Genomic DNA, 56787 nt, shown 5'->3' with positions numbered 1-56787 from the left:
GATGCAGAAAGGCACCTAGTGGAGTTTTGGGAAGTGCTCCAGCAGGGTAGCCACCCAACTCGCATTGATTTCCAATCCCTCTTTGCACCTTTAGGTACCTAAATAGCTATGGAAATATAGCCCTCAGTCACTTATGAAAATATAACTTTGGTGCCTAAGTCCCTTAGGCTTTGCTGTGACCTGAGTTAAAGAGCCTCCATTGTCTACGTGCTCTCTCTGAGGAGTCTCCATGGTATCCAGTTCCTGGGAAAGTCCTTGGGCGTGTGGATTCCCTTTAGTAGACCATCAGTGCATCTGGCTCCTCCTTTGCAGCATCTGAGAGGCTGGTTGTGGGTGTTCCCAATAAGGCAGCCCTCCCCAGAAACCTTCTGGAAAGAATTGCAGAGAACCTCCATGAAAGTTTCCATGGAGGATTCCTGGGCCATCCCTGTGCACATAAACATCCTTTTTTGGGGGAGAACCCTCTGCATAGCTGGGGCAGCCACAGGGAATCAGCTACCCACTGCACCTCACTTTTCCTTCATATTAAACATAAAATATAAGAGCATGTAACCCCTACAGTTTCATTGGAATTGCATCCCCACCAGAGGTGCCTTCCCCGGCATCACGCCTGACCACGATGCTGTTCTGGGAATGGCTGGACTGCTCTGGGGTTAAAAGTAGCTCCTGGCTCTCAGGAAGAATGGATCCCCTGCTCGCCTGCCTTCCATTCTCCTCCTCCTGCTCTTTGTCCACAGTGTCCTCCTCGTTGTTGCCGGAGGTGGCCCGGGGCTCCTGGGAGGTAGCCATGCTGCATTTTGGGGGTAGCGCTGGGGTCGCCGCTGAGAATCGCACGCAGCTCGTTGTCGAACCAGAATGATTGTTTGCCTCCCTTGTCTTCTGATACCCCTGCCTGCTGAAGTGCTTTGGTTTTCACACGGCACTGTTGCATGTCCCGGGTGTAGCCTGTGTCCCCCGTGCCCCACGCGATCTTTGCGTAGGTGTCGACATTTCTTTGGCTGGATGGGAGCTCTGCCTCCACAGACTCTTCTTCCCACATGGCAATAAGATCCACCGCCTCCCGTGTACTCCACGCTGGGGCACATTTGGGGCATTGAGTCACCATGCTCAGCTAAGCTGTCGACCCATCAACATCAAATTAATTAAGTAATTAAGTCAATGCTACAGGCGGGTTAGGTTGGCGGAAGGGACCTCCTACTGTAGACGCAAAGGCGGCTTCCTTTGACCTAACTTTGTCGTGTAGACCAGGCCTTAATTAATTAATACAACTGGAGCTTCATCGCCGCTCATCAGCAGGTCTGCACTGCCCTAGCGAGATGGCCCAGAGGGCAGCTCACAGTCTGGCCTGGGATCCAGGCCACTGGTGGGTGGGTGTGTTACTGGCCGACGATGGGGCCCAGCTCTTGTCGGGACGGAAAAGGGAATGGAGCCAGAGATCAGGGCGACAACATAGAGTCCAGAGAGAGACAGTCAGTATGTGAGGGTGAAGAAACGAGGGGCTTAGGGGCAGCAGGGATGGGCTGGAGGGGTCTGGGACAGTAAAAGGGGCAGTGACATGGGGGGATGATTTGGAGCAGGTGGGGGGGATGGATTGTTTTTACATGTGGCAATTTGCACCCCTCCCTGGGAGCAGGTCAGGGTTAGGAGTCAGGGAAGGAATGCTGGTGGGTTGGAAGCCAGGCCCCCACGCTCTGTCAAATGACAGGACCCCTTGTTCAAGGAGACTCTGAAGAGCCAGAGGGGAAGCTGTGGCCGGGGCTTCACAGAGCAGGGAGCTCCTGCCTGGGATGCTTCACTCTGAGGAGGGGTGTTTGAATGGAGAAACTCCTGTGTGTGGTGTTCGGTGAGGAGCCCTGAAGAAGGGAAACTGAGACAGGGTGCTGTGGAGCTGCTATGCCCACAAGGGGGCGCTCAGTGGGCAGCTGGACTGGTTACCTGGAGGCTCTGGGGTGCAAGGAGAGAGCACAGAAGTTGCAGAGGGGAGTTTTGGTGGTGCTTTGGTCGCAAGGCGAGGTGAATGTGTGAGCAGCCACATCCCCTGTTCTCTTACTGCGTTCACCACCAGCTGCAGGTAACTTCCAGACGGTGCTTGTGCAAAGCTGAAGCACTGGCCTGGCTTGGTCAGTGTTGCTGACTACTTGCCAGGCGGGGTGTGACCCCGATAACAAAACACCTGCACTTTGCTCCTGCCTCGTCACAGAAGAAAGCTGGGAGCTGCTGTGGCTGCAAGGCGGAGGAAGCTTTGAGGTAGCTGGGGCGGGGAGGGCGTTGAGGGGCGGGGAAGGGGGGCACAAGGGGAATGATGGGGAGCCCTGGAGGGCCCCTGAGGGGCCAGGTGGGGCAAGGCAGAGTTGTGGAGCTCTGAGGTACCGAGCGGGGCAATTATAGGGCGGGGGGAAGATACCAAGGAACTAGGGAGATTCTCAGTTACACTAAATCCCCTTCATGCCGCCCGAGTGGTGAGATGAAGCTTAACTGAGATTTCGGACCCCGCATTCCTCTCCACAAAACCCAAAGGCTGTTTCTGTCATTTACAAGGCCCGAAAACGAGGCATTAAAGAATGTGAGAAATCTCTCACCCGCCACAGAATACACATAAAAATACAACCACCAGTTTGGGCTGTTTAATCTCCCAGAGATTTAAACCCTGGAGCTGGACTGGAACCAGCGCTGTGGAGGAGAAAGGCCCATAGCGAGGCCTGGCAGAATTTGTATTTTTATTTGATATCAATGTTTGGTTTTAAGCATTTGTTTTATTTGTATTGATTTCAGTTTTCTCAGTTGTGCACAATTATGGGCTTTAAGGATGTTTATTGATTTAAATGTTCACAGTTGCGGGAAGCCAGGGAAGGTCAGACAATCATAGAATCATAGAATCATAGAATATAAGGGTTGGAAGGGACCCCAGAAGGCCACCCAGTCCAACCCCCCGCTCGAAGCAGGACCAATTCCCAGTTAAATCGTCCCAGCCAGGGCTTTGTCAAGCCTGACCTTAAAAACCTCTAAGGAAGGAGATTCTACCACCTCCCTAGGTAATGCATTCCAGTGTTTCACCACCCTCTTAGTGAAAAAGTTTTTCCTAATATCCAATCTAAACCTTCAATCGGGGGGGTCAGACAAGAATGACAGTAGACATTGAGACTCAGAAGAAGTTGAAACTTTGCAGCTTTTAAAACACAAACTGTCAACGTCGCATGTCAAAACTTTGACCTTAAATCAAATTCTAATCAGCTCTGAAGCAGCATTTCCTGTACTTGGCTGATCTGTCAGTTTCAGTTATCGATGGGAATATTTTCCATTCCCAGCTCCCGTGAGCCAGCCAACGCCCTGGAGAACACAACGCAAACAGGAGCACGTTCTCTTGGCCCTTCCTCCTATGACAGTGGGCCAGCACCCGCAGCTCTGCTCAGTTAAGATTTAGACCACCTTTCGGTATCTTCTAAGTGCTCTAAAGTCTGCATAGTTAATTAGATCGCCTTGATCCAGGGTGTGCCTCATGGCTAGGGTTACTGATCCAAATGTGGGGTCATTTAAGCCAGGGATTCCCAAAATCCAGTGCTTTCCCTCTTCTCCCCCCTCCCCCCCCAAAAAAAATCCTTTTCTTAAGGATCACGGGTTCTACCAATGATTATTTGGTGCCAGACCTGATGAACTCTGTGAAGTTTGCAAGCTTGTGTCTCTTCCACCCAGAAGCTGGTCCCATAAGGATATTCCCGCACCCACAAGGGCGGCGAGATGTATGGAGCATGGGGGGGCCAACTCCACCAAAGTTGGGGGCCAGGTCTCTCCCGCAGCTCCGCCTGCCGCCCCCGCGCACCTCTCCTGGCCTGTCCACCCTGTCCCCATGCCTGCCCCCCATGTGGGAATCGGGAATTAGGAGCGCTTCGATCTCGTGGAGTGGTCTGAGCCCCTCTCCCTCCACCCCTGTGCCTGTCCTGGGTGGTCCTTGGCTTTCACTCCCATCCCCAACTCATCCCCAAAAGCAACACGTACTCCAGACATCACCAGACACCCCTGCTGGCGACCTCCTGCTCTCCTGGCTCCGCAGAGCAGCACATCTGACGGCCCCATCGACTACTCCTGGGAGAATTCTGCTCCAAAGTATTAAAAATATGCACAGCTCGTTAATTATACACGTGCACAGTAGCGCAGAATTCCCCCAGGAGTAACAGTCCGTGCACCAGGGAGGTTCCCCAGTATTTACAGTGCTTCAGGTGTCTGCACCGTGGGGACGGGGATGCAAGTTCCAGCACACGTGCTGGTGGGCGTGAAACCAGCCCCACGGCTGCAAGTCTGTACGTCGCTACCTGAACCGGTTTATTTTTTTAAGGCTGCATTTACACTGACTGAAACGTGCCGTTTCCTTTTCTTGTCTTGGGAAGAGGGAATCTCTTGTAGGTGCCACGGATATGGAGCTGGTCTCAGCGCTCACGAAGGGTATGGAGTCCGTCTCAGTGCTCCTGAAGGGTATGGAGTCCATCTCAGTGCTCATGGAAGCTCTGGATCTAAGCTCGGACCCAAAGGAATTCTTCGATGGCTCCATAAAGGTGTTTGAGGAGTTCATGGATCTTTTCAAAGACAAAGGACAGGCTGAAGTGGCTTCCACAGTGCAGGCGGAGCTGGAGTCGTTCAAATCCACCAAGCTCGACATCGCAGTCACGGGGGAGACGGGTGCCGGGAAATCGTCCTTCATCAACGCCCTCCGGGGACTGACCGCTGAGGATGACGGGGCTGCCCCAACTGGGGTGACAGAAATGACGACGGAGCCGACTGTTTATCCCTATCCAAACCACCCCAACGTGAGCCTGTGGGACCTGCCCGGCATTGGCGCCCCAGATTTCCAGCCAAACACATACCTGCGGCAGGTGAAGTTCAAACGCTATGACTTCTTCGTGATCATCGCTTCGGAGCGCTTCAAGTGCAACCACGTGGCCCTGGCCCAGGAGATCGAGAGGATGGGGAAGAGGTTCTATTTTGTGCGCTCCAAGGTGGATGAAGACTTGCGCAACGAAGAAAGGGATCACCCTAGAACATTCAGTCAGGAGAGCATCCTGGAGCGACTCAGGATGGACTGCAGGAAACACCTGCAAAAGATAGGGATGAGCAACCCAGAGATTTTCCTTCTCTCCAGTTGTGAATTCACTAAGTATGATGCTCCTGCCCTGGTCAAGACTTTGCAGGATGATCTCCAAGGTCTGCAGAGACTTGCCTTTCTGCTCAGTCTGCCAAACCTGTCTGCAGAAATCATAGAGGAGAAGAAAGCTGCCCTGCAGAAGCTGATATGGCTAACCTCTGTCGCATCGGCTTTAGTCAATGTCATTCCAATCCCGCAGCTCTCTGTTGCTTGTGATATTAGCATCCTGCTGGGATCCATGATTGCCTTCTACAAGCACTTCTGCCTAGATGAGGGCTCCTTGGCTAATCTGGCCAGGCAGACTGGGAAACCGATAGCAGAGTTGAAGGCCGTTATCAGATCTCCTGGGGCAAAAGAAATAAACAGAGATGTTGTAATCAAAATGCTTCTAAAGGGGGAGAAGGGTTTACCTAGATTAACTGCAAATCTGCCAGTGCTTGGTCCCATGTTAACTGCGGGAATCTCTTTTTTAACCACCTACTTCATGCTGTTGAGCTTTCTCGATAAAGTGGCTGAAGATGCCGAAAGGGTTCGGAAGACTGCTTTGAAGGAAGACGGGAAAAAGCGTAAATGATCAGCAGACCTGTTCATGAATAAGAGACCCAATCCCAGCTGGAGATTGGGCCACCTCACCCCCAAATGTTAAAAATCAAGCTGAAAAGAAGCGGCTCTTTCATTCTTTAATTTCCCCCGGTGAGTCGGGTTTCTAGTCTTTCTGTTGGACTTGTTAGGATAGCCAAACCGTTTGTCTAAAACGGGAAAACCAACAAAATAAACCAAGATCCTCAACTAATGTAAATCAGTGTCGCAAACAACTTTGCCATCAGCTGCTGTCTCTTTCGTACCTGGCCTGCACGACCATCCAGCCACTGCCTACAGCAGACTCTGTGCACCTTCTAAACAATGCCTTTGATCTGAAGAAGTGCAGACCATGGCTAGTTTGTGTGCTAGCAGCCGGGTTACAGATGAATGAGGGTGCTGGAACAAGCATTTCCCAGCAATGTCACTGCAAGCATTCAGAAATCACCACTCAGGCCCCTCAAAATCATGAGATTTTTAAAAATGTTGTTTTTTTTTTCATTTGCCTCCTGTTTTGAGGGTTTGCTGGTCACTGCGTGCTGCTGTTCTGCACAGCCCCTGAAAACCAGGGCCAGAAATTTCTTTTTTTAAATAACACCTGAGAGTCTCCCATGACCACATGACGCCAGGAAGCTTTACAGGGAAGTACCAATAACTGCACGAATCACAAGAGTTTGCAATGCTCATATAGCGACTGTAACCAAGCTGTGTTTTGCATCAGGTGATCCGAGGAGCAATTTAATCATAGCATGATCCCAACAGCCCGGGTGAGCCCTTGGACAATCCAGCGTATTGCTACGAGTTGGATATAGAAGCTAAATCCTATGTCGGTGGTTTTCAACCTTTTTTTCTGGTGACCCCGTTGAAGAGCACTGTTGATGCCCGCGACCCAGCAGAGCTGGGGATGAGGGGTTTGGGGTGTGGGAGGGGCTCAGGGCTGGGGCAGAGGGATGGGATGCACGGGTGAGGGCTGTGGGGTGGGGCTGGGAATGAGGGTTCAAGGTGTGGGAGGGGGCTCTGGGCTGGGGCAGGGGGTTGGGGTGGAGGAGGGGGTCAGGGCTCTGGGCTGGAGGTACAGGCTCTGGGGTGGGGCCACGGATGGGGGGATTGGGTGCAGGAAGGGGCTCCAGGTTTTGGGGGGGCTCAGGGCTGGGGCAAAGGATTGGGGGGCACGGGTGGGGCACGGGCTTAGCTCCGGGGGCTCCCGGTCAGCGGCGCAGCAGATGTGCTAGGGCAGGCTTCTCGACTGTCCTGGCACCGGGGACCGCGCTGCACCCGGAAGCGGCCAGCAGCAGGTCTGGCTCCTCGGCGGATCTGCACAAGCGTGGAGCCCCGTGGTTCCCCCACCTAGGAGCCGGACCTGCCGCTGGCCGCTTCCGGAGCTCAGCGTGGTGTCAGAACAGGAAGGGACTAGCCTGCCTTAGCCGGGCAGCACCGCCCATGGGACTTTTAACGGCCCGGTCGGCAGTGCTAACCAGAACCGCCGCGACCCAGCGCCTTCCGTTCCGCGACCCAGTGCTGGGTCGTGACCCACGGTTTGAAAACCACTGTCCGATGTAATCTATGGCCAGTGCAACTGCATTCATGCTGTATCAATAATTAGTGTGCTTGTTTCTTTATGATTACTGCTCATGCATATATAGTCGTCTCATGTAATAAATTCAGTTATAACCTGAATTAAGCCTCTGTGTAGATCATGATGACAATGGTCAGAGAGAAAAACCCAGTGGCAGGGAGTCCCATGGGTTAACCCCAGTAATTCCCATTGCCAGAGAATCCCACTGGTTAACACTGTTAATGCCCAGTGGCAGGGAGTCCCGTGGGTTAACCACTCTAATTCCCAGTGGGAGGAGTCCCACTGTTTAACACTGCTAATTCCCAGTGACAGAGAATACCACTGGTTAACCCCATTAATTCCCAGTGGTGGGGAGTCTGGTGGGTGAACCCCACTAATTCCAAGTGGCAGGAAGTCCCACTGGTTAACACCACTAATTCCCAGTGGCAGGGAGTCCAATGGGTTAAAACTGTTAATGCCCAGTTGCAGGGAGTCCTGACTGCAACAAAATGCTTAGGCAACCCAGGGATGAGGGGCTTGGGGTGCAGGAGGGGGCTCTGGGTTGCAGGGGGCTCAGGGCTGGGGCAGGGGGTTGGGGCTTGGTGGGTGTGTGTGTGCGTGAGTGCTGCCCCCTGCTGGAGGGGCTGAGCCCTGCATTGTGTGTGTGTGTGTGATAACTGCACACTGTCACCCCCTGACTGCATGGCAACATTTAGAGCTGTGTCCACCAGGAAATGGGCTGGGGGGCTGGGGGCCTACACTCCAGGCATGGCAAGCCAGCCTGGGCGATGTTGCTCAGCCCCCTCCAGCTGGAGTGAAAAGTTACTGTGACTCCTGGTGACGAAGGCGTGCCCCTGACAGCAGGTCTCCTCGTTCCACCCGTGCAAACTGCGGGCTCCCCCACTTTGCAAGCAGCTCGGCCCTGTCCCTGCCTGGCTCCCGCACTTGGGCCCTGAGTGACGGGCTCCCGCCCACAGACCAGGGGTGCAGCCGCCCTGCTCCTGCGGCAGGTCTCGGCAGCGTTTGCCACCGTGCTACCGCCTCCGAAGGATGGCTCCGGCCTTTCATCTCTGACCGAAGCCCAGGGCCATTCTGGGCAACCACTCCGCAGCCGCGAGGGCTCCCGTCTCCTGGGGCTCATCCTCTCCCCTCCCCATTCAGCAGCTGCAGGAAACTGGCAGGTGAGCTGCCCAGATGCCCAGGCGGAGGGGCCAGCAGGGCACAGACCACACCTAGCTTTGCTCTGGCTTCGTGGCCAACGTTACCTGCCCTGTCTCCCAGGCCTCTCGCTGCCTGGCCAACGTCAGCAGTGGGGTGAGAGGAGCAGCAGCAGCCCCCCACACGAGGCGGAGCTGATTCTGGCAGTGAGAGCGGACTACTTTGGAGAACTCTGCCAGAGAAACCCCTTCCCTTGGCCCTAGACAGCTCGAAGGGCCCCTGGCCTCGGGCACCTCCTGGGCTGGTTTACCTGGAGCGGGTGTTCCTGTGCCAGGCTGTGTGGACACTCCTGCCTGGGAAGCAACGTGGCTAGAACGGAGTTAGCTAAATTGGGTTTGTTACCAGCCATCCCTGACTCCACCCTGAGCCAGGTTTGTTCCAGAGTCAGACCATCCACACAGACCTGCAGCAAAATACCCGCATCACCACTCGGCATCCCGTTTAGGGAACCGTCTGCCTCTGCGCAGGCCAGGCTGATTCTGCCCCGCTCCTGCGCAGTCCCCCAGCGGAACACCCTCCCATCTGTCTGCATCCGGCCAGCCGGTCACCGCTGCTGAGCGGGCCGCGAGTTACGGGAAAGGCCCTGATAAGGCAGCTGCAGTTTCCTGTCTTCAAGAAACAAGGCCGAGCTCTGAGAATGCGCCGCGTGGTTCACAGTGCGGCAGCGTCTGCCCAGCCCCACGGGCTCCCAGGGACACGTTGCCCGGGTCTTCGCTCTTCTGGCTCCCCACTGAACACCGCGTTCGGGCTCCTTGCCCTCGGTTTCAAAGCCCCGCATGACACTGGCCCCATCTGCCTGAGATACCGGCTTTCTTCCCCCTCCGCCATGACTTCCCACAACAGCTGCTAACTGACGGGGGAGACCGACAACTGGGTTTGACAGAGTCCTCACAGGAACCGGACCCAGGCGACGCAGCTCGCTGGCACGGGAAACCCCAGCCTGGCTGCCTTCAAAGCCGATGCAAACCCCGTCACTGTGGCCAGCACCACACTCCTCTGCTGCCTGGCACAGCGGGCTCCGATCTCAGTCAGGATTCATATGCACTATTATACACCAAATAATAAATAATGATTAAAACCAAACAACTCCTGTTTTTCCCATACTTCCCCTGCCTCCTTCAGTGCCCGGGCCAGATACGCAAGGGGAAGAGTTATGGTTGCATAGGCTACCATAAATATGCCTTTTCCTAACTTTTGAGTGCTTGACGTTGCCACCATTAGTAATCCGCTGTCGGAGTAGGATTTTCCAGAGGTAGCAATAACTAGGAGCTGAAATGTTTCTTCTTCTCTGCAGTAGATTGAGCACCATGGCTCTCGATGGGTTCAAAGCCGCTGTCTATCAAGGGAGCCTGACAGAAGCTATTTCTAATGTGCAGGATTTTTACAGCCACACCCTCAGCATTGCCGTTACAGGGGAGTCAGGGTCCTGGAAGTCCTCCCCCATCAACGCCATGCGGGGGCTACATGCTGGTGATGAAGGTGCTGCTGAAACCGGGATGCTGGATGTCATGAGCGAGCTGATGGCTTATCCAGATCCCGTCCTTCCAGGAGTCACCCTCTGGGACCTACCAGGGGTGGGGGTGTCCTATTTCCCTCTAGACATCTACTGTGAGCGGTTCAATTTGAGCCAATTTGAGTTCTTCATCATCGTCGGCTCCCAGCGCTTCCGCTCCGACCACGCCAGGCTGGTCCGTGAGATCCAGAGACTGGGCAAGCGGTTCTACTTTGTGCGCTCCAAAGCCAACGTGGACCTGGACACTTCCAGGAGGCAGCGTTCCTCCAGCGACAATGGGGAGAGGATCCTGCAGCAGATCAGGGAGGACTGCAGGAGAGGCCTGGGAGCAGAAGGAGTGGGCCACCCACAGGTTTTTGTCGTGTCCAGCTGGGAACCCAACCACTACGATTTTCCCCTCCTGCGGCAAACTTTGCAGATGGAGGTGCAGAGCCTGAAGAGATACGCCTTCCTGCGCAGCCTGCCTGCTATCGCCTTGCCCATCGTCAAGCAGAAAAAAGCCGCCCTGAAGGGGCAGATTTGGGAAACAGCCCTTTTCTCATGTCTTCTCACTGCCGTTCCTGTCCCAGGCCTCTCTTTCTTGTGCACCTTCTTCATCTTCAGGAAACACCCGTTCCGATACTATAGCAGCTTCGTCGTGGACGACAGGTCCCTCTCTGCTCTCGCCCAGCAGGTTGGGAAGCCCATAGGGGAATTGACGGCCGTGATGACGTCCTTGGGAACGACCCTCATGATGGCTCTGAAGCTGCTGTCGGACTCGGTGGGGGCCACCGTGATGGTAGCAGAATATTCATGGAAGCGCCTCCCCGTATTTGGTGCCATGCTGCCCGGAGGGGTGGCGCTGCTTACCACGTTCTTCGTGCTGCAGCAGTGTTTGGCCTCAGTAGCTGACGATACCCAGCGGGTTCTGAGCAAAGCGCTGGAGGCAGAAGCGGAAACACCATCTAGGATTGGATGTCGTGTCGGATGTGCCTGCTGCTGTCTAGCAGACATGGTCTTGGACTTCAAGCAGGAAAGCTTCATGCTTCTCCATCCAGGAGTCCCATGTCCAGTCCCCATAAACCATTTAGGGGTGTTGTTGCACGTGGGTCAAAGTGCCCATAACGAAGGAGACAGACTCAGTGACAGCTCAACGCTCCTGAGGTTTCGCCCCACAAGGAAGGAGGCAGCTTCCTTCTTGATATTCATACAACAAAAATGAAATTATACTGAATCCAGTTCTACCTACCTGCGTCCCTCTGTGCTCCTCCATCACTTCGGTATATGAGCACCTTACACACGTTAACGGACCGGATCCCCACACTGGGGCAAATCGGCTGTAGCTCCTTTGGAGTCAATGGGGCCGGATCCCAGCTGGGGTCAATCGGCCGTAGCAGAATGGGAGTCAATGGGGCCAGATCCTCAGCTGCAGGCCATTGCTCCATTGAAGCTTAGAAGCTGAAGGTCTTGTCCTCATGGGAAACTTTTTCGGTAGAACGTAAGCTGTGAATTTAAACGGACAGAATGACCCTGGTGTAACCTCCTGTGTGGATGCTCTCACTCCAGCAGAAGAGTGGCTTTTTTCAGTTTTGTTTATGTCACTTGGGAGAGGGTTTAAGCTGAGCCGGAGAATGTCACTGGTCTACCGGCACAAGAAGACAAGGCAAGGTCTTGAAGACAAGGCCTTGAAGACAAGGCCTAAAAGCCTCATTAAAAGTCAATCGACCCGAAGCTCACCAATCATGTGGGACGATCCTGCCCTGTGAATCTTGTCAGTTGCCTTTAGCTGCAATGCTGGGGCAGTGGGTTTGCTGTGTTTGCTTTTTCATGCTGATCAGTATCGTCTTGTTGTTTCCTTGCGCTTTTTCTCGGCCTGTTTGTTGAATCTACGTATTGCCAATAGTCTTCCGCTTCGATTGAAAGCCCTTCAGGGCAGGGCCTGTCTCTTTGTTATATCTTCGTACAGTGCCTGGAACAATGGGGCCTTGGTTTCTAGATGCTACCGTAATACAAACATCTCACAATAATTTGTCGGGTATCATGTGCCATCGCTGTATCAACAGGCTGACAGTCAGTATCGATTCTAATCACGTCGTCTTGCGATCATGTGATGCTTTATTGACTCATTCACTCCCTGACGCAGATCATGTTTAACGTAATAACGCCATTAGATTCCACACCCGCCAGCCAGTGCCTATCCACATTTACCTTCATTCACTAATCTTGGTATTTGTTGTGTTTGTGTGTGTGTGTGAGAGAGAGAGAGAAAGAGAGAGATTGTGTGTGTTTGTCTGTAATCATGAATCTCAGATGCTGTGTGTTTTTCCATGTGTAAAAGTGAGTGTTGGACTCTGGCTGTGTGTAATCATGAGTTTCATATTGTGTGTGTGTGTCTGTGTGTGATCAGGAGTCTTGGACTGTCTGTGCGCATCTGTGTGTGTGATAGCAAGTCTTGGATCACGTGTGTTTAATCATGTCTTGGATTGTGTGTCTGTGTAAGTCAAGGGTGGGAAAACTACGGCCTGGGGGCCATAACCGGCCCTTCAGATGTTTTAATCTGGCCCTTGAGCTCTCGCTGGGGAGTGGGGTCCGGGGCTTCTCCCACCCTGCATGTGCCATGGCTCCGCACGTCTCCTGGAAGTAGAGACATGTCCCCGCTCCGGCCCTACACCTAGGAGCAGCCAGGGGGCTCCGTATGCTGCCCCCACCGCAAGCGCCACCTGCGCAGCTCCCATTGGCCAGGGTTCTTGGCCAATGGGAACTGCAGGGGCAGCACCTGCAGACAGGGCAGAGTGTGGAGCCGCCTGGCCGTGCCTCCACATAGGAGCCGGAGTGGGGACGTGTCGCTGCTTCCGGGAGCTGCTTGAGGTAAGTGCCACCTGGAGCCTACACCTCTGACCAACTCCCGTGCCCCTTCCCTAGCCCTGATCCCCCTTCTGCCCTCTGAGCCCCTCAGTCCCCAGAGCACCATCCTTCACCCCCAACCCCTCATCACCAGCCCCACACCAGAGCCTGCACCCCCAGCTGGAGCCTTCTCCCACCCCAACCCCCTGCCCATCCAGAGTCCCCTCCTACACCCTGAACTCCTCATTTCTGGCCCACCCCAGAGCCTTCACCCCCTCCCACACCCCAATCCCCAATTTTGTGAGCATTCATGACCTGCCATATAATTTCCATACTCAGATGTGACCCTCGGGTCAAAACGTTTGCCCACTCCTGGTGTAAGTCTTGGACACTGTGTGTGTGTGTAATCCTGAGTCCTGGATTGTGTGTGTAACTGTGAGTCTTGGATCATGTGTCTGTGTGTGAGATAGTGAGTCTGTGCGTGTGTGGATGTGCATCTGGGATTATGTGTGTGTGTTTGTGATGACTGGGCTGATTTCCCCTGTGTTTAATTCTAGCAAGGGTCGTGGGGCTATCAGAAGCCGCACCCACCCTCCTACGGGCCCTAGAGTCGTTTGGAAAATGGGGTTTGGTTGGGGGGGGTATTTCTTAGAATATTCCATTTTTTTTGTCATCCAACTGAAAAATGTTCAGCTGAAAAACCCGGTTTTTTTAAAGCGTAAATATTTTTTTTGTGGCAGGACCCACCAACCAGGGCTGGAGACCCTAAAGGGTTAAAGCAGCTTCCCCTCCCCGCTACGCCTGGGGATGCCAGGGCAGCTCTGCTTCCTGAACAGAGCAGTTGTTGGAAAGATACCGGGCACCAGGACTGAAACTTGGACTTGCGGGGAGGACGAGGGGGGAATAAACGCAGGAGTAAATGCATTTAACCCTGGAATTAAAGGAGATGCATCTTTCGCTGTGCGGCATAGCAGCTCCCTAAACCACTTTCCAGGATCCAGCCACTAGAGGGGGGAAAGACACACACTGGTAGGTTTCAGAGTAACAGCCGTGTTAGTCTGTATCCGCAAAAAGAAAAGGAGTACTTGTGGCACCTTAGAGACTAACCAATTTATTTGAGCATGAGCTTTCGTGAGCTACAGCTCACTTCATCGGATGCATACTGTGGAAACTGTAGAAGATCTTTTTATACACACAAAGCATGAAAAAATACCTTCCCCCACCCCACTCTCCTGCTGGTAATAGCTTATCTAAAGTGATCACTCTCCTTACAATGTGTATGATAATCAAGTTGGGCCATTTCCAGCACAAATCAAGGGTTTAACAAGAACGTCTGCGGGGGGGGGAGGAAAAAACAAGGGGAAGTGATCCGGGTTACATTGGTGCTACAGTAAACCACCCCACCGAGACGGTGGGGGGAAAGCGAGATTAGGATCATGTAGACGACCCCCTAACCCTGTGGAGCTGCCCCTTTGAAACCTTAGATTTAAAGAGGATAAATTATACCTTTTTTTCTGTTGTGTTGGTGTTAATGTGCGGAACTCCCTGCCACTGAAAAGTGGATTGAGACATGGCTGGCCATTTCGATGGACAGTGAGATGATTCACAGCCCCATTAGAGACATGGGTGTAAATGGGACACATGCCTGCCTGTTTTTGAGCCCATCAATCTCTGACTGAGGAGGCAGGAAAGAGCCCTCCCCCATGGCTCAGATTGTTCCACCAGTGAACATTAAGGGGCGTCATGCACCATCCCATGGAGCAAGTAGGCCAGGCCCCCATCAGAGCTGGGACTATCATAGAATCATAGCAGATTAGGGTTGGAAGAGACCCCAGGAGGTCATCTAGTCCAACCCCCTGCTCAAAGCAGGACCAACAGCAACTAAATCATCCCAGCCAGGGCTTTGTCAAGCCTGACCTTAAAAACCTCTAAGGATAGTGATTCCACCACCTCCCTAGGTAACGCATCCCAGTGCTTCACCACCCTCCTAGTGAAAGAGTGTTTCCTAATATCCAACCTAAACCTCCCCACTGCAACCTGAGACCATTGCTCCTTGTTCTGTCATCTGCCACCACTGAGAACAGCTGAGCTCCATCCTAATTGGACTAGCTAGTGTCTTCCATTCACTTGCTCTGTTCTGTGATTACCCAGAAGCGGGCCAGGTATGTAAAAAATAGTCAGATCCCCAGCTGGTGTCACTTGGCCCCGGATGGAGGGAGAGAGAGAGAGAGGCATATCTCAGGATAGATAGATAGAGGGGGTGTACGGGGATAGATAGATAGATAGATAGATAGATAGATAGATAGATAGATAGATAGATAGATAGATAGATAGATAGATAAGCTGGGGGTCTATTACAGACCCTGTCCATCCATGACACCCATTCTCTCTGATTGTCTCCAATCCCTGCAAACCCGTGTTAGAAGGATGGCTTGAACGGACTGCCTGACCCGCAGACCGTGTGGCCTGGTGGATCTGGGGTCCCCACCCTCAAGGGCACTCGGTCTGAGACCTATGGCTGTGCTGGAAGCAAATAGTAATTATTATTGATCCACTGACTGATTATTGGGGTGCAGAAGAGCGCACCTCGTCTTCTGGTGGAGATTCAGATGGGCTGGGGCCAGGGGAGCAGAGGGGCAGGGGGAGGCTGTGGGGGCCACACAGGTGGGGTGTGGGGAGCAGAGGGGCAGGGGGAGGCTGTGGGAGTCACACAGGTGGGCGCAGGGGGGGGCCACACAGGGAAAAGAGGGGGAGGCCGTGGGCCAGCAGGTGGATGTGACATTTCTCATCTGAGCCTCCCCGTTTCTTGCTGCATGATATAATGCCCCCTCTCCCCAGGCTGATCTTTTGCGGGGGGTGGCTGTATCTCGGGAACTGCTGGCTTAAACAACCCCACGTTTGGAGCGCTAACCCTCTCCACGGCCCCACCCAGGGGACAGCGATTTTCTAGCGGGTCCCATTCAGCACGTGGATATTAGACAAACTTAGAGGCTCTGGCCCGTCAACAGGAAGCAGGGCCTCAGACACATAACCAGAGCTCGAGCAGGGCTTTCGCTCAGCTAATGTAGGTGACATAACCTCTCTGCAGCAGCTCTCCCGTCCCGGGGGGCCTCTCCCCACTCTGTCCCCCACCACAGGCAGGATCTTCCTCTTTCATTTGTTTTGCTCAATAAAACAAGCCGGTGAGAGAGAGAGAGAGAGAGAGAGAGAGAGAGTCCAATTTAGATCAGAACTCCTGGCTCTAGCTTTGGGAGGAGGGTGGGGTCTAGTTGTGCTGGATGCTGCCCGGACACACAGTGAGCGTCAGCCCCTGTACTGAAGAGCTTACTGTCCGCACAGACAATGTGGGGTGAGGGGAAACTGAGGCACGGGGTGGGTGGAAGGATGCCACTTGCACGAGGTCAGCAGGAGAACCAGGACTAGCACCCAGGAATCCTATTTATGTCTCTCTACAAAGAAAGAAAATTCCTAGGAACTGACTTGGGAAGTTGTCAGGGTCTGAAAGCAGGGGGTGAAGAACAGAAGACGTTTGGGAAGGTCAGCTCCAGCGGGCACGTCCGGGTGGCCCAAGAAGAGGGAGGCTTCGGCTGCATCGGTCAGGTTGCTGGACCCAGACTGATCTGGTGGTTCTGTCCATCTCGAGCGCCGAGCCCGCACGGCGTCACCTCCCCACGAGGAGATGGCAGCCACAGAATGTGACTTGCTCAGTCTCTGGTGATGCCCCAGGAGAAACGAATCAGAGGGTACGGATTTTATTTTTGTTATTAATATTAGGGGGTCTCACACTTCGGTGCACCCATTGGCAGAGAGCATTGCCCACCCCAGGGGCTTGCCTCCATGCCCTTCCTCATGCCAGGGGCTCTCTGTGCCCCACATCCCCCTTCCTCTACATGCCAGGGGCTCTGTGTGTGACCCTCCCCTTCTGCCCCCCATGCCAGATGTCAGTGTACCGTTGTGATAACTGAGCCTACAAATTTACCCTCATTGTGAGCCCAGCCGTAAAAAGTGAGTGAAAGATTATATATGTCCCTAGAACAACCAATGTGGCTGGGACAAGTGGGAGGTGAGGGGGGACAGGACAACGGAACAAGCCCAAAGAAAACAGCAGCCTGATACAAGTCAAGGGCAGCATTAAGATCATGCCTGGTAACCACAAACAGCGCAAGCCTCCAAATCAATGCACCACAACTGGATGTCGGAAATGAGGGCTAATCGGTGGATGAAATATCGAGGGGATGGGCTGTTCCACCCACCACTCCCTTTTGGGGTCCTGAATGAAGGAGATTTGGGGGGAGACTTGGCTTGTTTGACGGCAGCTGCTGGCTGGGAGCTGGGTGGACCGGAAGGAGTGATTTTCATCATCGTAGTTTCCATCCCCACAGTCTCCTGGGGCTCTGGGCTCCACCACGACGCCGCTGGGGGAGGTCGAGGGGTGGGGGGGGGAGGTCGAGGGGTGGGGGCAGCAGCTCTTGGTTCTGCACCTACCTTGTGTGTCCTTGAGTGAGTCAGCGATATCGGCGAATGAAGCCTCAACTTCACTTCCTCCCATGCTGACCCCCCAACCCCCAGCTGCATGGGGCTGACCGCCCTAGCCCCAGCCACCCAGGGCTGACAGCCCGAGCCCCAGCCACCCAGGGCTGACCCCCCAAGCCCCAGCCACCCAGGGCTGACCTCCCAAGCCCCAGCCACCCAGGGCTGACCTCCCAAGCCCCAGCCACCCAGGGCTGACAGCCCGAGCCCCAGCCACCCAGGGCTGACCCCCCAAACCCCAGCTGCATGGGGCTGACCGCCGAAGCCCCAGCCACCCAGGGCTGACAGCCTGAGCCCCAGCCACCCAGGGCTGACCCCCCAAACCCCAGCTGCATGGGGCTGACCGCCGAAGCCCCAGCCACCCAGGGCTGACAGCCCGAGCCCCAGCCACCCAGGGCTGACCCCCCAAACCCCAGCTGCATGGGGCTGACCGCCGAAGCCCCAGCCACCCAGGGCTGACAACCCGAGCCCCAGCCACCCAGGGCTGACCTCCCAAGCCCCAGCCACCCAGGCCTGACAGCCCAAGCCCCAGCCACCCAGGGCTGACCTCCCAAGCCCCAGCCTCCCAGGGCTGACAGCCCGAGCCCCCTCCCATCTTAAAATAAGGGATAGAAAGCGCTTTGCCAGTTCTCCAGATTATCTGATTTTTTAGTATCTGGTCTGGCCCTGTCCCAGTGAGATCAGACAAATGGGGTTCCGCTGTAATGATCAGAGTATTGTCATGCCCCCATATAACCATACTGTGCGGCATAGGCGTGGACTCCATGGGTGCTCCGGGACTTGTGCACCCACCGGCAGCCCCACAGATCAGCGCCTCCCCCTTCCCTCCCAGCACCTCCCACCCACCAGCGCCCCACTGAGGAGCTCCTTCCCCTCCCTCCCCGCACCTCCCGCCCACCATGATCAGCTGTTCAGCAGCATGCAGCAGGTGCTGGGGAGGGGAGCGGGGTCAGGAAGAGGCAGGGGGAGGGGTGGGGTGGAAAGGGGTGGAGGCTTGGGGGAAGGGGTGGAGTGGGGGCAGGGCCTGGGGCAGAGCTGGGGTTGAGCACCCCCTCCCCTGGAAACTGAGGAAGGCAGCGCCGGTGCCATGGGGACACTCTATTTTGGTGGAAGAGTGGCTTTCGCTGCATCCCAAGCAACATGAGCGAAACTGAAAAATGCCCACTGTTATATCAGCAGAAAAGCCTTTCTACAGATCACATACTAGAGGTTGTCACAGTAGAACTAAATTGGTATAAAAATCACACCCCTAACCAATGTCATTATATTGGTACAACTTTCTACCGCAGGCAGTCTTCTTTTTTCCTGTGGCTTAAACCCAGCATGGTTACATGTGGAAGTCTAGGGTGTGGATCCAATTGATCGCTTCCAGTGATGTGGCGCGGGTGGCCCAAGGTACCGGGATATGACATTTGAGCTGTTGGCCGATGAGGGGTGCCATAGTTTGAAGTCTTTCCGCTGCAAGCAGGGCTGCGTTTTGTTCCCATTTCCTGAGAAGGTAGGTACGTCTGCCATGGGACGTGTGGATGCAGTTCCAAGTAGATCATATACTTCATGGGAGTGAAAAGCCACCCGTGCAGGAGATGACAATCTTCTCGTGGTCTGCCCTGTTACGTGCCAAGGCACAGCCAATGTGATCAACGCAGCATCTGATGTCGTTCAGTGCAGTCCCAGATCAAACACCAATGGAAAGAAAAGGAGGACTTGTGGCACCTTAGAGACTAACCAATTTATTTGAGCATAAGCTTTCGTGAGCTGCAGCTCACTTCATCGGATGCATCCTGTGGAAAGTGTAGAAGATCTTTTTATATACACACAAAGCATGAAAAAATACCTCCCCCCACCCCACTCTCCTGCTGGTAATAGCTTATCTAAAGTGACCACTCTCCTTACAATGTGTATGATAATCAAGGTGGGCCATTTCCAGCACAAATCCAGGGTTTAACATGAACGTCTGAGGGGGGGTGGAGGGGGTAGGAAAAAACAAGGGGAAATAGGTTACCTTGCATAATGACTTAGCCACTCCCAGTCTCTATTCAAGCCTAAATTAATTGTATCCAATTTGCAAATGAATTCCAATTCAACAGTCTCTCGCTGGAGTCTGAGTTACTTTAGTGTAGTCCAGAGAGTTCATGTGTGGGTGGGTGGGGGGTGCTGGTTTATAGCGGAATAATTATATCCGTTAAATTCACACCTTAGGGTCTATTGAAAAAAAACTTTCCCATGTAGGCAAGGGCCTCAGTTTAAACACTGACTGAAGCTGGACTGGTGCAACTTCTCCTGTATAACTTCATTCTAAAACGGGACAAAATCCAGGCTGTATTGAAGCCAGTGGGAGCTTTGCCATTTACTTCAGTTGGGTCAGGATATCATCCACTTTGTTCTTTTTTAAAAAAGAGTGAGAGATGATTCCAGGCAGGAGATGAAATTTTGGTCTAAAACAAAGGACATAGCACCATTAGGATTGACCCAATGTCCATCTAGCCCAGTATCCAATCTCTGACAGCGGCCAGCACCAGGTGATCCAGAGGAAGGTGTAATAACCTCGCAGTAGCAGATGTTGGCTAATCTGCCCTTTACATTACATCTAATTGATTTAAGCCCCTCAGCATGTGGTTTAGTAGCCCTTCCCTAATTGTTGTTTTTAATTATAATAACTGTGGTTATTCTGGACACTTGCTAGCCCGTGCCATCAGTGAAATGATATGAAAGCCAAGGAGACACATCGTAGTAAATTCCACTTTCAAAAATGTATTTAATAGAGGTTGAATGACATTGTTGCTATTGTCAGCAGAGTCAGGATGAGCTTTACCCTGACATCTGGCGGCGAGTCATGGTGGGTTGTGGAAAAGAACTTTAGGGGCTGATCTCATTTGCATAGGGTGAGGGGTGCAGGCTCTGGGAGGTAGTTTGGGGGCAGGAGAGGGTGTGTGTGGGGGGGTGCAGGCTCTGGGAGGTAGTTTGGGGGCAGGAGAGGGTGTGTGTGTGCGGGGGGGTGCAGGCTCTGGGAGGGAGTTTGGGTGTAGGCTCTGGGCTGGGGGTGAGGGTGTAGGAGGGGGTGAGGGGTGCAGGCTCTGGGAGGTAGTTTGTGGGTGGGAGGGGGTGCAGGCTCTGGGAGGGAGTTGGGGGTGGGAGGGGGTGCGGAGGGAGGGGGTGCAGGGGTGAGGGGTTTGGGGTGTGGCTGGGGATGAGAGGTTTGGGGTGTGGGAGGGGGCTCAGGGCTAGGGCAGAGGGTTGGGGTGTGGGGTGAGGGCTGTGGGGTGGGGCTGGGGATGGGGGGTTCATGATGCAGGAGGGGGCTCAGGGCTGGGGCAGAGGGTGGGGGCGCAGGGGGGTGAGGGCTCCAGCTGGGGCTGGGGATGAGGAGTTTGGGGTGTTGGAGAGGCTCAGAGTTGGGGCAGAGGGTTGGGGGTGCAGGCTCTGGGGTGGGGCGGGGCTGAGGATGAGTTTGGGGTGCAGGCAGGCTGCCCCAGGGCTGGGGCCAGAGAGGAGGACTCCCCCCAGCCCTCTCCCCAATGGCAGCAGTCAGCTCTGGGGGAGGGGCCCCCTCTCCCCCCCCCACCCTGCAGCACCCTCACCCCACACCACTGCCACTGCATGTGCTCCTAGGGGCCCTCTCTGGTCCAGGAAGCCCCCTCGCCTCCCCTGTGGGGGCTGCCGGTTGGGGGGGGGGCTGCCATCACACGTGGCCTCCTCCCCTGCTGCTGCCCCTCACTGTAGCCTCACCGGGGGTGAGGGATGGGGCAGTGACTGCGGCTGGCGGGGTGCGGCCCTGTGCTGGGGGAGGGTCCCACCGGACAAGGGAAGGGTCCGAGGCGGAGGGGTGGGGTTCGGCTCAGCCTGCCCTGACATTGGAGGACGGGGGGCACGGGAACCCTGTGGCCGCAGTTGATGCCGGGAGCCGGCAGAGCCGAGAGGCAGGGACGCCCAGGGCCCCGGGGAAGGTGCGCAGGGGCAGCAATTGGGGGCCGGGGGACACTCGGGGGAGGCGCGTGGGGGCGGCAGGCGGGGCCGGGGGAGAGACCCGGCCCCGAACATTGGTGGAGCCGGGCCCCCGGGCCCTGAATATTGCTGGAGCCCAGGCACCATGAGCCCATACAGCTCGCCGCCCCTGCATATAGGTTAGACATACGCGCACTGTGTTAATAGTCTGCTATACCCAGCGCCAGAGCAGTTATGTGAATGGGATTATATTATGTCTTTCCACAGTGCTGTTCACTGGGGTGTCCCACAACGCCTGGGACCGGGACAACTCCGCATTCGGCATAAGTGGGTCAGGAAAGAGTCCAAGCAAGAGACATTTGTCTGATGTCCCAGCACAGCCAACTTTAAGCGCAACTGGCTTAAAATGCAGTGTCCGTAGCGGAGATAAGGAAAGGCTCTTAGGAGGCGAGTCTGGGCTTTCTCGCTTGTTAGAAACCCTGCTACACCTGGAAGTGGTTTGGGGAGTGTATTTTTGAGCCACCCCTTCTGTGTCAGGCAAATGGAAAACGGTGGGAGAAACAAGCGTCCCAGAAAGATCAGGGTGGTATAAACTCTTTCCTTTCTGTATTGGCCTATTTTGTCTTCGACAATAAAATTGACTGAGTTTGGTTATTGGGTCTCGTGAACATTTTTCGTAACACACCAGCCATATCACTCCACTGGATTTTCCTTCTGGAAGGGAGTTTCTTTGACTCACACCCTATCAAGGGAAAGCGTTGGAAGGTCATTTGGGACGAATGCTGGCAGAATTCCACCGCCTAGAGAGGAATCCAAACCACCGTCTCTTCAGTGTCTAGAGGGTGAGGTAAAGCATGTCTTCTTTCTGTATTCTTTGTAGCGCGATATTCATTTGATTAATAATTTTTGATTTAATAATTACACTTTTACATAATAGGTTTTAATCTGCAATCATTAGCAAATTCAAACATGCAACAAACTGGAGACCCTGACATGATTGTCAGTAACAGGATCATTTGGATCTGGATTCCCTGGCCTAGTGACGGATGTTTTCCATTTGGACCTGGATTACCTGGGCTAAGGACATATGTTTTCCAGTAGAGGCTAGGAACAGCATAAACATGTTTTATTCAACTGTTACAAAGCCTGGGTGAAGAGCTCACTGCCGTGTCTGTCAGGTGCGGTGGGGTGGGGTGGGGAAGAATAAATAAAACAATCAGAAAGCCTCAAAACAGGTTAAATAAAATAAGAAAAAAAGTTGGCCGGCAATGGGAAAACACTAAAGAACTGTATAATAAACAGTATTATTGATGAAGGGGCTGCTCTGTCTGCATGAAGAGCGATGAATAAAGCAGCCCTTGGAAATCTGTTTGTCAATGCGTTAAAAAGGATGCAGTGGGGAAAAGATAAAGCGCACACAACGAATCAGAAGACTCTTTCGTTTGCGCAGGTGGCAAAATGTAACAGTAACTTTGTGCTGACTCTCGGTGTACAGCACAACGGGAGAACAAAGATACAAAGGCAAACTGCCAAAACCAGGCTCTTGCTGGCCGGCAGGAAATCACAGGAAATCATGCAACAGCCAGAGGGGGATTAAAGGAGCAAAATAGAGAATTAAAGCAACAAAGAGAGGGGGTGAGTAAATGAAATACCTCCTTGTCTTGTCAGGCACAGGAGTGGGAGAATTTCATGCACTGAGCTGTTGGCAAGCTAAAGAGAAGGGACAGGTCAGATTGTTCAGAACAGTCTCCAATCCCATTTCCCCCACCTCTGATGGTTTTTTCTCTCTCTTAAACTTATTTGTAGCTACGGTTTATGCAGCTGCTTCCTCTCTGCTCCCCTTGCTGGCTTTTCTCCTTCTGTGGGTTGTGAAATGCCCAGACAAATTTCTGCCTTTCTAAACTTCTTTAATGGGTACCTATTTGGCTTCTCTATTCCTACTGTGTCTTATATGATTTCTCTCACCTTAAAGTGTTTTTATGTAAGGACGGGGAAGAGGGAATACTTCACATTCTTTCCTCTGTAGCATGTTTCTGACTACAGAACTGTTACTGGTTTATTTTGTTATTTCAAATAAAGAAAAAAACCCACCTGTGTGATTTGGTTCACTTCTAGATTTTGGGAATGTGTGTTTGATTTGCAAAACCTTCTCTTGTCTCACTTCCTCTGTTTTTAAAGAAAAGCTCACAAGTCTGATTTTGCAAACAGTTAAAGAGGGGAGGAAGGAGAGAATAAATCGTTTGATGTGAATGGTAAAACCTACCGGTGTGACACTCAGCCCTGTAAAACCACAATGCTTCCTTTGTAAAAATACAGTGTCATCCAAACTAAGAAATCAGGTGCAAATAAAAATAAAGTAAAATAATAATTCACAAAGGACCAAAATGCTAAAAACAAAAGGGCTTCAGTAAGTCCAGTAAAACTAATGATTTTAACTCTTGTTAAGTCCTAAGGTCAAGCATGTGATATGCTTTTCAAGGAACAAAACATACTATGACTTTCAAGCAACAAAATGGTCACGATTGTTTTGTTTTTTTTAAATCCTCGCATAACTATTCATCTCTCGTCCCTTTTTCGATATAGCTGTACTCACAAGGTAAGCGCAGTGTAAATTGCTTTAAGTCAATTGAATTAGTACAATTAAAGGGACAAGGAATTAATATAAAATGAATGAACTTTGATTGAAAGATTAAATAAAGGGTCACCTGCCTCATCAATTGTTTGGTTTTTGGTTTGTTTTCTAACATGCATTGTTTTCATTCATTGTCCTGTAAGTGGAGCAGCATTCGTCTTGTCCTATACATGTGTTATGTGTTTGTGTGGGTCACATCATTATTTTGCTGCTTCTTCTTGCAACAATATCATCCGTAGCCCTGTTTCACAATTACCCTTCCTCTTCCGCGGGCGGCGGGCTCTGTTATTGTCTAGCTACCCCCTGTCTGGTAATAACTCGTACCTGGCCATGGGTACCTCAGAGGAGTGCTTGGAGCTGTCAATAAGCTGGTGAAGCTACCATAAGAGGCTGATCTGAAATGTCACCCAGCCAAGACACGTCTGCTCACTCAGTTTCCTTTGAGAAATTACATTGTCTAGAGACAAACAGACACCAGCTCAACAGCAGGGAGACCGACATTTGCATTCACCTTTGCCTGTCCGTGTATCTGCCTTAAAATCTATTCTAGGCCTTACGGGCCACAGCAGAAATGTTAGACCCTCCTCAGCCAAAGTGGTGCTGGACATCGGACCTCTCAAAGGCAGTTGCTCTTATGGAGAAAACCTGTAACTTCTGCCGCGGTTCTGGTCCCGCCAAACCTTTCCATCAGGAGGTTACTACAAACAAAACCGAGCTATGGTACGCTCGACTCAGCCCAGGACGCGACTCTCTGCTGTGGTGTGCGCACGGAAACGCTTCGCCTCGCCTCGTCTGCACTTGCTTTTCCTGTCTAACTCGATGGGGTTCTGTCCCGCCCTGGCAGAATTCCTCCCCTTCTGGAGGAAAACGAAGGAGAAAGAAGGAAATGTCCCTCCAAGAATTGAGATTTTCATTACAAAAATAAAGTGGGAAAATGGAAAGGGAGAAGATAAAAGTAAAATTTTCATCCCATTTTGATGGAAAAATTTGAGCCAGTTCCAGCTGTGGCTTCGTTTCGACGGGAGCTGGTTGCAGATGGCCTGGGACTATTTCCCAGGGTAGGAATTCAAACCGGCACCTCCCAAACTCAGGGCTCTGTTCCCAGCTCTGTTACAAAACCTCCATCGCAGACCTTGGCCGACAGTTTCCAAAGCGGCCTGTGATTTAGGTCCACCTGCTCCTGGGGCTCTGCAAGCGGCAGAAGATGCAGGTGTTAGTTGTGATGGACATAAGTAGTTTGGAAGGATACGTTTTTCCTCAGGTTTCGGAATAGCAGCCGTGTTAGTCTGATAGGAGAGAGGTCCTAGAGGCCAAATTTAGGCTGTTAGGTACGAGATTCCAGAGTAGCAGCCATGTTAGTCTGTATTCACAAAAAGAACAGGAGTCCTTGTGGCACCTTGGAGACTAACCAATTTGTTAGTCTCTAAGTTTTTCCTCAGTAAATGTTGTTAAACGCTGATTACACCAGACACACCCAACCCAAGGAACAGATCTTTGCAACAAAATCACAAAATTTTCCGATAGGCACAGTAAGAAAAATGCTTGTGAGAATTTATTGGAGTTTGATTTGAGGCTCTTTGCTTTGCATATTCTGACAGGTGGTGTTGACACTTTGTGCTTTAACAGTTAGAAAACTTTAATTTTTTGAATCTCAGCATCAACTGTCATTACATCATTATGGCCCCCGTCATTTCCCACAACTGTGAACGTTTAAATGGATAAAAATAGAAAAAATGCTCAAAAATAAAGATTTCTATTATCTATGGAAATAAAAAAGCTAAAAATAAAACTCAGCCCGCCGGAGATATAAGAAGATGCTTTATCAAGAATTGTCGCTCTCAGCTGTGGTGCCTGATTTCACCACTAGGGGTCACTCTAAGACTAAGCAGCCCCACCCACTAGAATTAAAATTTTCTCCATCAAAATAAAAAATCTCCAGAGGATTTGGTCTCTGGTTTGTTTTATTCAGTGCAACAAAATAAAGGGGAAGCGAATCCATCTGGGAGCGCGGAGCCCCTGGGAGGGGACAGTGGCTGCGGAGAGGAGCAGACGCAGGCAGAAAGTTGTGTTATTCCGTGCGGTGTGGCCACTGCATGGGCGGGGGCTCAGGAGAGGAGCTGCGTGAGGAGGAGCCCAGCGAGGGCTGGGATGAGGAGCCCAGCTGGGCCCCGTGCTGTGCCAGGTGCTTTGCATTTGAGAGTTAGATCCACACGGACGCCTGCAAAGGACCCCGAAACCTCTGTTTCATTTGCACAGACAGCCTCAGTAGCACAGCCCTTCATGGTCACCGGTATGACTGTTCCACCTGTGTGGGAAGGAAAAGCAGGTGACGGGTGTCAGGGAGCAAATCCCCTCCTTGAAAGGTTTGGGACACAATGGCCACTCCTGCCTCTCCTCTGCTCCTCAGAGCTCATTCCAGGTCCCTCACAGCCTCCATCTCCCCATCTCCTCCGCTCTCCACAGCCTGTCTGGCCCTGGATGGTCTCTCCCACTTCTCCTCCGCTTGGACCCAGACTCACTCTGTCTCCTTGAGCGAGTCACGGGCAGCTCTGATCTAGATCCCACCCAGATTGGAGCAGGCCTGTATTAGCCACAACATTCAATTAGTAAAGCAGCAGCTCACTGTTGGTGTGAGCAGTGGGATCTCTAAGAGGTTTTGTGGCACCGTGATGGGACTCTGCAATCTAGGTTCAGTTCCCAGCTCTGCCACAGTCTTCCTGTGTGACCTTAGGCATGTTTCCTTGTTTTTCTGTGCCTCAGTTTCCCCATCTGTGAAATGGGTAAAATGCTTCTTCTGCCCATTTGGATTGCAAGCTCTTTGATGCAAGAACTGTCACTATGAACTTGTTCAGTGCCTGGCACAACGAGGGTCTCCCATTTCTGACTGGGTCTGTGTAGCACCTGGCACCCCAGGGGATCCCAACACTCAGACATGCCCCACCACAACGAGCTTACAGATTAAACTTTATGTGGGCAAAAGGTGGGCGTAGAAACAGAGACAAAGAAAGGGGAAGCCACTGGCTCAAGGTCACACAGGAGGCAGCACTGGGAATAGGACCCAAGTGTCCTGATGTCCAGATGATATCTTTACCCAGCAGACCCCCACAGCATCCTGTCCTAACGGCAAGAGGGAAACCAGCCAGTGGAGGGTGCCCCAGAGCTGGACCTGAGCTAATTCCCAGGTGTAACCAGCAGGAGGCACCGCGGCAGGGAGTCTCGCCTTGCTACACCCCTGGTCAGCAGGGTTAAAGACACAGGTGCCCCCCAAGGGAAGTGAGGGCTGAGGAGCCAGGAGCCCAGTGTGGGAGCCCTGAGGAACCCTGGCAGGGGAAGACAAGTGCAGTTTCCTTGAACTGTGAACAACAAAGGAAAAATAACCAAAAAATAAATGAACAGAAGTTACCCTTTGTTTCAGTCCAAGCAACCTCGACACATCGGGTCTCAGCTCCAGTACAATCTGTGATCTCTTCATGGCACTTAGCAGAAAGCATACCAACGCAGGCTGGGCAGCTCCGGCCATTGGGTTTGGGGTCGGCCGGGGGCACTGGGAAGAAGCGGAGCAAACGCAGTCAGCTCGGGGGACGAGCCCCAGGACGGGTCGGGGCCGGGAGAGCAGCTGGGGGCTGCACAGCTCAGCCCCGGGGGCCCCCCCAGGGGGCGCTGTAGCTACGGGGACGCCGGCGGGGGAGGGGTTTGCAGCAGGGAGCCCTGGATCCCGCCCCGGGTGGGGCCAGCTGGGTTCACACCTGGTGGGAGCCTAGAGCCCCGCCCACTCAACTCCACCCAGCCAGGGGCTCAGTCGTAGTCCATGGGGCGCCCCCTGCAGGGCGGGAGGACCAGGCCCGGGACGTTATCGTGGGGCAGGTTCCAGGCAGCCGGAGGTGCAGGGGATGGGGCAGGAGAGGCGGAGATGGGGAGAGGTACCTGTCACAGTGGTTGTTTTGCAGGCGTCTCCCATGCAGCAGGCGATGCCCAGGTTCATGGTCAGTCCTTTCCCAAAATTCGTAGTGAGGGGGCCAACTTTACAACTTCCGGATGTCACACAGCCCTTGGCAATGATCTGTTGCTTCATTCCCACTGCATAGGAGAAAATGTAGATTTATTCCCCTTCCACTCCCACCCCATCAATGCCCTCTGCACAGTGATGGCCCTGTGACATTATCCTACCTCTACCCATGGGGAAACTGAGGCATGGAAAAGGAGAAGGAAATTCTGAAGGCACTCAACCATAAAATTGCAGAGCTACTCGCTGTGGTAGGTAACCTATCGTTTAAACCAGCCTCTGGACCAAATGGCCGAGGGCAGCTAATGTGATGGTGATTTTTAAAGAGGCCCTAGAACAGTAATGCCGGAACTAGAGGGGGTCAGAGCCCTCCCAGTTTTGAAAGAGGATGGACGTGGAACATCCACTTTTCACTGCGGTGGATCTTGCCTCCTTCCCCTCCTCTTCCCCGCGAGGGCCCACCCTCCGACCAGGCCAGCACCCTGCTGGAGCCCGGCCAGGGAGCCCAGGCTGTTTGGGGAGCGGTGCGGACCCTCCACCTGCCCGTAGGGCAGGGGCCCCAACAGGAGTTCCTGGCCTGTCTCCCTCCCTCCCAAGCTCCCCACCCGGCCCAGGGCAGGTGGAGATGGAGGGTCCACGACTCTGCGCTGGCTCCCCACATCTGGTCACGTGGGTCTCCCCAACCTGACTCTGGCCAGGGGGAGGTCTCAAAGCCACAGCCTGGCATGGTAAGAGTCACAGGGGCAGCTGTGGGGAGCCTCCCTCTGCCTTGGTGTGGGGCCCAGGGGATGCGTACATGCGCTGGGAGCTGCTCTCAGCCTCACCCCACCCTGGATGGGGGTGGAGGGCTTCCCAGCTCCACTCCAGGTTCTGGCTTGTCTGGAAGCAGGGCCTCTAGGGGAAAAGGGGAGTGGGCCCTAGCGGGGGAGGGGTTGGGGTGGGACCTCAGGGGGCAGGGCCTCCCACTTTTGGGAGGGCTCTGGTGCCCTTGCTCCAGAGGCAATCCTGGCAATACAAGCCGGCAAGTCTGATTTCAGTACCAGGAAAACTGGATGAAACTATAGTAAAGAACAGAATTAGCTGAAAATAGATGAGTACAGTACGTTGGGGAAGAGTCAACATGGCTTTTGTAAAGGAAAATCACGCCTCACCAATCTATTAGAATTCTTTGATGGGGTTGTGACACGACACCCCCTATTCATCATGGGGGCATGATTATGACAGAATTATGATGCAATTTGTACAAGATGAGTCACATTAAGAGTCATTGGGAAAGTTATGATTTGCTGAATGTGATTATCCTATTTTGGGGCATGTGTCGTTTTTGTGTCTGAAGTTATGAATATTGACTATGTATCTGCATTTCATATGTGCTTACTCTGTGTAACACCCACAGCTGGCCTTTCAGGTACAACAATGGAGAAACTCGACAGTGCTGATGGCCCATCAGCAAAGACAATGAACTATGGAAGAGCTTAGCCTTCCTGTAAATGTTTCAGCAAGCCTGTAAAGAATGGCTGCCATGACTCAGCAAGGCCATGTGACCAGATCACATGACACTGAACTCCATTTTGGGTACCTGTATTTTTCAGCAAACTGGACTGGGAATGGAATTTGGAACAAAGGGTTCCTCACATATATTAAAGCTATATAAGGTGGGGTGTGAAATCTCCTGGACTGGTAACTGGTTAAAACACAGGACACAAAGGGTAGGAATAAATGGTCCATTTTTACAGTGGAGAGACGTCCCACAAAGCAATTTAGTCACCTAACTGCCACCTTAGACACCAAAATCCAACATTTCAATCCTCAAGCTCCCAGCTCCGCTGCTGCCTGACCCTGTAAGCACCTAAACTCCCTAGGTCCCTAAGTTTCTGCTGATGGGTAACCACACAGCTGCCTAAATCCTGACACCTGGCACCTAGCTCATGGTTAGGCCTCAGCAGGACCACACAGTAGGCATTCCCCTGCCTATCTCAGGTATGGTGTCTAATCCAGGAGGCAGCCTCTGAGAAGAGAGACGTGGTTGGGCCCCCCACAAAACACAGCTGGAGGAGCTGGTATTTCTGATGTCCCCCAACCCCGTCTTATCCCCAATAGTCCAATAGCCAGAGAGCTCCCCCAGTGTATGTCAAAGTCCCACGTAAACTAGACCCTGACTTTGACCAAATAGTTCCATCGATGATGACTGAAATTTATAGATTGGCAAAGTAGCAAAAATGCTGCTTGAGAACATATCAGAGTTTGATTTAAGGCTATTTCCTTTGTATAACTTGACACACGATGTTGAGAGTTTTTGCTTTAACGGTTATAAAGATTTACCTTATTGCATCTCGACACCTATTGTCATTAAATAATTATTGTCTGAAACCCCTGTGCCATCATTTTCCTCAATTGAGAAAACTAGAATGGATAAAAAAGCTCAATAATAAACATGTTCAAAATGAGAAGAAAGGTAAAAATCAAATTCTCCCAAGAAGCTGAAATATTTAATATGAAATGGAATAGCAGCAAGAAGAAGGCTCGAGAGAGACCCGCTCCATAATCCAGTGGAAGGGGGAATTTGAAACTGGGTCTCCCACCTCCAGGCTGTATGTCCCAGCTGCTGGTGTCTCAAGGAAGGGCTGACCAGCTTCAGATGCCTGACTCCCAGCAAGGGGTTCCCAGGTGTGGATCCCAGCCAGAGTTGGGCACATCTGTGCAGCCGGGACTTAGATACTGAACTCTGGGAGGAAGGGGTTTAGGCCACGCCCCTCACCTCAGCATTTCCTATTGGCTGGATTAGGCAACTGCCCGCTCAGCATGCTGGCTTTTCTGGATCCCGTGCGCTGGACAGGGAGCCTGGGCCCCTCACCGATGGTCCGTGGAGACCACTGAGGGTTCGGCATCGCAATACTGAGCCTAAGTCCCCTTGCGGGAGTTAGCCCACAGGGTCTGGCCTAGAACCTAGGTGTTCTGGTTCCCAGTCAATCCCTGCTCAGACCCATGCACCCCACTTCCTTTCCAGTGCTGGGATTAGGAGAGGACCCAGGCGTCCTAGCTCCCCAGCCTGTTCACTGAGCCAGGTTGCTTAGGGTCCGTATCACCTACTCAATGTGGATTCTGCCAGAACGATGCCACAAGAGTCAAACCCAGCGGTGCAGGTCTCTAGGTCGCCCTTGCAGCTGGTTCCTGGCGCTTCGCAAACCTCACACTGCAGACAGGCCCCTAGAGATGGAGAGAGAACATGAGCCACCTGGATTTGTCCCTCCCTCGCCTTCCCCTGGGTTTGATCGACACCAGGTGGGGATCTAGCCCCACTGACTCCAGTGCGGCTACGGCAACAGACCCCAGCGGGGATGAGACAGAAATCTAGTTCCCAGCGTCTTGCGCTCTCCTTATTCAGATTCAAATCTGGTTCCTTCCAGGCAAACTTGCAGCGGAAGATCCTCTTTCCAAAATCTCCGTGTTTATTGGCCAGCTGGGAAATGTAACCAGTCAGGGCACGTTTTCAGGGATTCCAACTCCAACCATTGCCTCCCAGCTCCAGAATTGTTTCACACATTGCCCCAGGGACTTGGGACTTCCAGGCATCTCCTCAGGAGCTGTTTCCATTCAGACCTGGCCCCTGTTATTCTGCTCCTTCTCTTTGGTTCTTTAATAAACCATTTCGTAAAACTGGCTGCTCTGGGGTTTTGTGGCATTGGAGAAGTCAGAGCAGATCCTGTAGAAACAGACCCCACTCACCCGTTGCCAGGAGAGCAGCGAGGATGAAGACAGCAAGAGAAGCCTTCATGGTGATGGGGAAGCAGGAGATCGGCGCTGGGGTCTCTGGTGCAGCCAGGTCACCAACTGGGAGAATTATCACAGACGGGCTGAAATGAGATCAGAAGAGAGACTGAACAAGATAACAGAGCAAATAAAAAAGCAATCAGTTCGCAAACACCTACAAAATAATAAGGTGATAAGTACGAGTCAGCATGGATTTGTCAAGAACAAATCGTTTCAAACCAACCTGATAGCTTTCTTAGGGTAACAAGCCTTGTGGATGGGGGGAAGCGGTAGATGTGACTTTAATAAGGCTTTTGATACAGACTCACATGGCCTTCTCATAAACAAACGAGGGAAATACAAGCTAGGTGGAGCTATTATAAGGTGGGTGCATAACTGGCGTGAAAACCATTCCCAGAGTGTAGTTATCAGTGGTTCTCAGTCATGCTGGAAGGGCCTAACGAGTGGGGTCCCGCAGGGATCAGTTCTGGGTCCGGCTCTGTCCAATGTCTTCAGTGATTTAGATCCCTGGTGTTCACACAGCGGGCAGCAAACCGCACGCGGCTCCTCAGGGTAAGCCGCTGGTGAGCCGTGGGAGCCTGTTGACGTTGAGCGTCAGCAGGCAGGGCCGCCTGCAGCTCCCACTGCCCGTGGTTCGCCAGTCTCGTCCAAGGGGAGCTGCAGCTCCCCCGACCCACCCACTCTTAAAGTCACAGCTGGGGACCCAAACAGACCTTGATATGCAACCCCCTGCTCCCGACAAGGTGACTCTCAGCTGCACACTTTTAACAGCGGTGGCATCCCATGCCCAGGTCACGGACGAGCCTTCGACCTGCCACTGAAACCACGTTTTCCCCTGTGCCTTCTCCGTGGTGGTCAGGGCCTGGGGCCCGGCACCAACACCCCAGGGCCCCCAGCGGGGAGGAGAATTGTGCTGCCCCCTCCACTCTACTGAGCTTGGGTTTTGCTCCCCACACCACACAACGGTAGAACGTCCCCCACTCCCTTGGGATCATTCACAATTCCACAGAACATCAGGCAGCCCAAAACTGGAGGGCAGGGATGCGGGGGGAAGAAATTCCCATTCCCTCCTAGAGGCAGTAGCTATCTCTGTGATCTCCCCTCACTGCCATGTACTATGCATGGGCGATTCCCCCCCTTAGGGGGGTGTCACAACATTGCCAGTGCTCTCCAGCTGCCTCAGTTTCCCCACTTTCAGCAGAGGGCTCAGGCCACCTCCTCCTGCTCTGTTATGTCCCATGTTTTCTGGCAAGGTGGAGGGGACAGAGCTGATTTCCCTGCTCCTGGCTGAAGGAGTCCAGGAGTTTACACGGGAGTCAGCGAGACTCCAATCTTCCATATGTCTCCCGTACATCTCTTTGCACAGGCTGGGAAGAGAACTGAAGCATAACAGTGTTTCCTTTCGCATACAGCCCACCCCCACTGTTGTTTCTCTCCTTTAGCTACCCCCCTTGCATGCTGGCTCTCGTCTTCATTTGCATCCTTATGGGGCCAGGAGCCAGGACTCCTGGGTTCTATCCCCAACTCTGGGAGGGGAGTGGGGTCTAGCGGGTTAGAGCAGGAGGGGCTGGAAGCCAGGACTCCTGGGTTTTATCCCCAGCTCTGGGAGGGGAGTGGGGTCTAGTGGGTTAGAGCAGGAGGGGCTGGAAGCCAGGACTCCTGGGTCTATTCTTACTTCTGGGAGGATAGTGGAGTCTACTGGTTAAAGCATCCCTACACCAGAGGGGTTTCACTTACCAAATGCTCCTTCGGGGCACCAGGCTGGGTATAATGTTTGCCTGGCCTGGAGTATAAGGTGAGATTGTGAACTGGAAAAGATGTACAATCTGTCCGTCATGTCTCTGTGTGTGTCTCTCTCTCCTCCTTTAATAGCCAGGCTCAGGTGTACGCTCTGACGTGAGACAGAAACTCCCCACATTCGTCTTTGGCAGGGTCAATACATTTCTGTTCCTGTTGCCAGTGCTGCCCCCTACCCACAGCCCTGTGAGATCCGCAGGGTACGTCCAGACGAATGTACCACAGCTAATGGTACAATCCACCCCTGCCCTGCATCCTTGGGTGCCTTCCAGCAGCCTGCTTGGGCCGCTCACAAACAGCTCCCAGTGTGTAGGCCGCACCCTGAGTGTGTGTGTGAAACTGCAGCCTGCCGGCCACACCTGCATTACTGGCTCTCCCCAGCCTGGGTTATATTGCACGGTGATGCCAACGCACCCCCAGTCCCACCTTCTCACACAGAAACGTGTCCTGGGCTACCCAGCCCTCTCCTGAACAACCCAGGCTGATCAAAAGTCTGCCATTTCATTACAAGAAATTATATGTGCATATTTTATCACCCCAAATGGAGTTTCCCAGACACTTCAGTTCAATCACACTGGCTTATGTAAACAATAAAACAAGTTAATTAACTACAAAGAGGTAGATTTTGGTGAGTACAAGTACTAGGTATAGAAGTCAGAAATGAGTACAGGAAAAACGAAGATAAAACATTTACCAATGACTAACTTAACAAGCTACATTAGACACCAAGCCAGGTTTTTCTCACCATATGCTCACCGCTGGCTGGCTGGATCTTTCAGCCAGGAACCCTCCACCAGGCAAAGGAAGCATCCTTGAACTGGTGGAGGGTTTCCTCACCATGTGCTTCAGCAAGTTACTCCTTCCTAGGCGGCCATTTCCCATGTTGTATGTGTGCAATTGATTGTTCCTTCCTCAGTGGTGTACTTTGCATTTATCCTTATTGAATTTCATCCTATTTACCTCAGACCATTTCTCCCGTTTGTCCAGATCATTTTGAATTTTCATCCTATCCTCCAAAGCACTTGCAACCCCTCCCAGCTTGGTATCGTCCACAAACTTAATAAGTGTCCTCTCTATGCCATGATCGACATCATTAATGAAGACATTTAAAAGAATCGGACCCAGAACTGATCCCTGAGGAACCCCACTCGTTAGGCCCTTCCAGCATGACTGTGAACTGCTGATAACTACTCTCTGGGAATGGTTTTTCAACCAGTTTTGCACCCACCTTGTAGTAGCTCCAGCAAGGTTGCATTTTCCTAGTTTGTTTATGCAAAGGTCATGCGAGACTGTATCAAAAGCCTTACTAAAGTTTAGATAAACCACTTCTACTGTTTCCCCGCATCCACAAGGCTTGTTACCCTGTCAGAGAAAGCTATCAGGTTGGTTTGACATGATTTGTACTTGACAAATCCATGCTGGGTGTTACTTATCACCTTAAAAAGAAAAGGAGTACTTGTGGCACCTTAGAGACTAACCAATTTATTTGAGATAAATTGGTTAGTCTCTAAGGTGCCACAAGTACTCCTTTTCTTTTTGCGAATACAGACTAACACAGCTGTTCCTCTGAAACTTATCACCTTATTATCTTCTAGATGTTTGCAAATTGATCACTTAATTAGTTGCTCCATTATCTTTCCTGGTACAGGAGCTAAGCTGACTGGCCTGTAATTCCCCGGGTTGTCCTTCTTTCCCTTTTTATAGATGGGCACTAGATTTGCCCTTTCCCAGTCTTCTGGAATCTCTCCTGTCTTCCATGACTTTTCAAAGATAATTGCTAATGGCTCAGATATCTCCTCAGTCAGCTCCCTGCGTGTTCTAGGATGCATTTCATCAGGCCCTGGTGCCCTGAAGACATTTAACTTCTCCAAGTCATTTTTAACTTGTTCTTTCCCTATTTTAGCCTAAGATCCTACCTCATTTTCACTGGTGTTCACTATGTCAGGTGTCTAATTGGTACTAAACTTTTTGGTGAAACAAACTAAAAAGCATTTAGCACTTCTGCCACATCCTCATTTTCTGTTATTGTCTCCCTCCTCCCTCCCTCCCCCGGCAACATTGAGCCAGAAGGGGTTAAGCACTAGCAGGCTAACTAACCCAGATTCAATCTTTGAGAAAGTAACAGATTTCTTAGACAAAGGAAACGCAGTGGATCTAATTTACCTCGATTTCAGGAAGGCATTTGATACCATGCCACATGGGGAATTATTAGTTAAATTGGAAAAGATGGGGATCAATATGAAAATTGAAAGGTGGATAAGGAATTGGTTAAAGGGGAGACTACAGCAGGTCATACTGAAAGGTGAACTGTCAGGCTGGAGGGAGGTTACCATTTTATGCCAGGAAAGATTTGCCCAGCAGCAGCTAAAAGCCATGTCTTCAACAGGCCCTCGCTGTTTGCCAGGTCTCCAAGTCGCTGATCAGACCTGGATTGTGCCCATGTTTCTCCAGCACTGAGGCTGCATGGAGAGAAGAGAAGTCAAGTCCCCTTTGCAGCTACCCCCAGGCTGGGGAGAGAAGGGGGTACTAGAGCTGGGGAAATAAGGGATTTCTCAGTTTGTTGGCAAGTTTGAAAAGTCAGGGGGGATTTGAGGTTGAGCCCAAAACTTTTAGACAAGTTCAGGTTATCAACAAGTCAATTTTTGTTTAGTTCTGGGACAACAGAAAGTTTTATCTCAGTTTTGCGCCTTTTTTAAATCATTTAGGAATAAAAAAAACAAAAAACAAACAAAAAAAACCCAAAAACAGGACATTTTGAAACAAAAAGCTGCTTCCGGTCTAAAAATTGAAACTTGTCATTTAGAAAATGTCAAAGGGAAACACTTTTGTTTTTTCCCAGCATTTGGGGTGCCCTGCCTCCCCCCAAACGAACAATTGGGCAAAAAACAACTGAAATTCACAAAGCATTTCAGTGTCACCGACCATGGCCGGTTACGAGGGTGGAGTTAGTGTTGGGGGGCGATAAACATGGAGTATCTAGAAGCCATTTTCAATCAGTTGTCCCTTCAACTTGGAGCCGGGAAGAAGCTGCTGAAAGGACACCAGGAATCAATTTCACCAACCCACCCTGCGGGAGAAAATCTCTTACCTTCCACCCCTGGGTGCTTCTATTTCTGAGACCTTCTCGGGTAATCCGTGTGTGTTTCACCCCCCACCCCCTCTCTTCCTGTAAATTTGAGGTGACTAACAGCAAAACTGAAAGTAACATTGAACCAACATGTAGCAAAAGTCAGATCTAATTTCTGTGAGCTCCACCCAGCCACTTTTCCATCGAGGTAAGGGGTTTAGATCAGTGTGGGTGAGTCCCGCATTGTCTCTTTGCTTCTACAAGCAGAAGGGACTGGAATTCGGATCCCACTAAAGCTAGTTTTGCCCTTAGCTGTAGCAGGGGGCCTGGCTTGCTCTGATACAGCTCATTGCCCCTGCCAGGGTTTGGGAATGTTGCCCGTAGTGTATACGTAGAGCCCCTGCTCTGCCTCCCGCTGCACTTTGATCACAGGCCGGGGAAAGCAGCTTTCACCTCACTGAAAAACCAGTGACCAGGTCCATCCCTCCTGACTCCATGCCCCAGGCTTTCCTACCAGTTCGGCTGCCGGTGAGCTGCTATCACTGACCAGCATGTATATTGCAGAAGCACCACTTGGGACAAAGGTCCTGTTGTGCTGGGTGCTGCACGTGTCACAGGTAAGGAGGTTAAATTATGTGCCACTCATATTACTCCCCTTCCCCTTAACCTCCGTAACAAGCCTCACATGAGGCTCCCATATCCACTTCATTTGCCCGTCACCAGGCTCCCACAAGCTGCAATTGCCTTTAAAAACAACCCCACACTAACTGGCTTCATCGAAGACTCTCCAGACTCATCTCAGTTACACTAAGGCCCCTTTACTCTTCTCTGGCACAAGTAAATCCCAGGACATCGGTGCTTCCAGAGCAAGGGAAATGGGCCTGAATGTAACAGCACTGGTAGGAACCATTAGGAAAGGGAGAGAAAATATGACATAAAATATCATAATGCCTCTATATAAATCCATGGGACACCCACACCTTGAACACTGCCTGCAGTTTGGTTGCCCCAAAATTGGAAAAGTACAGAGAAGGGCAACAAAAATTATTAAAAAAAAGGAGTACTTGTGGCACCTTAGAGACTAACCAATTTATTTGAGCATGAGCTTTCGTGAGCTACAGCTCACTTCACGAAGTAGCTCACGAAAGCTCATGCTCAAATAAATTGGTTAGTCTCTAAGGTGCCACAAGTACTCCTTTTCTTTTTGCGAATACAGACTAACACGGCTGTTCCTCTGAAACCAAAAATTATTAAAGGGATGGACCAGCTCCCATATGGGGGGAGGGATAGCTCAGTGGTTTGAGCATTGGCCTGTTAAACCCAGGGTTGTGAGTTCAATCCTTGAGGGGGCCATTTAGGGTTCTGGGGCAAAAATTGGGGATTGGTTCTGCTTTGAGCAGGGGGTGGGATTAGATACCTCCTGAGGTCCCTTCCAACCCTGATATTCTAAGATTCTCTGATATGAGAAGAGATTAATAAGACTGGGACTGTTTAGCATAGAAAAGAGATGACTGGGGGGTGCGGGGAAGTGACAGAGGTTTATATAATCATGACTGGTGTGGAGAAAGTGAATAGGGAAGTGTTATTTACTCTTTCTCATAACACAAGAACCAGGGGTCACCCAATGAAATTAATAGGCAGAAGGTTTAAAACAAACAAAAGGAAGTATTTCTTCACACAACACACAGTCAACCTGTGAAACTCCTTGCCAGAGGATGTTGTGAAGGCCAGGACTATAACAGGGTTCAACAAAGAACTAGGTAAGTTCCTGGATGCTAGGTCCATCAATGGCTATTAGCCAGGATGGGCAGGGATGGTGTCCCTAGCCTCTGTTTGCCAGAAGCTGGGAATGGGTGACAGGGCATGGATCACTTGACAATTAGCTGTTCTGTACTACTTCTCACAATGCACAGTCAACTTGTGGAACTTCTTGCCAGGGGATGTGGTGAAGGCCTAAAGTATAACTGGGATCACAAAAGAATTCAGTGAGCTCCTGGAGGATAAGTTCATCAATGACTATTAGCCAAGAGGGTCAGGGATGCAACCTCCTGCTGTGGGTGTCCCTAAGTCTCCGAGTACCTGAGGCTGGGACTGTTTGACGTGGGATGAATCACTCGATGATGACCTGTTCTATTCGTTCTCTCTGAAGTACCTGGCATTGGTGTGACGTTGCACTCCATATGCTTTATGAAAATATGCTTGTAAATATGCATTAGTTGGGGGACTAGCCACCCCGCACCAACAACAGCATTGGTCCTCCCCACAACAGTGCTGTTGTTTGCAGTTCCCTTGTCTGCAGCTACAAAATAATCCAGGGAGGGGAGCTGCCCGCTCTCTAATGTTTAGGGGCAGGCTTTTCTGGCAGGCCCTTTTGCTGAGTTATCTGAGCAATCCACCACTTGGGCATGGGGGGGAGGTAAATATTGGAGATGATGTGGGGAACCCCCTCTCCCTCCCTTATTTAACATATTCCACCTGGGATAATGTGACAGCCCACCCCCTATGTTTTTCTAAACAACTTTAAGAATTTTTCACATTTTCCAGTTGAAAAGTTGTTGTTTTTTTATTGAAATGTGGAAAGGTCTTCCCTTCCCCCATCCACACGTTTGCAGACCTTGTAAACATTTTTCCCCAACTCTTTAACTGTGCTCCTGGACCCCACCCCGAGGGACAATTGGTCCTCCCCTTTGCTTCAAGCCATCCCTGCTCCCCTATGCTTCTGCCCTATAACCTCCCTGACCCTGGGCAACCCCTCACCCCCTGCACTCCTGTGATGAATATGGGGATCTGATTTCTTTATTTTTTACACGTTGCTTCAGGGGCATGGCCTGGGATCTAACCTTCCTCCACAACTCCGGCCCTGCCCAGTGCCCGGCTAACACATCAGCACATGCTGTCCGGGGCATGGATCTGTACTGTGGAAGCTGTTAACAGCTCCACCCCGCCACTCCAGCAGGGAACCACCACCCTGAAACAGTCCCTCCCTTTTCTCTCATTGCATCAAACAGACAGCTGTGACCCCCAAATAACAACTGCAGATAACAAAAACCACATCAAATATTCAATCAAAATTGCTAAATTTGAATATTGTCTGATTTTCTGGGTAGACTCTTCTGGAGACCCCTTTAGGGTCTTGTCTGCGCGATCCAACACACGGGCGTGGCCGGCAGAGGTAGAACATCAAGGGAAAGGGGGGTTTCCCTACTTTCTCTTGGATTTTTCTCACCTGGGGAAATGTAAGAAAATGATGCTAAAGTTTATGAGAGAGACGAGGTGGGTGAGCTAATATGTCTTATTGGATCAACTTATGCTGAGGAAAGTGACGAGCTTTCAAGCTGTTGTTGGATGGATGCCGGCTAAATAGCTCCATATGCCAGGCCCATGCCTGTGTTTCCCTGCAACAACTAAGAGCTGTAGGAATTTTGTTTGCAATTTGCAACTCCACCTCCCAGCTTCCTCCCATCTCTGGGGAAAGGGCAGCTCAGCCTGTTGCTTTTGGTCTCCAGAAACACAGAGTCGAAACCAGCTCCTGAGACTCTCACGAAGCTGTTTGAGCGACAAGAGATTCTCCATCGCCTGCACCTTGCAGACTCATTCACACCAGTGCAAAGTGGGTGTACTGAGCTATTGATCCAGAATAGCAGCATTCTGGACCCATTTTGCACTGGTGTAAATGACAGCACAACATGGTGGAGAATAACCCCAGTGCCTGATCTCAGCATATCTCCCAGATGGTGAGACAGTTTGGAAGGGGAACAATTTCCCATGTTTCTCTTTGTGCATCAGGCAGGGGTTGAGGGCGGAGAGTTCAGGGTTTCAGGTATGTGCTGTACTTGACAGTGGGCTGAGGAAGGGGTTACCAGGCTACCCTGGGGAGAAAAGAAGAGGACCTGCAATAGCCGCAGATGGAATGATTCGCTCTGCAGCTGTGGGGAGAGAACGGGGAAAATAACAGAAAAAATGAGCTTGGTTAATTTAGGATCTTTTCCCAGTACGGGAGGAATTGAATCCTGTCCCACCCCTGGCTACAGGAAACATCTCCCTGCTCAGCCCAGACCTCTGCCTCACTAAACCAGGAAACTCTTTAACCATTAGAGAAAAGTCCATCCCTTCTCTTCGTTTCAGCCCCTGAAGCAAAGTCCAGGAGAGTTTTCACCTAACAGCTGATTTTGTTCCAGCCGCAAAGGTTGGTTCCCCCAACCCACCGGTCACTCCAGCACCAGGAAGGACGGTGAATCAGCACAGGCTGCATAAGGTACGTCCCCAGATTGGTTTCCTCTGGCTTTACACACAGGCAGTGTCAGCCCGTCCCCTGTCCCCCCTCCCAAATTCCCCTGGGGACCAGCCACCCCCACACATGGGGGCTTCTGTTTGTGCTTCCCCTGCCTGGGGGAGCAAGGGGCGGTGAGGGAGGGGTTGTGGCCCATTGTCTGATTTTATGGGGAGGCTTTTCTGGGGAACCCTTTTGTTGAATTGTCTGAGTGATCCCACACATGGGTGTGGCCAGCAGAGGGATAAAATTGAAGGAAAGGGGGCTTTTCCCACTGTCTCTGACCTTTTTTTTTTACATTTTTTCACATGGGACAAGGTGAAAAAAGTAAGAAAATGATGCTAAATGCCAGGAGACTGTTGGCCCCTCACTGAAACTTCCTGGGGTGATTTTTTTTGGTCAACCCTTTCCTGATACCAAAACAATGGGGAAAGGCTGAAGAGGAGTCAGGATCCTGAGACTGACAGTCCCTGGGGCCAATGAGGAGAGGGCAACACCCCAGGTCAGTGCGCTAGATAGTGCAGCAGGCCAATGAGGGAGTCAGGAGCCCACGGTCCAGTGCTCTGTGTGAGCTGGGGCTGGCTGAGCCAGGGCAGGGCAGAGTTAAGGAGACAGCAGTGGCCCGGGCTGAGCTGGGGGCAGAGCAGCAGCCCTGAGCCAGAAGATCTGGCATTGGGGAGCTGGGGCAGCGCAGGCCAGCCATGTGGATGGGGAGCCAGGCCCAAGCTGCAGCTGAGAGCTGCGGCTCCAGAGCTGGGAAAGCAAAAGCCAGGAAAGTTCCCCACGACTGCAAGACCATCCTCTGCTTACATAACGTTTATGAGAGAGCTGAGGTGGCTGAGCGAATATATTTATTGCTGACCAACTTCTGTTGGGGACAGAGACGAGCTTTTGAGCGGCTGTCGGATGGCTGCCCGCTAAACAGCTCCACATGTCAGGACCTCGCTTGGGTTTCCTTGCAAGAGTTAGGGGCTGGAGGAATTTTCTTGGCAGTTTAGTGCCTCAGAGCCAGCCCCGCTTCCCAGATTCCTCCCATTTCTGGGGAAGGGGCTGCTCAGACTGTTGCTTTTGGTTTCCAGGAACACAGGATCCCAATCAGTTCCTGAGACTTTCACGGAGCTCCCTGTGAATCAGACAGGGCTGTCTGAGCGATGAAAGATTCTCCATTGCCTGCACCTTGCAAACTCATTCACTCCCATGAAAAGAATATACAACGCTTTGATCCAGACTAGCATCATTCTCGACCCATTTTCCACTGGTGTAAATGACTACACAACATGGTGCAGAATCAGCCCAGTGCCTGATCTCAGCATATCTCCCAAAGGGGGAGACAGCTTGGAAGGGAACAATTTCCCATGTTTCTCTTTATGCACCAGGCAGGGGTTGGGGGCAGGGAGTTCGGGTTTTCAGGTATGTGCTCTACTTGACAGTGGGCTGAGGAAGGAGTTACTAGGCTGCCCTGAGGAGAAGAGAAGAAGGCCTGCAATGGCTGAGGATGGAATGATTTGCTCCACAGCTGTGGGGAGAGAACAGGGTTAATCTAGGATCTTTTCCCAGAATGGGAGGGACCAAATCCTCTTCCACCCTAGGCTACAGGAAACCTTTCCCTGCTCAGCCCTGACCGGTGCTCACTAAAACTGAAAAATCTTTAATCATCAGAGAAAAGCCAGTCCCTTCTCTTCGTTTCAGCCCCTGAAGCAAAGTCCTGGGGAGTTTCCTCCCGCAGCTGATTTGGTTCCAGCAACTTTATCAAAATAAGGTCGTTTCAAGAAAGCCCTGTGGATATTTTCACAACTAATTGTTTTGGAATTTTTGTTATATGGGAAATTTCAAAAATTTGAACTTTTTGTTCTGATTTGGGACAAATAGAAATTTTGAAATGTCAGAATTTCCTGCCAAATGGAAATTCTGAGTTTCAGCCAACTAGCAAACGCTAAATGAAATTTCCCTTTTTCCTCTTCATCCTCTGGGCCAGATGACATCTTTCAAATCTCTCATGGAGTCTATGGAGTCTCTCTCTGCACTCATGAAGGATGTGAATATAGAGTTAGACCCAAAGGCATTGTTCAGTGCAGCTACACAAGTATATGAAAAATTCACGCATCTCTTCAAAGATGGAAGCCCTGAGGTAGCTGCTTTGGAAGCTCAGGAGGTGCTGGAGTCATCTATCTCTCCCTATTATAATGTAATGGCAGGCAATTGTATTATGTATATCACTGTAACTGAATTACTTGTTTCAGAGTAACAGCCGTGTTAGTCTGTCTTTGCAAAAAGAAAAGGAGGACTTGTGGCACCTTAGAGACTAACCAATTTATTTGAGCATGAGCTTTCGTGAGCTACAGCTCACTTAGAATCATAGAATCATAGAATATCAGGGTTGGAAGGGACCCCAGAAGGTCATCTAGTCCAACCCCCTGCTCAAAGCAGGACCAATTCCCAGTTAAATCATCCCAGCCAGGGCTTTGTCAAGCCTGACCTTAAAAACCTCTAAGGAGATTCTACCACCTCCCTAGGTAACGCATTCCAGTGTTTCACCACCCTCTTAGTGAAAAAGTTTTTCCTAATATCCAACCTAAACCTCTCCCACTGCAACTTGAGACCATTACTCCTCGTTCTGTCATCTGCTACCACTGAGAACAGTCTAGAGCCATCCTCTTTGGAACCCCCTTTCAGGTAGTTGAAAGCAGCTATCAAATCCCCCCTCATTCTTCTCTTCTGCAGGCTAAACAATCCCAGCTCCCTCAGCCTCTCCTCATAACTCATGTGTTCCAGTCCCCTAATCATTTTTGTTGCCCTTCGCTGGACTCTCTCCAATTTATCCACATCCTTCTTGAAGTGTGGGGCCCAAAACTGGACACAGTACTCCAGATGAGGCCTCACCAATGTCGAATAGAGGGGAACGATCACGTCCCTCGATCTGCTCGCTATGCCCCTACTTATACATCCCAAAATACCATTGGCCTTCTTGGCAACAAGGGCACACTGCTGACTCATATCCAGCTTCTCGTCCACTGTCACCCCTAGGTCCTTTTCTGCAGAACTGCTGCCTAGCCATTCGGTCCCTAGTCTGTAGCTGTGCATTGGGTTCTTCCGTCCTAAGTGCAGGACCCTGCACTTATCCTTATTGAACCTCATCAGATTCCTTTTGGCCCAATCTTCCAATTGGTCTAGGTCCTTCTGTATCCTATCCCTCCCCTCCAGCGTATCTACCACTCCTCCCAGTTTAGTATCATCCGCAAATTTGCTGAGAGTGCAATCCACACCATCCTCCAGATCATTTATGAAGATATTGAATAAAACCGGCCCCAGGACTGACCCTTGGGGCACTCCACTTGATACCGGCTGCCAACTAGACATGGAGCCATTGATCACTACCCGTTGAGCCCGACAATTTAGCCAGCTTTCTACCCACCTTATAGTGCATTCATCCAGCCCATACTTCCTTAACTTGCTGACAAGAATACTATGGGAGACTGTGTCAAAAGCTTTGCTAAAGTCAAGAAACAATACATCCACTGCTTTCCCTTCATCCACAGAACCAGTAATCTCATCATAAAAGGCGATTAGATTAGTCAGGCATGACCTTCCCTTGGTGAATCCATGCTGGCTGTTCCTGATCACTTTCCTCTCATGCAAGTGCTTCAGGATTGATTCTTTGAGGACCTGCTCCATGATTTTTCCAGGGACTGAGGTGAGGCTGACTGGCCTGTAGTTCCCAGGATCCTCCTTCTTCCCTTTTTTAAAGATTGGCACTACATTAGCCTTTTTCCAGTCATCCGGGACTTCCCCGGTTCGCCATGAGTTTTCAAAGATAATGGCCAGTGGCTCTGCAATCACAGCCGCCAATTCCTTCAGCACTCTCGGATGCAACTCGTCCGGCCCCATGGACTTGTGCACGTCCAGCTTTTCTAAATAGTCCCTAACCGCCTCTATCTCCACAGAGGGCTGGCCATCTCTTCCTCATTTTGTGATGCCCAGCGCAGCAGTCTGGGAGCTGACCTTGTTAGTGAAAACAGAGGCAAAAAAAGCATTGAGTACATTAGCTTTTTCCACATCCTCTGTCACTAGGTTGCCTCCCTCATTCAGTAAGGGGCCCACACATTCCTTGGCTTTCTTCTTGTTGCCAACATACCTGAAGAAACCCTTCTTGTTACTCTTGACATCTCTGGCTAGCTGCAGCTCCAGGTGCGATTTGGCCCTCCTGATAACATTCCTACATGCCCGAGCAATATTTTTATACTCTTCCCTGGTCATATGTCCAACCTTCCACTTCTTGTAAGCTTCTTTTTTATGTTTAAGATCCGCTAGGATTTCACCATTAAGCCAAGCTGGTCGCCTGCCATATTTACTATTTTTTCGACTCATCGGGATGGTTTGTCCCTTCATCGGATGCATACCGTTACTTGTGTATGCAAAGGAAGTAGAATGTTAACTTCAGAGCAAGCGTCATTGTGTTCAACAATGGAAGTTCACAACTCAGGCTGCAGCTGCTACTCATCAAAACTCATGTGGGTGAAGACATTGTTCAGATTTTCTTCTGTGAGCAGGATCTATAAATATTGGTTTGAGGGAATGATCCTGTATCTCTGAACTGTTTGGACACTCACAAGGGAGCACTCCAGATGCAAGACAGAGATCCCCAAAATTATTTTGGGTATCCTGAGAGACTTATGCAAAACTAGCAGATTACTACATCTCTGCTGTCATTTTGGATTTACAATCTTAGACTCACCAGTTAATGTAATTTACCTGCTTTAACCTCTCAATAATGTTCATTTCTTTTCTTAGCTAATAAACTTTTAGTTTACTAGAGAAATAGGCTGCCAGCGTTGTCTTTGGTGTGAGATCGAGAGTATCCATTGATGTGGGGTAAGTGACTGACCCTTTGGGGTTGGGAGTAACCTAATGTGATGTGATATTTAGTATAAAGGACCATTATCATAAAGTCCAGTTTGACTGGGTGGTAATATTGGCTGGAGAGTCTCAGGGAGTCTCAGGGGAATGTCTGTGACTCCATGGTATGACTGATATAGTGATCCAGGAGTTCACATTTATTACGGGCTTGGTGAAATCTAATTATAGAATAGAGGACCAGTTTGGGTGAGTCTGCCCTGTTTTCTGACAGTCTGACCTGAGATTGACACTCTCAGTGGTGAGTCACTTCAGACAGTGTGACACTGATAATCAAACATTACTCTTGATACATTTTCTCTCTATTGACATTATAATAGCCTTATGAAGAGGCAGGAACAAATCTGGACTCATGAAGTTCTTTTTAATGCCAATTCTGTTTTCCCCAGCTTGCCTTCCCCTTTTCTATCTACACTGACTGGCATCCTTCTCTTTTTTCCCCCAGAAAGATGGCATTACCAAGAGGTGCTTTGGATGGTAGATTTCAGGATACGGATTTCAATCTCTCCACTATGCCCAAAGAGGATCTCAAAGAGCTAAAGGCTGCTGTTGAAAGAGGGAATCTTTCAGAAATGGTTTCTAAAGTGCAAGAATCCCTAGAGCAGTTGAAAAACATGAAGCTCAACATCGCCATCACAGGGGAGTCGGGATGTGGGAAATCATCCTTCATCAACGCCATGCTGATTCTGGATGATGATGACGAATATGCAGCCAAGGTTGGCGTGACAGAAACGACAATGGAGCAAACTCCTTATCCTCATCCCAAACACCCAAATGTTACCATATGGGACCTTCCGGGAATCGGGACACCGAGTTTCCGGCCTGACAGCTACCTCCGGCAGGTCAATTTTGCCTACTATGATTTTTTCATTATCATTGCTTCTGAGCGGTTCAAATCCACCCACCTTGACCTGGCCCAGGAGATCCAAAGGATGGGGAAGAAATTTTACTTTGTGCGCTCCAAGGTTGACATAGACCTGCAAAATGAAAAAAGAAAGAAAAACTTCAGTGAGGAGACCACCCTGCAGAAAATCAGAGACGATTGCATGACGAAGTTGCAGGGAGCAGGGATGAGCTCCCCGCAGGTCTTCCTTGTCTCCAGATGGGAGTTTGGCAAGTACGATTCTCCCCGACTGCAGGAAACTCTGGCAGATGAGCTTGACTCTCACAAGAGTCACGTTTTCCTTCTTTCCCTGACCAGTATTTCCAGACCCATCCTGGAAAGGAAAAAGAAAGCCCTGCAGGATCAGATCTGGAAACACGCCCTGGTGTCCTGCATCATTTCTGCACTTCCTATTCCAGGTCTTTCTTTTGCTTGTGATGTTTGTCTATTGAGCCACTGCATGGCAAGTTACCGCAAGAACTTTGGTTTGGATGATGACTCCCTGGTTAAGCTTTCCAAGATGGTTGGGAAGCCCATCGCAGACTTGAAGGCAGTGATAAAGTCTCCACTAGAAGAAGAAATGTCACACAATTTTACTGTACATCTTCTGGGCAAGGCTGAAGATCATTACATGACGTTAACTGAGCGCGTCTTCCATAAGATATTGCTATTGGGTACCCGTGTAACATACGCCACCCTGCAGCGCTGTCTAAATGATGTTGCTGAAGATGCCCAAAGGGTCCTGACCAAAGCTTTCGAGGTAGAAGAGAAAAACTAAATGTAACCCCATCAAAAGTTGGGTACTGCCCAGGCAAAGAGATCAGATGCCGAAGGCCCCATCCACTGGAGAAAAGGCAGCATCTCAAACCTGATACCACTATGGAAAAAGTATTGGATTTGAGGCACGTGCAGTGCGTGTGAAATCTTTGACTACAGCACTCACACTTTCTGTTCAAGCAGCAGGAACGTAGGAATACATACAGGACCCGTCTGTCAGTCATACAGGACCACTGGGTCCATCTGCTCCAGTATCCCGTATAAGCAGGGGTGCAAATTGAGTGCCACTAGAACACAAACATACCAGGAGGGGGGTTTCTGCTTTCTTACACTGTGCTCTGTTTTCTATTCCCTTCTTTGTGGCTTCTCCTCTTGATTAGCAAGGGGAGTGGCAGGTGGTCCCAAACACGGGTGGGATTCTGAACATGGGGGATGTTACTAATCTAGGCCAGTTCCCCTGGAGTGGTGGTGTACGAAATGCCGAACTGGACAGAGGGTGCATGGCAAGAAATAGGGGTTGATGGTGGAGGTGAACTGGCATCTGGGAGCTGGATGGGCAGATCAATAACCGGGAGTGATCATCTGTAGGGCCTGTGGTGTATTAAGGACTCCATTGGAATTGTAAGCTATCACTTTAAGAGCGGGTGGGGGGTACCGCTGTCCTGCTTGCAGCTAAGGGGCTCTGTATTAAAGTGTGAGAGCACAGTCAATTTTCAGACAGCCAGTTTAAAGCAAGGTCGGATGTGCTGTGCCTGCTTGTTTAAGGCAGCCTGATTCCTGGGTTCCTGTGTGTTCTGAAATTGAAGAAACAAAGTTATGCCGATTTTCTTTATCTAACTTCTCTCTGTGCGTGCTGTGAACACAACAGAGCCCAGGGCTTGAGATGTTTGCTTGGTGCTCAGAGGACACTGAAGGCTAACGTCCTGTTTTCTAGCTCAGGTTCTCATCATTGAAATCAGGACTGTTAGGGTATGCCTGTGACAGTCTGTATCCGTACGTTCTCCATTTTTACAAAACTATGATACATTTAGTACAAAGTCTGCCTTGTGAGGGATCATTTGAAAACTCATAATCTGCTGATTATTATTGTCCCGGTGAAATATGTGTGGCAACCCTGTATGTGAAATTATAAGATTCTACTATATGACAATACTTATTTCAAGTTTAGAAAAGGAGGCAGAAATCAGTTCTTCAGAGACAAAGACGAACTGACGCCTCAACCAGGTGTCAACTAAACCAAATAAACTATCACCTGGCTAAGCAGCCCTGTTTGGAAGGAAGGAGAGAGTGATTGAAATCTACATGTGAGAAAGGACTCAGATATCTGGGCTCCCAGAGCCCAGCTGGAAATGACTCTTGGACAAGAGAGAGGGCTATAAAGGGACACAGCAATGGCCCCAAGTGACCTCTCTCCCCTCACCTCTACTCACGGCATCAACAATGTATGAAAGACAAAGGAAACATCCTTGAACTGGGGGAGAGGTCCTGCCTGAGGGAACTCAGCCAGCCTGCTGTATGCACATGGTGAGAGAGACCTTTTTGCTTTAAATTCACTTAGCTCATTAAGTGAGGTATTAGTCTGTGTTTTACCTTTTATTTCTTTGTAACCAATTCTGACTTTTATGCCCCATTACTTGTAGTCCCTTAAAATCTTCCTTTCTGTAGTTAATAAACTTATTGTGCTGTTTTATCTACACCAGTGTGTTTGAAGTGTTTGGGGACCTTCACTTGGGATAACAAGATGCGGGTGTATCATTTCCTGTTATTGAAATGACAGACTTTCTATGAGCTTGTGTTGTCCAGGAAGATGCTGGGCAGTACAAGATGCACATTACTTAGAGGTTTTTAAGGCCCGGCTTGACAGAGCCCTGGCTGGGATGATTTAGTTGGGGTTGGTCCTGCTTTGAGCAGGGGGTGGGACTAGTTGACCTCCTGAGGTCCCTTCCAACCCTGAGATTCTAGGATTCTAGGATTACTGGGGGAAAATCTGGGACTGGGAGCTTGCTGGTGTTGCCCTGTAGTATAAGCCACGAGTGGCCGGCTTTAGCACTCAGACAGTATAGCTGGGAGTAATTTACCTGCTGGAAGCCGCGTGTGCGCAGAGCAGAAATGGCTGTTCTCACAGCAAAGCAATGTCAAAGGCACTCCACGTTAGAGGCTTGAGAGGACACAGCAGTCCAGGATATACCCTGGGGGATGCCGCACCGCCTGCACTGCAATAAAATGCCCAATGGCTGACCCATCTCACCTGCCTCGGGCTGCGCAGTTATAAATTATCTGTGTAAATGTTCAGGCTAGGGCTGAATCTCAAGGGCCCCGGAGCTCAGGCTCCAGCCCAAGCGCCAACATAGCCCCCCAGTCCGAGCCGCGTGACCCCAGGTCAGATGACACAGGCCAGCCCAGGTGTAGGCGTATTCTGAATGAGACCAGAGGCTTGCTGTCATCTTGCCATTAGTGGCTGGAGCATAACACGTGCTCAGGAGGAGGGCAGGGGTAAAAAGAACGCTGGGCTTCAGTTAAACTGGTGCAGACCTCAGTGTGAACATCCGTGTCTTGGTTTGAAAGTAGCTTCTTTCAGTTGAGTTTAAACCAATTCCCAGCTGATTTTAACTAACCAGAATAAGCCACTTCTACATCAGCATAATACTGTTCACACAAGGGTGTGTCCTCCTTTATTTAGATTAGTTTGAACAGATTTCATTAAACTAGTGTAAATTTGTGTGTATTTGTATATTATAAATCCAGAAGAAACCATTGTAAGCATCCAGTCTGACCTCCTGGATAACACAGACCATGGGATTTCCCTGAATTAATTCCTGTTTGAACCAGGGCAGATCTTTTAACAAAACATCCCATCTTGATTTAAAAATTGCCAGTGATGGGAAGTCCACCATGACCCTTCATAATTTGTTCCAATTGTTAATTACTCACTGTTAAAAATGTGCCCCTTATTTCCAGTCTGAATTTGTCTCGTAGCTTCAGTTACCAGCCATTGGATCTTGTTAGACCTTTGTCTGCTAGATTGAAGAGCCCATTATCTAGTTTTTGTAGACAAGTTCTTCCTTTTGCCCAACTTTTCCCTGTTCTAACTCATTAAGAAAAGAGTAGGGTTCTCTCTCCTTCCTCATATTCTTTTTACCCATTCCACTGGGAGAAGGGAAGGGAAAATTAAAATATAAGAAAAAATGAACAGCCAAATATGGGAACTAGAAAACCAAACTGTTACGAGTTTCCGAACACGAAAAAAATCAGAAATTTTCATTGAATATCTAAAATAAATTTTTTATTTTGACATTTCCTGCCGACAAAAGGAAAACATGCATCTGAATTGACGTTTTCCCATGAAAAAGAGGGGCAGGGCAGGAGGGGAGGTGTACGGCAAGGGAGAGAACTTACGAATGTCCGTACCGGGTGTGGCAGTCTGTACCTCTGAGTAGCACCCTGGGATCCCCATATTCACCTGGGTAATGAACTGACACTGGCCAGGCTTCTGACCTGCGCAGGACAGCACAGCTCTGGGGTGCAGGGCTGGGGGGAATTGGCTGGAGCCTCCCTCTTGTTGGTTCATGAGTGGCTGGGAGATCATTCATGTAACTCAGTTGGATGTTTCTGGGGATGGCGGTGTAAGTGCAGCATCTGCCAGAGGTCTGTAGCTTGGCACAGCATCCCAGGGTCAGCGTGCTGCTGGGACAGGGGGCTCAGCAGTCCCACAGTTCAGGTGGCACCCCGAGAACCCCTTCACATTGAGTCAAACCAATGGTCCATCTAGCCCAGTGTCCTGTGTCTGACAGTGGCCAATGCCAGGTGCAGAACAGGGAAGTTATCCAGTGATCCATCCCCTGTCATCCACTCCTAGCTTCTGGCAGTCGTAGGTTTAGGGACACCCAGAGCATGGGGTTGAGTCCCTCACCACCCTGCTAATAGCCATGGATGGACCTATCCTCTATGACCTTTTATAACTTATCTAAGTAGTTATGCTCTGCAGCCGGGAGGTGATTCACCGATTGCCTCGACCAGAGGAGACAGAGCTCAGCTGTGTAAAGAACAGAGAGCGCGGGGCTGGAGGGGAGACCCCACTCCCTGGGAAAGGCCTGGAAGAAGGACCAGTCGCTGGGGTTGGCTGTGGCTAGAAAGCAGAGCTTCAGGAACAGGTGCAGCTCCTGAGGCAGGGCCTTAGAGCGGAGAGGACTAGGGCCCGAGCTAGGGTCTGTGAAGACCAGGGAAGGAGGTAGAAGCCCAGGAGGGGCAGAAGGATGGTTTAGGTGGTACTTGGTTTGGGAAATGCTGGGGGGTCAATACCCTGACAAGGGGAAGGGGCTGAACTCTTAAGTCAAGCTCCAGGAGGGGTGAAAGAAGCTTTTTATTCAGAACTGAGCCCAGGCAGGGCAAAGGACCTTGTATTTCTTTACAGCTGGACCCCAGAAGGCGGCTTGGGCTGTTGTGTGACTTGGCCACAGAAGACCCAGCAAGGCAGCCCGGAGAAGGGACCAGCTGGGACTGACCATCGCAGCCGAGGAAATGGCAAAGTCCCCTGCAACACCGTGGCTGGGCAGGAGGGAGCAGCCTAGAGGTAACATCCACAGGAACGTGCAGAATGGAGTCACATCCACTGGGACGCAAACAACGAGAGCAGCTTCCCATGAAACCCCAGAACCAGGATCCCCACAGAGCCCGAGTAGAGATGTTTAATGCATGAAAGGGACTCAGAGGGCTGGTGTCTCCCCTGCAACATCCTCACTGAGCTCTTCACCCCAAGGTGGGCTGGATTGCATTTCCCCATGCAGGTGCCAAGCATTGAGAGGGGTCCAGGGGAAACAGCTTGGGGGATCCTGGGACGCAGCAGGGGGAAGTGGCCCGGGGGCTCCCTGGGCTCAGTGTGGGGAAGAATCTTCTTCCTAAAAGATCTACTCCTGTTCAAACAGGAATTAATTCAGCCAGTTCTATGCCCCATGCTATACAAGAGGTCAGACTAGAGCCACAGTTTCAGGGGAAGTGCACAGAACAGGGCAATTTTGGAGAGAGCCATCCCTGACATCCACTCCCAGCTTCAGGCTGTCAAAGGTTTAGGGTCACCCTGTGCATAAGCTTGCATCCCTGACTATCTTCTTGGCTAATAGCCATTAATGGTCTTATCCTCCATGGACTTGTCTAGTTCTTATTTGAACCCAGTTATACCTTTGCCCATCACAGCATCCCATGGCAATGAGTTCCACAGGTTAACTCTGTGTTGCATGGGGAAAGTACTGTCTGTTCTTTGTCTATTAATTTCATTGAGTGACACCTTGGCAGATGTGGGTGGTGGGGGCAGAACTCACATGGGGATGGGGGCGACACACAGAATGAATTAATTTAAATGTGGGGCTGGGAGGGTGAATTGATGCAGAGGATGGGAGGCGAGGGAATGGGTAGATATAGTATTTGGGGAGCAGCATTATCTGAGGAGATGGGGGCCAGCAGCTGTGGGGCTGGAGGGACACAGCATTCATGGGAATGGTGGGGCTCGCGGTGGAGCTGGAATCTCTGCACCGTCTGGCAGCATTTTATACCAATAGTTGCACTTGGAGCTCAGCTGGGTCCCTCTAGCGAAAGCTCTTGCAACGAGGGTCAAAAAAGTTAGCAGAGTTGGCAACACACATCTGTGGGCATCAAACAATCATATGACAGACCAAAAAGCACCAGCTTGGCCCTACAGAGGGTGGGCTGGACTGGATGCAAAGTGGGGAGAATGTGGGGGGCTGGGTGCAGGCAGGATGGGCTTTGGTGCTAAGGGATCTTTCTACGTACAAGGGCTTAATTGCTCTTTCTGTTGAGCCTGACAGAGCTTGCTTGGTGCACCCACTGGACATAGGATTCCAGCAGTGATCGCGTCAGTGCCAAATACAGAGGTGAGCTCGTGATTCCCCTCTTTATGCATCTGTGACGTAGTCTAGACTAGTGAGTAACTAGGTCAGCCCTGCACTCGAGCCTGGTGTGCCCTTTACACGGCTTTGCTGCTGTAGCCTCCTGGCCGGCCAGCCCACAGCCTCCAGCGTGCAAGCCACGCCCAGCTGTGTTCACTTGCAAACTGTCAGTCACGCCTGGGCTTTTACCAGCCTGAATTACCCCGCAGGGTGACCCAAGCACACTCCCAGTCCCAGAGTTTCCCCAGAAATGTACATCCTGTACTGCCCAGCTCTCTCCTGGCTAATACAAGCTCCTATAAAGTCCCTCTGTTTATTAATAGAAAACATGTGCACAAACCTTGTTATCTCAAATGGGAGTTTCCCAAACACTTCAGTTCAAACATGCCGGATTAGTTACAAAAATAAAACAAGTTTATTAACTGCCAAGAGAGAGATTTTAAATGAATACAGATAATGAGGCACTACAAGAAAAATAAAGATGAAGATGTAGAGCTGGTGCCTAACTTCACAAATGATGTTCAATTCCAAAGAAAGTTTTTTCTCATCGCATGTTCTCAGCAGTCTTACTGGCCAAACTCCTTAGGCCAGGACCCCTCCAGCTGTGTAGTGGCTGTGTCCCTTCCCCTTCTCACGCAGTGAATGGATGACCAGAGCGAGTGAAAGAGGAGGGTGTGCCTGGGGGTGTTTGTCACCCTTTGATAGGGTCAGTCCCTCCCTTGGACAACACATCCGGCTGAGATTAAGGAGAGAGAGGCTCTACAGGAGAGGATATTTCCTGCATTTTTTCCTCACCTGCTTGTTTCTTTGTCTACCCTTCCTGTTTGATGACTTTGTTGACAGCTTACCTGTGAAGCACACCTCCTTTGGTTTGCAGCAGACCTGTTTGCCAACTGCTGTGTGGGCAGGGCTGTGTTTGGACCATGTGTTAACAGCACCATCCAGTGGAATCTTACACCTTTGCATGCAATGTTGCCACACACATTTTACCAGGATAATAATGGCTAGCTGGTTATGAGATCTCAAATGATACCTCAGAGGCACGCTTTGTGGTCAGATTATTATGATAGTGAAGGCAGGCTACATTCTGTCACAGCATCCCAGGATCGCATTCGCTCTCTTGGCCACAGCGTCAAAGTGGGAGCTCGTGTTCCACTGATTATCCACCATGACTCCCAAACCTTTGTTCCCAGCTGTAAACATTGGCATTGAGCCCTATTCAAACACATATTGTCTGCTTGTGCCCAGCTTGTCGTGTGATCCAGATTGCTCTGTATCAGTGGCCCATCCTCTTCATTTACCACTCCCCCAGTCTGTGTGTCATCTGCAAACTTTACAGTGAGGATTTGATGCTTTCTTCATTGATTAAAAAAATGTTAAATAGCATAGATCCAAGAACAGATCCCGGTGGGGAACCTCGCTAGAAACACACCTGCTCAAAGTTGATTCCCCATTTACTATTACATTTTGAGAGCTGTCAGCCACTTTTTAATCCAAATAACGTGTGCCATGTTAATTTTCTATCATGCTAATGTTTTTTAATCAAAATGCCATGCGGTACCAAGTCAAATGCTTTACAGACATCTAGGTATGCTTACACGTCAAAAGATTAGTTTTTTATGAGTAAATGTTGGTAAGTATCTATTTCACTGCACACACACACAACCCAGTGAAAAAATATTCCCATCCATGGTCATTGAAATGCACAGACAGGCAAAGCAAGAGAAATGCACTGTGAGAACCTATTCGGGTTTGATTTATGGCTATTTACTTTGTATATTTCAACAGGGGTTGTTGATAGTGACCATTCCTGTTTTAACGGGTTATTAAGCTTTAACTTTTTGAATCTCAGCAGCTATTGTTATGAAATAATTATTATCTGAGTCCACCCCCCATAATCTCCTGAAAACGTTAAAATTTTGATTAATAAAAATTGGGGAAAATGCTTACAAATAAACATGAATCTTATCCAGGAAAATTATAAAAAAATAAAAATCAAATTCTGCCGATCCCAGTGTTATGACATCCGCACTGTTACGTTTGTCAACCAAACTAGTCATCTCTCTCCATTTCTCCTGGTGAAGCGGTTCCACTTTGTATAAATCATTGACTAGACTTCGGAGCATTGTGGAGGTGACACTCTGCCAGCTCACAAGACGCGGAGCCCAGCTAGCTCGCCGGGATGAGCAGTGTAGGGACTGCCCTTTTGGGTGATAAACAGCCTATTAGACAGGAAGAGAACCTGTTAATCAGTTTAGGCTGTAGGTGGGGTTTTACAGTCTTCTGCGTATGGGTCTGATCCTTAGACTTGCCTCTGTTGGAATCTTTATTTTTAAGCTGTGTCTGATAAACGTCTATTTGGTTTTCCTCTAGACACAGCTAAGCGCTGGGAGCTGAGGAGAGGGTTGAACTGAGGGGAAGCTAGTGCACTGGGGACGCAGGTTGCCTGGAGGCAGCGCATCCATGCCCAGAAGTCAAGGGACCTATCCCCTGGGGCCAGAGCTTCGCTCTGGGGGTAACTAGCTCCACAGATTTAGCCCCGGGTTCTCTGCTCTGCCCCACGGACCCACTCCAGGAGCCTAAGCACTGGGGTGTGTGGTAGTGATTCATCCTGTGCCCTCTGGATAATGCAACCCAGGAGAGGGCCCCTGGCTGTGAATCCCATGGAGAGGGAGGAGCCTAACTCCTTTAGGCCACACCCCTCTTCTCCGCATTTCCACCACTCAGCAGGTTGGCTTCTGTGGGTCCCACTCTCAGGCCCCCTCTCCCCGTGTGCTGCATGGAGAGCCTGGGGGTGGCAAGGCTTTGCAAGGCTGAGTCTAGCCCAGAGTGTGGATTTTCCCCAGCGGAGCAGTGAGTCAGTGGCCGAGCTGGGAGTAGATTTGAAGAATGCTGACCATCTTTCCCCTCCCCCCCGCTATAACCACTAGACCATAATCCCCTCTCTATGGAACCCAGGAGACCTGACTCCCAGCTACCCCCTGCCTCCTGGATTAACCCACCAGACCCCACTCCCCTCCCAGATCTGGGATAGAACTCAGGAGTCTTGGCTCCCATCCCCTCTGCTCTGACCATTAGACCCCCTCACCCCTTGCTATAGAACCCAGCAATCCTGATTCCCAGCTACCCCCTACTCTAACCGCTTCATCCCACTTCCCTCCCAGGGCTGAAAACAGGACCCAGGAGTCCTGAGTCCAATTCCCTACCCACAAGGCCACTCCCTTCCCAACGCCAAAGGAGAAACCCAGGAGTCCTGGCAGCCTGCTCAAAGCCAGGACTTTCACCCAGACTCCCACTCGGACTTCTATTGACTCGGTCACGTGGTCTCTGTACCACACCCACATCATCCAGTGTAGCAAGTGAACACCTGGAATTATATTTAAGTGGAGTTGTAGCTATAAATACGTGGGTGCATTCTTTGGTTAGCTTGACTGGCACTCAATGGGGCTTATCATGCCAACTTCTGGAGCTGCCCCCACTAA

General features: G+C 50.8%; 4 protein-coding genes across 7 annotated transcripts; 3 read left to right on the top strand and 1 right to left on the bottom strand.

Annotated features, from left to right (window-relative positions):
- Positions 1–4381: 4381 nt before the first annotated feature.
- Positions 4382–5708, top strand: LOC140902825 (interferon-inducible GTPase 5-like). Its single transcript, XM_073323351.1, has one exon. The coding sequence runs from the start codon at positions 4410–4412 to the stop codon at positions 5706–5708; it is 1299 nt and encodes a 432-aa protein (XP_073179452.1). The 5' UTR covers positions 4382–4409.
- Positions 5709–9760: 4052 nt separating this feature from the next.
- On the top strand, positions 9761–11200 carry LOC140902972 (interferon-inducible GTPase 5-like). The gene has a single exon (XM_073323554.1). The coding sequence runs from the start codon at positions 9761–9763 to the stop codon at positions 11198–11200; it is 1440 nt and encodes a 479-aa protein (XP_073179655.1).
- A 14249-nt stretch (positions 11201–25449) lies between these two features.
- LOC140902660 (phospholipase A2 inhibitor gamma subunit B-like) lies at positions 25450–33511 on the bottom strand. Its single transcript, XM_073322986.1, has 6 exons — positions 33438–33511; positions 31656–31783; positions 31020–31136; positions 27851–28003; positions 27330–27470; positions 25450–26231 (listed from the first exon to the last, which is right to left on the bottom strand). Exons 2-6 carry the CDS (start codon positions 31702–31704, stop codon positions 26032–26034), a joined length of 660 nt encoding a protein of 219 aa, XP_073179087.1. The 5' UTR covers positions 31705–31783; positions 33438–33511; the 3' UTR covers positions 25450–26031.
- A 6705-nt stretch (positions 33512–40216) lies between these two features.
- Positions 40217–49083, top strand: LOC140902659 (interferon-inducible GTPase 5-like). 4 transcript variants are annotated; one of them, XM_073322981.1, is made up of 4 exons: positions 40217–40298; positions 40743–40819; positions 41153–41336; positions 46191–49083. In XM_073322981.1, exons 3-4 carry the CDS (start codon positions 41314–41316, stop codon positions 47404–47406), a joined length of 1239 nt encoding a protein of 412 aa, XP_073179082.1. In that variant the 5' UTR covers positions 40217–40298; positions 40743–40819; positions 41153–41313; the 3' UTR covers positions 47407–49083. The 4 variants fall into 4 exon arrangements, with proteins under 4 accessions (XP_073179082.1, XP_073179083.1, XP_073179085.1 ...); XM_073322982.1 differs by lacking the exon at positions 41153–41336; XM_073322984.1 differs by lacking the exons at positions 40217–40298; positions 40743–40819; positions 41153–41336 and adding an exon at positions 42744–42986.
- Positions 49084–56787: the final 7704 nt, after the last annotated feature.

Source organism: Lepidochelys kempii, chromosome 24, assembly GCF_965140265.1.
Source record: "Lepidochelys kempii isolate rLepKem1 chromosome 24, rLepKem1.hap2, whole genome shotgun sequence".
Taxonomy (NCBI): Eukaryota; Metazoa; Chordata; order Testudines; family Cheloniidae; genus Lepidochelys; species Lepidochelys kempii.
Note: the sequence above shows the minus strand (reverse complement) of the source record. Positions and strands in the feature narration are given on the sequence as shown.

Coding starts and splice junctions, on each gene's coding strand:
- LOC140902660 (XM_073322986.1), bottom strand. CDS start 31,704: ATGAAGGCTTCTCTTGCTGTCTTCATCCTCGCTGCTCTCCTGGCAACG. Junction 28,004..31,019: donor TCTGGCAGAATCCACATTGA/GTAGGTGATACG, acceptor TCTCCTATGCAG/TGGGAATGAAGCAACAGATC. Junction 27,471..27,850: donor CAAAACAACCACTGTGACAG/GTACCTCTCCCC, acceptor GCTTCTTCCCAG/TGCCCCCGGCCGACCCCAAA.
- LOC140902659 (XM_073322981.1), top strand. CDS start 41,314: ATGAGGAGAGGGCAACACCCCAG. Junction 41,337..46,190: donor AGGAGAGGGCAACACCCCAG/GTCAGTGCGCTA, acceptor TTTTTCCCCCAG/AAAGATGGCATTACCAAGAG.
- LOC140902972 (XM_073323554.1), top strand. CDS start 9,761: ATGTTTCTTCTTCTCTGCAGTAGATTGAGCACCATGGCTCTCGATGGG.
- LOC140902825 (XM_073323351.1), top strand. CDS start 4,410: ATGGAGCTGGTCTCAGCGCTCACGAAGGGTATGGAGTCCGTCTCAGTG.